Source organism: Eptesicus fuscus, chromosome 3 (assembly GCF_027574615.1).
Source record: "Eptesicus fuscus isolate TK198812 chromosome 3, DD_ASM_mEF_20220401, whole genome shotgun sequence".
NCBI lineage: Eukaryota > Metazoa > Chordata > Mammalia > Chiroptera > Vespertilionidae > Eptesicus > Eptesicus fuscus.
The window spans coordinates 89212732-89284820 of record NC_072475.1 but is presented as its reverse complement, the minus strand read 5'-3'; the positions used below and the strand labels follow the sequence as shown (position 1 = coordinate 89284820).

At 38.8% G+C, this 72089-nt stretch overlaps 1 protein-coding gene across 2 annotated transcripts; it reads right to left on the bottom strand.

Moving 5' to 3' along the window:
• Positions 1-22677: 22677 nt before the first annotated feature.
• On the bottom strand, positions 22678-69390 carry VGLL3 (vestigial like family member 3). Of its 2 annotated transcripts, none has more exons than XM_028128058.2 (4): positions 68852-69390; positions 55768-56053; positions 45928-46461; positions 22678-28679 (listed from the first exon to the last, which is right to left on the bottom strand). In XM_028128058.2, exons 1-4 carry the CDS (start codon positions 68975-68977, stop codon positions 28636-28638), a joined length of 990 nt encoding a protein of 329 aa, XP_027983859.1. In that variant the 5' UTR covers positions 68978-69390; the 3' UTR covers positions 22678-28635. The 2 variants fall into 2 exon arrangements, with proteins under 2 accessions (XP_027983859.1, XP_027983860.1); XM_028128059.2 differs by having other exon boundaries at positions 55768-55885; positions 68852-69388.
• Positions 69391-72089: the final 2699 nt, after the last annotated feature.

The window sequence follows — 72089 nt, the reverse complement described above, 5'->3', positions numbered from 1 at the left end:
TAAAAGTACTTAAGTCTTGCGACCTCTTACATAATATAGAGTAAAAACAGCTTCTTTAAGGGCCATACTGATATGACCACTTTGACCCTTCCAATAGAAAATTGCATTTACTTTCCTGTTTTATGGAGCCTCTGTGAGATAAACCCATATCTGAATCATCCCTCTTCTGAGAACTAAACCCAAGAGCCAACAAAGAGCAGGAGTAGCTATAACTCCAGAACACCCAACATAAAACTTGCATTAATGGTGCCGTGTCTTAGGCACTCAAGAGCTATGCTAATTATCCTTTATAAACTGTTACTCTTGCCATCAGCCTATATCCCAGATGGTTGGTTTCAAACCTATATTTCTGAGGAGTCTAAATTCCAAGGTCCTGACTTTATAGGTTTATTATTTTCCATTGATCTTTACTATGAAATATGAAAGTAATAAGATGTCCACTAAAAATCCCTTAAATTCCATACATATTTCTTTTTTTGCCACAAATTATTAGCAATCTATTTCCCCCTTGATTTTGTAACCTTCCTCTACCCCTGGCTCAAATTAGCCAGTTATTAGTCCTTACTCCCTATTTAATAAAACAATTGTATCCCTGGGTTACTAGTAAACCATTCCTCCATTAGGAACTAAGGTATTCTGAAAAAAAAAAAAAAAAAAAACATGATAAATTTGCAGGAAGGTAAAGCAAAAACTTGCAAAGTGTGTTGTTTGTTCCAACGAAGTCCCAAACACATACCATGAGCAACACGTGTTTTTGATACACTAGGGTCCTAAAGCATGAATTCGTGCACCTCAAAAGGAACTGTGGGCTGCGAGGCTGTGGTGGGAACAGGGGCGGGTCTTGGCCCATCCTCTGCTCCCCCGCCCAAGCCCCTCCTGCTGCGGCCCCCAGTCCCTGTCTGCTGGCAGCCCTGCTCGCGCCACCATTGCTCCCATGCACTGACGGCACAGTGATTGGGGCCAGTGCCAGCAGTGGGTGCGAGCAGGGCGGCGCTGTCAGTGGGTGTGAGCAGCAGCTGCTGCCCCAATTGCCCCTCAGGAGCAGGGGGAGGTGGAGAAGCCCTGAGGGGCAATTGGGGCTGGCAGCTGTCATTCGCACCCACAGACGATGCCAAGCGATTGGGGCCAGTGCTGGGCACCGGCAGCAGGTGTGAGCGGCAGCTCTGGTGCCTGCAGCAGATGCAAGTGGGGCCAGCACCCGCAGCAGGTGTCATCACCAGGCGGGACCGCAGCACACAGGAGCAAAGAATTTTCAGTAACCACCAGAGGCTCGCCCCTATGACAGCAACCTGCGTCCCGCCTTGGTCTGGCACTGGTGCCCACCTGCTCCACCATCCCACCACGGCCGATGCCTACCATGTTCCGCACACACCCCTGGTGGTCAGCGCATGTCATAGTGACCGGTTGTTTGGTTGTTCAGCTGTTTTACCATTTGGTCTATTTGCATATTAGCCTTTTATTATATAGGATATAGAAGGTGGATTAAAGAAACACACATATGTTACATTTATTGCAGAATAACTCACAATAGAGAAATAGTACCTGGGGTAGGGGGTGGGGCGGGCTATAAGGGGTCAATGGGAGGAAAACAGGGACATATATAATACTTTCAACAATAAAGATTTTTGAATAAAAAGAATAAAAGAGAGAAGTAGTGCAGCACACACCGTCTCCAAACTCTTCTTATTCTACAGCTTAGGCAGGGTGGAGAGGGTCTGAATGCACCCTGGTCACTGTTCCTCCAAGGGGGCATGCCAGAACTAGGACAGTGGGAGTGACCGAGGGCACTCCAAGACATCGAATAAACCCAAGCCCACGCTGCATTACAGCTTTTTTATTTAACCTATGAAGGGATAGGAAACACCTACTTTCAGTAAAAATTTAGAAATACATCAAGATATATATTGGCCCAGGTACCATTAAAAAAGATGCATAAAAACATCACCTAGGCCTGCATAGTGAATGTCCTTTAGAAGTCTTCATGCTGGGAATGAAGATGTCAGTCAGTTAAAGGCTTTCTTATCTCTCTGTAGGACTTCAGTACTACTGAGTCTCTCTCTGCTAAGACACCAAAAGGGGAGGGGAAAAAAAATGAGCCTCCAGGGCCATCTAGACATGTCATTATTAGGTTTGTAGATATAATATTAAGGAGGGTCACTCCTACTTCCTTGACTTTGTTCCCAGACCAGTGCATTCTGACTATGGACAAGAGCACCACACATATGTCACTGTTTCAAAGCAAGCTGAACAAAATTTGTAAGAGTACAAAACTAACTTTGTAGGGTGTTTTCTCCACAATGACCTCAAAACTGAATTTTCACCCATTTTACTACTCTACCATATCAGTTCATGCATGAGTTAACTAAATCTCATGGGTGTGGATTCATCGCTCTCTTCTCTGGTTGTGAAATGTGGTGTGGATGAGTCCGGCACTCTATAATTGCATGGGTGGTAGTGCCACAGAGAGAAACAAGGTGAACAGGTAAGGCAAATCCACTTCTTAAATATGTATCTATTTCTATAAAGATAATTTTGTGTTCCCCAAGAGTTATTTCTCCTTCTGAGGAAAGTTGCAGCAACCTAGCCTTCATATCAGAGAGAATATTCCAACATACTCTTAGAAACCTCCCTGATAAGACAGAAGCCAGGATTTTTATTTGTTTTATCTCCTCCTCCCTACACACAAATGACTTCCTAAGCATTGAGGATATTCATGCTACTTCCTCCTCATCAGATTCAATCAGTATCAATGTCATGGACCAGGGAATGTTCTTAGGAATATCCTGATCAAGGTCCTATAGACTCTATTATGACAGAAAACAGGAAATCGGAAATAGCCCTAATATATGGCAGAGTCCATAACTTAAACAATATACATAAAATACACCAATGTCCCTGAGAAGTGAAAATGAGCTGTTTGTTTTCATTCTTTCAAATTTTTATGGAGAAAGAAAGAAAGAAAGAAAGAAAGAAAGAAAGAAAGAAAGGAAGGAAGGAAGGAAGGAAGGAAGGAAGGAAGGAAGAAGCACTTTGACAGCAAAATCATTAGCTATGTGCTAAGTTCTAAAGGCTACATTGAGTTCTTGTATTCAAGCTACATATGGAACATTAGTTAAATTGGAGTCACCACCTGATTAAATTTAGGATGGTCTATAGTCATTCTCCAATATCCCTCTTGCTTTTTGCAAGTGAGTTAAATGTGAAGGACCTAGAAAGTACTATTTCTTCATCCCTAAACCTCCGCATAAAAAGCTGATATAATGCACTCAGAAAAATGGCAGCAGAGTAAGTAGAAACTCACAGACGTAATCCCAGGACCAAATTGGAATTAAAACTAAAATACAGAAGAACCACCCTGAAACATCAACTGAGGACTAGCTGGAGAGAACCCTGATAACCAAGGACAGAAAGTTGAGACCGCATAGAGCCTGGTAGGAAGTGTGGAGATATGAAAGGGTTGGCTGGGCTCCCACAGACAGAAGCTGAAGTTCCAGTGAGATATTTCAGCTGTGGATGGTTCCCACTGAGAACTCTGGGGTCTGATATCCAAGCTGGGACCCTCAGCAGAGAGCACAGAACTGAGAAAGGTGCCCACATATATTTGGCTGTGAAAAACAGCAAGGTTGCTGTCAGCCACAGAGAGACAGCTGGAAATGCAGGCACCCTCTTAAAGGGCCAACACACAAAATTCCATGTACAGCCACTCACTTAGTGCTCCAGCAGATGTAGGAAAGAGTGGACTGGAGCTGTGTGTGCCAATGCCAGGATTGGAGCTCAGAAGGCAGACACCTCAGATGTCCTGTGCTGAGTCATTCCCTCATTCTGTGGAAGTCATCCTAGGCAAACCTTTGCTATCCTGCCATTTTGTATGGGGGGAAGACAATTGAACCACACACATTGAAAATTCTTTTGCCGCACCTTTTAGAGTTTCTGAGGCCCATGAAGAGACTGAGAATAACAGCCTCCAGGTAAAGCAATTGTCCCACCCTCACCCCACCTGTGGATGATTGCTTGAGGCTACTCCAGACTTAATCAAATCAGTCTGCAGGCAGAGGCAATTCTTTGGAGGCTTTGAGTCTTTACCTGATCTAATTAGTCAGAATTAGCTGTTTGGGCCCCACTGTGGACATCATCCCAGACTGCTCAGTGAGGCAAAAGCCAGCAAGATCCCAAGCATTTGCAACTGACACCTGTGGGACCAGCTCCATGAGAGAAAAAATGCAGCTCAGAACAGGATCAACCAAGGTGTGAGACACAAGGTAGACCCATGCTCTGGGCTAAGGATACTCCAACTGGACAGCTGGCATGACAACCACATTGGGGTTGAACCTCACTGGGAGCAAGTTGGAGGAGAGATCCCTCCCACAAACAGGACATCAGCAATCAGTCCCAATTACAATAGGAGAACCAAAACAATGCACACAAGAGGCATTCCTACTGCATCCAGCTCAGGTAAACAAAGAGAGTACACCACTGGACCCCTCAAGACACTTTCTACATAAGGCCATTCCACAAAGACTGGGAGGCATAGCAGTTCTATTTAATACATAAAAGCAAACACAAAGAAACAGCTAAAATGTGGAAACATAGAAACAACCACCACATGAGAGAAAAGAAGGAATCTCCAGAAAAAGAACTAAATGAGATGGAGGCAAGCAACCTATCAGAAATAGAGTTCAAAGCAATGGTTATAAAGATGCTTATAGAATTTAGTGCAAATTATAACAGCATGAAAAGGGAAATAGAGGCCATTAACAAGAATCAGACAGAAATGAAGACTGATATATCTAACATGAAGAACATGTCAGGGATTAAAAGTACATTGGATGAAGCAGAGGACCAAATCAATTTGGAAGACAAGGTAGAAATAAATACCCAATTAGAGCAACAAATAGAAAAAAGAATTAAAAGGCAGAAAGATAGCTTAAGGAAGCTCTGGGACAACATGAAACATAACAACATCCACATTACAGGAATATCAGAAGAGGAAGAAGATGAGCAAGGAACAGAGAAACTAAAGAAGTAATGACAGAAAACTTCTCCAACTTGGTGAAAGAAAATGTCACACAAGTTCAGGAGGCACAGAGAGTCCCAATCAAGATGAACCCAAAGAGACCCACACCTAGACACATAATTAAAATGGCAAATGTCAAAGACAAAGAAAGAATCTTAAAAGCAGCAAGAGAGAGAGAAAATTACATACAAAAGAGTTCCCATTAGAATGTCAACTGACTTCTCAAGAGAAACACTTCAGCCCTAGCTGGTTTGGCTCTGTGGATAGAGTATCATCCTGCAGACTGAAGGGTCCTGGGTTTGATTCAAGTCAAGGGTACATGCCCAGGTTGCAGGCTCGATCCCCAGTGGAGGGCATGCAGGAGGCAGCAGATCAGTGATTCTCTCTTTATCATTGATGTTTCTATCTCTCTCTCCATCTCCCTTCCTCTCTGAAATCAATAAAAATATATACCTTTTTTTAGAAAGAGAAACACTTCAGGCCAGAAGTGTGGCATGAAGTACTCGAAGAAATGAAAAGAAAGGGCCTAAATTCAAAAGTACTGTATCTAGCAAGGTTATCATTTAAAACTAAACTTGAAATAAAAAGCTTTTCAGACAAAAAGAGGTTAAAGGAGTACATTACCACCAAACTAACAATGCAAGAAATGTTAAAGGGTCTGCTTTAAGAAGAATAAAAGGAGAGAGAGGGCATCATAGCCATAAAGAAAATAAAAAGGGCAGTAAATAAATACCTATCAATAATAACATTAAATGTAAATGGACTAAATGCTCCAGTCAAAAGACATAAGGTGACTGAATGGAAAATAAATCATGACTCATATATATACTGTCTACAAAAGATCTACCTCACAACAAAAGATATACACACATTAAAAGTGAAGGGATGGAAAAATATATTCCATGCAAAAGGAAGGGAAAAGATATTTGGAGTAGCAATACTCATATCAAACAAAAATAGACTTCAAAACAAAGGCCATAACAAGAGACAAAGAAGGCCATTTCACAATACTAAAGGGAAGGATTCAACAAGAAAATATAACCCTTGTAAACATATATGGACTCAATATAGGAGCACCAAGAATATTAAGAAACTCTTGATGGATTTTAAGGAGGAGATTGACAGCAATACAGTTATTTAACCCTCCTCTGACATCACTGGGTAGATCTTCCAGACAAAAAATCAACAAAAAACAGTGACCTTAAATGACACACTAGATCAGATGGATCTAACTGATATTTACAGAACATTTCACCCCAAAGCAACAAAATACACATTCTTCTGAAGTGCACATCGGATATTCTCAAAGATAGACCACATGTTAAGGCAAAAAACAAGTCTATACAAATTCAAGAAGATTGCTATAATACCAAGCATCTTCTCAGATCACAGTGGCATGAAGTTAGAAATTAACTACAATAAAAAAAAACTCAAAAACACTCAAATACATGGAAGCTAAATAGCATGTTATTAAACAATGATTGGGTTACCAATGAGATCAAGCAAAAAATTAAAAACTTCCTGGAAACAAATGAAAATGAACACACAACCACCCAAAACCTAGGGGACACAGTGAAAGCAGTCCTGAGAGGAAAGGAAATAATAAAGATCAGAGTGGAAATAAATGACACAGAGACTAAAAATTATAGTACAAAAGATCAATAAACCCAAGAACTGGTTCTTTGAAAGATAAACAAGATTGATGAACCCCTAACCAGACTCATCAAGAAACAAAGAGAGAGGACCCAAATAAATAAAATCAGAAGAGAAAGAGATGACATAACAATGGACACCACAGAAATACAAAGGGTTGTAAGCAAATATTATGAACACCTATATGCCAACAAACTGGACAACATGGGTGAAATGGCCAAATTCCTAGAAGCATACAATCTGCTAATATACAGTCAAGAAGAATCAGAAAACCTGAGTAGGCTAATAACAACCTATGAAATTGAAGCAGTAATTTAAAAACTTCCAGCAAACAAAAATCCTAGACCAGATGGATTTACAGGTGAATTCTACCAAACATTCAAAGAAGAACTAACACCTATCCTTCTCAAACTATTCCAAAATATTCAACAGGAAGGAACTCTTCCAAGCTCTTTTTACAAAGCCAGCATGATCCTAATTCCAAAACCAGATAAAACACTAAAAAGAAAGAAAATTACAGGCCAATATTCCTGATCAACACAGATGTTAAAATCGGATCTAGCAATGTATTAAAAAGATCATACGCCATGATGAGGTGGGATTTATTCCAGGGATGCAAGGCAGTTACAATATTCACAAATCAGTAAATCTGATACATCACATAAACAAATTGAAAAATAAAAACCGCATGATTATATCAATAGATGCAAAAAAAGCATTCAAAAAAATCCAGCACCCCTTTTTTTTTATATAAAAACACTCAAGTGGGAATAGAGACATCATTCCTGAGCATAATAAAGGCCATATACGACAAACCTACAGTCAACATAATACTCAGTGGGCAAAAACTAAAGTACTTTCTTTAAGAACAGGAATAAGACAAGGATATCTGCTTTTACCACTCTTATTCAGCCTAGTACTGCAAGTCCTAGCCACAGCAATCAGATAAGAAGAAATAAAAGGCATCCAAATTGTAAAGGAGGAAGTAAAACTGTCATTATTCTCAGATGACATAATATTGTACATAGCAAACCCTAAAGACTCCACCAGGAAACCACTAGTCTTAATAAATGAATTTGGCAAGGTAGCAGGATATAAAATCAACATCCAAAAATCAATGACATTTTTATACACCAATAATGAACTCTCAGAAAGAGAAACTGAAAAAACAATCCCATTTACTATTGTAAAAAATATATATACCTAGGAATAAACTTAACCAAGGAGGTAAAAGACCTGTACTTGGAAAACTACAGGGCATTGAAAAAATAAATAGAGGAAGATACAAACAACTGGAAGTATATACCATGTTCAGGGATTGGAAGAATTAACATTATTAAAATGTCTATATTACCCAAAGCAATCTACAGAATCAACACAATCCCTCTTAAAATACCAATGGCATACTTCACAGAGCTAGAACAAGTACTCCAAAAATTTATATTGAACCATAAAAGACCCCAAAGAGCTGCAGCAATCTAGAAAAAGAAGAACAAAGTTGGAGGGATCACAATACTGGATATCAAGCTATACTACAAAGCTATTATAACCAAAACAGCCTGGTACTGGCACAAGAATAGATAGGCATATAGACCAATGGATCAGAACAGAGTCCCCAAAAATGAACCCAAACCTTTATGCACAATAATATTTGACAAAGGAGGCAAGAGCAAACAATGGAGTAAAGACAGTCTCTTCAACAAATGGTGCTGGGAAAACTGGACAGACACATGCACAAAGATGAAACTAGACCACCAACTTACACCATACATAAGAATAAACTCAAGGTGAAAAAAAGACTTAAATGTAAGGCATGAAACTATCTTAGAAGAGAACATAGTCAGAAAAATCTTAGACATCTCAGATAGCAATATATTTACAGCTCCTAAGGCAAAGGAAACTAAGGAGAAAATAAACAAATGGGACTACATCAAAATAAAGCTTCTTCACAGCAAAACAAAACAAAACAAAACAAACAAACTCACCATCAAATTGAAAAGGGAACCCACTGAATGGGAGAACATATTTGCCAATGATACATCTGATAAGGGGTTAATATCCAAAATATATAAAGTACTCATGCAACCCAAAAAAAAGAAGACAATCCAATTAAAAATGGGCAGAAGACCTGAATAGACATTTCTCCAAAGAGGACATACAAATGGCTAAGAGACACATGAAAAAAAAAATGCTCAAAGGCATTAATCACTAGAGAAATGCAAATTAAAACCACAATGAGATATCACCTTACACCTGTCTGAATGGCTGTCATAAAAAATCCATAAACAACAAGTGTCGGTGGAAAAAAGGGAACACTAGTTCACTGTTGGTGGCAATGCAGATTGGTGCAGCCACTATGGAAAACAGTATGAAGTTTCCTCAAAAAATTAAAAATAAAAATTCTTATTGATCCAGCAATCTCACTTCTCGGAATATATCCTAAAAATTCAGAACACCAATCAGAAAGAATGTATGCACCCCTATATTCATCGCAGCATTATTTGCAATAGCTAAGACTTGGAAACAACCTAAGTGCCCATCAGTAGATGAATGGATTAAAAAGCTGTGGGACATTTACACTATGGAGTACTATGCAGCTGTAAAAAAGAGGGATCTTCTACCCTTGGGGTAGCATGGATGGACCTGGAAAATATTATGCTAATTGGAATAAGCTAAACTGAGAAAGACAAATATCACATGATCTCATTTATTTGTGGAATCTAATGATCAAAAGGAATTGACCAACAAAATAAGACCGAAGGAGGGAGGCATGGAACAGATTGACATACCTCAATGTGGGATGGGCTGGACAAGAACAGATAAATCAAGGGAGTTATATACTTACTAGAGGACGGGTGCATGGAATTCACCTGGCTGGCGATGTGGGGTGACCAGCAGAGTGATGGAGGGGGGAGCGAGAGGGGGGAAGGGGCGCCGTTGGCACCCGCCTTGGCTGACCTGGGGGCAGCTCCTGCGTTGAGCATCTGCTCCCTGGTGGTCAGTGGGCATCATAGTGACCTATCGTTCCACAGTCATTCCGTAAGTCGGTCGATTTGCATATTAGGCTTTTATTATATAGGATATGCATAGCCCATGGACATGGGCAATAGGGTGGTGAAGACCTGGGTCAGGGGGTGAGTAGGGGCTGGGAGAAGGGGGCAAAAGGGGGTGAAAATGGGAGATACCTGTAATACTATCAACAATAAAAAATATTTGAAAAAAAACATAGAGCCTTTCTTTTCATAGTGGTCAATGCAGGCATCTGTCATTTTCTTAACCCAACTATGTAATCAGGAACTGGTAAAATAATCAAAGCATAGATCCATTGATCCTATAGCTCCACTGTGAGATAGACTTGAGCCCAAACTCCATTCACAGTGAACTTCCATAAGCTGTAGTGAGCCATAATGGCATTTCAGATCTACAGGGATCAGTGTCAACTCAGTGTCCGGGCTTTTCTCTATCTCTAGTGCAGAGTCAGGGGCAAAATGGCCACATGCGCCTTCAGAGGCTGCTTGGAGGAAGATTTACAGTCTGTGCACGCAATAGTGTTGTAGGATCTTCCTCAAGGGGACCATGTCTCCCCTTCATTTAAGGAGTTCAGGTTTATGGACTAGTTTGGGAGAAGGTATTGGGTGAGAGACCATGACTTCTTATACATGGCAATAACTCAAATATGATTTCTGCTCCCCAGACTAAGTTCATTTTCTGTAATATAGATAAAATAATATTTTATGATTGTTTATTTTGTTTATAGAACCCTGTAACCAATTTGCCATGCCCCAGATCAAAAGAGGCTAAAATACTCTGAATGGAAGTTCATCCTTATAGTCAGTTATGGTAATTGAGCCTTCTTATCACTGATGTTGAAGTGCTGACATCTGGCCTCTGTCTTTCTGGAACCCTACAATTTCCATTAAACGCATGTATACTCTGTCAAGGGTGGCAACTCCCATCATTATCCCTATTCTATAATCACAGCCAAACCAAGTTTTTAGGGATTTTGCTATTTCCTTCATAATGCATTTCTCAATGCCCCAGGGATGGGAATGTTTTCTGTAACTTTCAGGCAACATTGTCCTAGGAAGAGAAAGCAAGTTGCACAAGGTAATTTTAGTTTAACATTACCAATTTTGTAAGTTTGTTGATTACTTCCTCTAAACAATTACAGGAAAGTTCTGGCATCTTGACCTTATTAATCATGGCCCTTTGTAGAATCCAGGCTTTAGTCAGTCAAGCAAGTACTGTGTTAGAGCCATTTCTAGCTGATGAACTTGGTACATTAAATCCTGTATCCAACATACAGACAAACTCACTTTCTATCTCATCCCCTTAGTCTAACATGTACATGCTCTCAAGTTCCAAAGGATAAACATGAGCAAGTTCTTGCAGTCCCTGTGCTGTGTAGGCTATCTTTGCCCAAAATAACTAGCGATTCTCCCCTAGGTCTTAGTGGAATCTGACACTAATTTTTTGTCAAAGGCAATGAGGTGTGAAGTGGGTAGATGATGAAAAAAAGGCTAGTTTTCTCAGAAAGAGGAAGGGAGTTGATTCAACTGGCAAATAAATTTTGGGATTCAATTAGGGGATTTGTTTAATTATGTGGATCCAGGGTTTCCAGCTTATCTAAGAACATTCTTATGTTTCTGTCCATGTCTAAGGGAATCATTCCTTCTTCACTAAGAAACTTGGCAAAGTTGTCTGACCAATCTGCTTCACTATCTGCTTCACTATTCTCCAAACTGTACCATACAATTTCAGCCCTGATCTTCAACCATGTCTACCCTGTCTCTGCAATGAATTAATTTTTTTTTCATTTAAAGGTTTCATGAAGTTCTCTGTTTTCCTACCTATATCCTAAGCTACTAATTCAAAATCTTGAGTTGATTCTTTTTAAAAAAAAACCATTCAGTGCTGTCTCAAATACTTTCTAGCCTCCACAATACTTGTAACCATTGCCACCTCCACAGTGGCCAAGTTCAGCAGATTACTTGGTGTCTTAGAGCCCTGACACTTCAGGTGATTATGATGTCATTGCATACCATGAATTACTAAAATGATCCTTTCTGCCTTCAAGAGGGTAATTCCTATACTCAGGCTTTAACATGTGAATAACCATGCCACAATCCATTCTGGAGGGTTTGTTTCCTGGGGCAATTCCTTATAGGCAAAAGATTACGTGCCACATTCCAACCAGGTGAATGGAAACCACCTATAATTGCAAGTTCCGTGCAGGAAATTGGTGACACGGTGATGATAAAGCTAAGGAGATGGTGAAGCAAACCAGATTAGCAACATCAGGGAGCCACTCCCAAATAAAAATGGAGAGCCAAGCGGGAGACAGAGGCCGAGAGGACCTGACAGGATCGGGGAGTATGGCAGGAGCTGAGACCACAGAGAAACCTAGTCACTGCTGCAGACATAGCAGCTACCAGAAATACCCAAAGTAAAGTGAGAGTAAGAAAAATATTTTGCTTTCTGCCTACCTCCTGGCCTCACACGCCAATCTCCTGCCCGTGCTGGGGCTAATCTTCCAGTGCTACTGAGTATAACATTGGAAGTTACAGGAAGAGATCTGATAGCAAACAGTCTCCAGAGTTGCAAAGAAACAAATGTGGTTACCCTTTCCAGAAAAGGTAGGTTTACTCAGGATGAGAAATAATTCCTCCCTTCACATTGGAATAGATTGCTCTGGCACCTACCAGTGCCTAGTGGAGAGGGCACCAGGCTCCATGTGCCAGTTGACCTATAATAAAACTATTAGGAAAGTGAGAACTGACCAAGAATTCATTAGGACATTTGCCAGGAGGAAAAAATTGAGGAAAAACAGACATTTATGAGACATGAAGAAAATCAAATTAATTTGGCAAAACTATTAACAAAGACAACATGATAGAAATCCTAACACATGGCACAGCCAGACCAAAGAGGCTGAGGATGCTTATAGAGCTCAGGGATTGTATGTCTTTAACTTGTTTTATTCAACATGTGAGATGGCATCACACGGAGGTGGCAAGTGATAAATTGTTCCTGCTGATGGAAATGCGAATGACTGTAGGTAATTACATGAAATTTAGACTCTCAGAAATTAAGTACCAACCAATGTTCACCGATATTGAAATGTACTCAATTATTAGTTTCCCACGTAGAAGTCATAGAAGCCAACATGGATTGTTAAAATTAAGGACAAATCATAAGGATTTCGTTTTGAAAACCATGTAAAGTGAGTGGGGGTAAGGCTGTTATGTCTTTAATAGTACATGTCTGTTACTTTGTCTCCAGGGTTGAACATAATTAGTAATAGGAATGCTCTGTGTGTTTTTTTAATTCTACATTTCTATTTTCCACCACTGAGTAATTCAAACCAGCATGTGGAACACATGGGATGAGCAAAAAAGTCTAAATTATACACAGGTTTGAATATTGGCTCCTTGAGGAATAAACTGTGTTAAAAATACAAATTCCAGGGTTTCAAATTCCTAAGGGAATCGTGTGTCTTTTCCCCGCCTCCCTTCAGATTACATACATGGCATGGCATTTGCTGCAAAGAGATTCATTGGAATTTTTCTTTGTTCCACTCTACAACATTGTCATTATTGAATTTTTATAGCTCAGACTTCCATAGACATCTGAAGTTGTCAAATAATCTTTTCAATTATGTTCACCTTTCAAAGGTGTTGTAGCTCCCGGAAAATAGTAATTCTGATGTCTAAATTGTTTATAGTATTATTTTATTTAAAGAAAATACATGTATAAGCACAGAAAATTTAGAACTAGAAGAAGTCTTAGATGTTGTCTACTTTTATTGTCCCAAGTTTATAGATGAGGAAACACACCAAGGAAATTTAATAATTGTTTTTTCCAGAAGCACATAGGTTATTAATGACAGAACTAGGTCAGGAATCCTTTTTTTTTTTTTCAGATAATGTAAGAAAGCATTCTTTCAGAAATGCTTTAGTTATACAGTAAGACTTCATTCATGTGATATAGTTCTGGTTTGTGGTTATAAATAGTTGTAAACATCATATCTCCTTTTTTTATTCTTAAAAGGAATAAGCTGCTTTGTTTCTTAGCTTTGTAACTCATTCCTCACTGTTCCCAGCTTCAGGTTATTAGCACATAAATTTTTCAGTTCAGAGTCATCTTGCAAATTGTTTTTTCCTTGTTTGTCCCTATTGAATTCCTTCCAAATTTTTTTCAGCTTTCCCTTCTGCCTCCCTCTCTCAACCTGAAATCTTTTTAAATCTTGGCTATTCAGTATGGAACTCTCTTATTATCTTTGGATTTGTACTTTAATGTACTGCAACAGATAGGAACCAGAAAATTAAAAATGCAAGGCCACACACCAATGCCCTTGTAAGTAGGCCTTCCTTTTTTACTGTGGGCTCATGTTCGAGTGGCATGTGCATAGGTAGATCTGCACTGAACTAAGAAGACTAAAGCTTCAGGGTCCCTTAATTGCACAGACTCCTCCCAAAGCCTTGGAATGAATCCTAATATTCATATGTTTCAGCAATTTAAAAAAATAACCTATTTTAACTATAATAATGTAAGAACATTCTCTCTTTCACTCAGATGTTCTCTCCATCACACCTTCCCTTGTGCAGTGGTGGGGATTCAGTTAAGAAAAACTGAGTTGGTAGATGCATCTAGCTAGATTTATAACATTCTCAAACATGTCCAGGTATCCTGTCTAATAAAAGAGTAATCTGCAAATTGACAGTACCTTCACTACACCCACAAGCCATGCCTAACAGCCAATCAAGAGTGAGTATGCAAATTAGCCCAACCAAGATGGCTGTGGCCACAGAGTGAGCAGGAGGCTTGGGTTTCCCTGGCAATGGAGGAAGCCAAACTTCCCACACACCCTGGCTGGCCCAGGCCTCCACTCAAGGCTACAAAGTTTCAATTATAGAAGATAAATAAATCCCAACAAAAATGGCGACAGCCAAGGAGCTGAAGAGAGCAGGAGGCTTGAGTTGCCCCCGGTGATGGAGGAAGCCAAGCTTCTGCAGCCCTGGTCTGCCTTGGCCTCCGCTCAAGGCTACAAAGTTTCAATTATAGAAGATAAATAAATCCCAGATACCAGGGCCTCTGCTTGGGTCGCCGGGGGGGGGGGGGGGGTGGCTGGCCTGCAAACACCACAGGCCCCTTGCCCAGGCCACCCCACGCCCCAAGGGAACCCCCACCCTGATCCGGGACACCCTTCAGGGCAAACCAGCTGTCCCCCACCCGTGCACCAGGCCTCTATCCTATCTAATAAAAGAGTAATATGCAAATTGACCATCATTCCACTACACAAGATGGCTGCCCCCATGTGGTCATAGATGGCTGTCCCCATGTAGACACAAGATGGCCACCATAAGATGGCCAGCAGGAGAGGGCAGTTGGGAGGGACCAGGCCTGCAAAGGAGGGCAGTTGGGGGCAATCAAGCCTGCAGAGGAGGGCAGTTAGGGGTGACCAGGCTGGCAGAGGAGAGAAGTTGGGGGTGACCAGGCCTGCAGGGAAGGGCAGTTGCGGGGGACCCAGGCCTGCAGGGGAGGACAGCTAGGAGTGATCAGGCCTTCAGGGGAGGGCAGTTAGGGGCAAAAAGGCTGGCAGGGGAGCAGTTAGGCATCAATCAGGCTGGCAGGGGAGTGGTTAGGGGTGATCAGGCTGGCAGGCAGAAGCAGTTAGGGGCAATCAGGAAGGAAGGCAGGCGAGCAGTTGGGAGCTATCAGTCCTGGATTGTGAGGAGGATGTCCGACTGCCCATTTAGGCCTGATCCTACTGGGATCAGGCCTAAATGGGCAGTCAGACATCCCTCGAGGGGTCCCAGATTGGAGAGGCTGGGCTGAGGGACACACACCCCCTGCACGAATTTAGTGCACCGGGCCTCTAGTAATTAAATAATCACGTCCTAGTATATGACTAGCATCTGGAAATGTTTCAACCCCTCACTGAACTGATTTATATTACTCTCTGAATAGGTCCTATGAGTGTTCTACCAGCAAATGTAAGAGGATAGTGAAAAAGAAGCACATTGAACTGCTAAGATAGAAGTAAGCTGTTACATTATATATGTGTCTTAAGCAGATAATCAGTACTAATTCACATGGCTTTTGTGTTTACAGTATCCATCAACTTTTCCAAATTGTTAGTTCTGATCTCTCATTCTTTTTTAAATTTTTTTAAAAAATATATTTTTATTGATTTCAGAGAGGAAGGAAGAGGGAGAGGGAGAGAGATAGAAACCTCAATGATGAGAGAGAATCATTGATTGGCTGTTTCCTGCACATCGAGCCACAACCCAGGCATGTGCACTTGACCAGAATCAAACCTGGAATCCTTCAGTCGCAGGCCAACAATCTATCCACTGAACCAAACCAGCTAGGGCTGATCTTTCATTCTAAATAAAGATTTAGTTTTATATATAACTTAGAATTCATTTGTGTATTCTTTTATTTATTTTTTGTTAATCCTCATCCAAGGATTGTTTTTTTAAGTTGTTTTTCTTTGTATTTTATTGTTTGTTTTTGAGAGGGAGTGGAGGGGACAGAGGGAGGAGGAGAGAAAGAGAGGAGAGAGAAACATCAATGGATGTGAGAGAGAGACACATTCACATCGATTGGTTGCTCCTGCACCTGCCCCAACCAGGTCAGGGATCGAACCTGCAAGCCAGGTATATGCCCTTAACCAGGAATCAAATCCAAGACCCTTCAGTGCACAAACCAATGTTCTAACCACTTAGAACACCAGCCATGGCTGCATTCTTTTTCTCTTAAAAACCCCTCCCCCCCCCAACTTTTATGAATTTTAGGCCCAAACTCCCCTGGGTGATTAACTTTTCCAAAGTTATTCCTTCCAGGCTTCAGGCAGCCTGATCCTGGTTCATTCCTGGAGCCGGAGCTCAGCAGGACTGGGACAGAAAAGACCTATTATGAGCAAAATGGGAAAACACCTCTTCTGGGCAGTGCAATAAAACAATCAGCATCAGAGAGCTTAAAGGGATAATCATGGGGCCAGAAGAAAGACAAGTTCAGAAGCCTCACAGGCCCAAACACACAGCAGAGAGCAAGGAGCAGTGCTTGCACCTAAGAATATTTCTATGAAAAAGCTGACATTTCCAAGACTTGCTTTATGAATGCCCACTGCCTAATAGTTTGGCTTATTTCAACTAGTCAGTACAGACACCATAACCACTGTCAAATTGTCAAAGGAAAGGATTTAACATCCATATGACTTCAAGACCACAGCCCTTAGGGATTGAAATCTCTACTTTATTTTAGTTATATTAGTACTGTTAGAATATACAGTTGACTCTGTAGGAAAACTAAATGGACAAGAAAAAAAATATGTTATACAAACACATACTTTAAGTTCTGGGGTTCTAAGAGCTGGGAGATTTCTCCTGCTTTATTTCCATGGAATTTGAAAGAAGAGAATGGGATTTCTCTATTCCACAAATTTGTGATAACCTGATTTCTGATGCAGAAATTGGACTAGATTTTCCAATTACTCATCATGATATCTCAGTCATGAAATTAGCTGACTTGTAATTTAGTTCAGGGAGCACAGCTCATTTGTGGTATAAGAAGCTTAGATGCCAGGTATCCAATCACCCAGAGTAGGGTCTTTGTACTCGCACTGACATTTCATATGGGATTGAGAGCAAACTGTATGTACTCAATATTAATTGTTTAGTAGGTTGAAAGGCAACTTGTCACAGTGGAAAAGGCCATGAGCTTTGAAGTTACACAGACTGAGCATTCATTCCTTATTCTGATTTGGGCAAATTATTTAAAATCTCTACAACTCAGTTTTCTCATCTGTGATGTAGGAATAAGAAAGCCCATATGGATAAGTAAATCAGAGAAAGATAAGCACCATGTGATTTCACATATATGTGGACTCTAATGAACAGAATAAGCTAATAAACAAAATAGAAACAGACTCATAGATATAGTGAACAGACTGACAGCTGTCAAAGAGGAGGGAGTAGAAGGGGTCTAGGTGAAAAAGATGAAGAGATTAAGCATAAAAAAGAACCTATTTTCTGTTTTTTCAAAATGTTGATTAATATAATATGACATGTGAATTAAAATTAAATTGTTAATAGGAAAAGGAAAAACTCCCTTGGAAAATTGTGCTGAAGATTCAATGAGGCAACTTTTGTATAGTTTCTTCTCATGGGTGCCTAATAAACTGGGACCATTAGTAATTGACATGTAAAATCCAAAGCTGCCTAGGAAGTCCAGCATTTAACAGACCTTTGTACATAATATCATTTAATCCACATATCTACTCTATAATATAGGTATTACTATATATGTTTTACTAATGGAGTCATTTTATTTACATTAAACAACTGACAAGTGGGGGGGGTAAGAAGACTAAAACCAAATATTTTTTAAATATTTTTTATTGATTTTAGGGAGAAAGAAAGAGGGAGGGAGGGAGAGAAAAACATCAATGTGACCAAGAAACATCGAACCAGCGACCTTCGGGTGCACATGATGACATTCAACCAACAGCCATGCAGACCAAATCTTCTTTCAACATCTTAGCTTTCTGATAGGGAAGCTGTCCAGGATAATACATTTTTAAATGATTTATCACTTTTAGTCTTACCTCAACAAACGTTCAGGGTGTGCGAAATGAGGATACTTCACAAACATTACTTTTATTATAAAAATAAATCAGAATTATAACGTAATTTTGATTTTTTTAAGCAGACAAAACAAGAAATTATCAGTAAAGATATTGGGTAGTTGACGTTCTCAGATGAAAAAATAAGATGTCCAAACAAAATGTTATAATTCTTCCAACCCACTATTCATTGTTTGAATGATATTTGAAGTTGACTGGAAAAATAATCATGATATCTCAGACCAGAATGTGTTGAATTCATTGATTCTGTAGCCACAAGTTATAAAGAATGTCTGAAATTGCAAAATCTATCATAGCTCTATTTGGTTCATCTCAGCCACATTACTCTTGCTCACTCTTCTAACGTTCCTTTCCCTTTCTGGCTACTGTCAGTTCCTCCTATTATCTCTTTTGTTCCAAGTGAGTATTAAAATATGTTCATAGAAAATACTTTCAGATGGACTATAGCAACAACTTTGGGGGGGGGGCATTAGGATGTTCTAAGATTTTTGTGTTTTTTTTGTTAAAATGTTTGAATCTTGACTCTGTCACTTGTAGACTAATGCCCTTGGGCAAGTGTTTGATGATTTCCTCAATATTCTAAATTACTAATAAAATAAGATTAATAAAAATAGTATTTACTTAATGGTAAATAATTTATATACTTTAATACCCATAACAACTCTATTAAGTAGTTACTTTTAATATCTTCATTTTACAGGTGAACACACACACAGATTTTGAGAAGTTAAGGAAATCATCCAAGGACATACAGCTTCAAGTAGCATCGCTAAATCTCAAATCTTCTTTTTATGTTGCTAACTACCTCTCAAATAATGCTATCTACATATTGCTATTGGTAAAAATTCTTTTAAGTTCATATAATGTTCATGGTATATAGGAGACTTTGAATAAATGTCAGCTCCTATCTTTGTATCTATATAGTACTTTTAGTTTTCTCAAAACAGCTGTTATTTATCATCTTATTTGATTTTTACCTGACAAATATGGAAACTGAGGAGAAATGGGACTGAATAATATCAACAAATTACCAGAGGAACTGGTCTGAGGAACCAGGGTTTCTCTCTTCACATCTGCTTCCTTTTCCTCTACAAACCTGACAAAGTCCTGCAAGAAGAGACTTTCATTTTTCTCTTGGGTCCTCCCTTCTTTTCGGCTCTAAGCAGGAAGGCATATGCTTATTTTCATAAATGGATGAGCCTCTTTGTGTTACAGAACCTGATACCACACACTGGAAATGATTATTCTGTGACCTTTGGGATCATCATGGCAGAAGGCCACTCTCAACTAGGCTTTTGCTCCCCGGCAATGACAAGCCCTAATGGAATCTGGCCTGCAGAGTGTCTGGGCTGTGTACGGGCTGGTGTCAGAGCAAGTGCAAGCAAGTTCCTCAAAGCTCAGCCTTTACTACATTGTGTAACTCAAACATTCCTTCAGGACACAACCCACCTTTTCCAGTGGGACCTGCTGCACTGATTCCCTTGGAGGCAGTGTGGAAGTAGGGGGGAGGGAGAAGGAGGGGAAGTATGTGCTTTTGGAGGATATTGTGGATGGGGGAGTGGGTGGAGACAAAAGGGGTAGGGAATGACAAGCCAGGATGGAAAAAATAAGCACCACTGCCACCAAAATATTCTGCTCAAGGATGAGAGAGTACACCCTACAGCTGTTAGCAGTGTTCAGCATATTTTGCATATTTACATATACCAAGTATTTCCAAACAGCTTTGTGTTTGTTTTAAAATCCCACACAGAGATGTCTGGTAAAGCTGTTACTGTGGAAAGCTTATTTTCTTGGTGATGTTTGTAAAACTGTTTTAAAATTTTGTATATACATCATAAGTGGAGCAGAAGAATCAGTCATTACCCACATTATAGAGAAATCTGGATCAGTCCATCTACCACTCAGACAACATTCAGAGCAAACCACCCTTGTTCTAAGAAAAGAAGGCATCTTGTTGGTAAAATTCATTTTTTTATTTAATTTTTCCATCAGCATTTATCCCCTCTATGACCTCTTCCTCCTCCATCCACCCACCCCTGCAATCACCACACTATTGTCCATGTCCATGAATTCTCACTTTCTTCCCTCTTTTTTGTTCAATCCCTCCATCCCCCCCACAACTTCTACCCCCACCCCTCAGAGCTGTCTGCCTGCTCTCTATCTTTAGTCTACGGCCATACCACCCTGAACATGCCTGATCTTGTCTATCTTTAAATTGTTATTTTTGGTTCAATACAAAATGAAACATAGATAATAATTCCTGAAGCCACCAAAGTATTGCTATTGACTCTCATCTTTGATTTATAACATTTTGTATGTGGGTTTTTTTTTGTTTTGTTTTGTTTTGTTTTTGGTAAAAAAAAAAAAAAAAAAAAGTAACATTGGATAGCTTTCTCATATAGCAACTCTCCTTTGGAAACATAAAACACCATAAAACCACACATAGTCCATTTGTAAAAGATTAGGAAACTTCCAGCAGAAGGAATGCGGTTGTTTAAAGCTATATTTTCCTTTTAGCAAGATCCACAAGAAAAGGATAGAGTGTCGTGCTTAAAGGGGAACAGATTTTGTATTTTTTGGCAAGATATTAAATCTTCTGTTGCTATATTTGGCTCCCTGCAAATAGTCTCTTGTGCAAGTGCAACGAAAAGATCAATGCTGGTGTTCATTCCGCCACAGCCAAAGTTGGTATGGAGAGTAAAGCAGTTGTGCTTGAGTGTTGTTTTTAAGAGAGTCTAGCTCATTTATTGATCAACAGCATTTTAGAGTAGAGGCACCTACTTTACACATTACATTGATCAAAACATGTTTGCTTTCCATAGCAGTTTTTCCACTGCTTAACTGATAACAGATGCAATGATTCAATCTAGACAGAAATATAAAAGCTTTACCATGTCAATGTGGTCATATATATAGATATTTAGTCAAATGTGTATAAGCAAGTCAAATGAGATGCTTGGAGACTTAGAACATCACAGAATGGGCATATGTTCCCCAAAAAGGAAGCAAAAACAATTAAATGGTAGTGATTGTCCCCAAAGAAAACACACTTCAGCTAGGAAGAATCTGCACCAGATGTCTGCTCTCCACCCCCCTGAGTGCCTGTCTGAAATAAATACCACATAACCCTTTGGATCCCAACGCGCTGTAATAACCACGTGAGATGTTTAATAAAGCATCAGGAATTTCCTTCATATGCAATTATTTAATTGAAGATGAATCTTGCACAAATGACCATTGAAAACGTGGAACAAGCCTTGCTAGTTCCAGTGATACAGTAAATTCCCTCAGACTACAAAGCTGATGAAAAAAAGTATTGAAATCTGTAAACATGTTGCCTAACATTTAAGGACTTTGCAGGTGGAATTAAATCAAGGACTCTGAAGTGGGGAGATTATCCTGGGTTATCCAGGTAAAGCTAATATAATTACAAAAGTCCTTAAATGTGTAAGAGGGAGGTAAAAGAGGGTCAGAGCGATACCATATTAGAAGGACTTGACCAGAGATTGCTGGCTTTGGAGATAGAGGAAGGGGGCCATTAGCCAAGGTCTCGAGATCCTGAAAACAGCACCGAAACAGATTTTGCCTTGGAATATCCAGAAGGAATTCAGCTGACACTATGATTTTAGCCCACTGAGACCAATGTCAAATGTCTGACCTATAGAGCCATAAGATAATACATTTGTGTCGTTTTAAGCCATTGAATTTGTGGTAATTTTTATAGTATCCATAGAAAACTTATGACACTAGTCTAGTCTAAAGATATACAGACTGTTAAAAGCCTGTGCCAAGTTATTTCACCTGTAATGCTGGAGGCATTACTGATTTCAATACTGATTTTCAGACTTTGCACTTTCACGTTTAAGATTCATTTAATAAGGAAATAGAAGTTCCAGGTAGGGAAATTCTAGCTTCCTTTAAAAATATCAGGTCTTGGACTTCCTTCTAGGTACATTTCAAAGAATTGTTGGGGTTGGGAAAGTTAGGTTTCTTTTTCCACACTGCTCATCTATATCAACAAATGTAAAAAATAAAATAAAATAAATGCCTCTCTCCAAAAGAGTCTATCTATAACTTTAGAAATATTGTATTAAGATATTCATAAGCTTCCCATGGTTATGTAATATAGCCCATTTCACTTGCTGGTCCATTATTAACAATGGTTTTATAACCTATTTCTCTCTGTAACACACATTTCTTGGCTATAAAAATTAATTGAACCTCATTAAAAAAAACCTATGATGTTTTAATTTCCTAAGATATTTATAAGTTGCTTAATTAAATAAAAAGAAAGCAGCTTTAGTTAAGAGTCAAGAAATACAAATGAAACCAAAATGCTACATTAAATATAAACATTAAGTTCACATTAAATTATTTATTGAACAAATTGAAGATGACATTTATTTTTATTACAAAGTCCTGCATTATCTTATATCATCAACACATAGTTATGAGACCTGCATTTGAAAAGCGAATAGAAATATGAAAATGCCTCTCTCCCCAACCCCAAGAAAAACAGGGGGAAATATGATTTTATAATTAGTTTTAAAGCCCAAAATTTTATGAATTATATCTTTTCTTTTTTTTTGTAAATTAAGAATGACAACATAGCTAAGATTCATTTGTCTTTCTGGAAATGTAAAATTAAGATAGCATAAAATTACTCATAAAACTAACAAATCTGGAATTTCACTGTATTTCAAGATTGTGAGATATTTCTAGCATTAATTTTCAGGTTACCTAACCAAGTAACAAATATAAGTTTAACATACTATGTGTTTTTTATAAAAGTACATCTTACTTAGATTTATATGATGAAAACAAATCAAATCTGTGTTTTCCTTTCAATATATGCACTTTAAAATGATACAAATAATTCACATGAAAACCCTTCCCTATGTTGTTAATCTGTTAAAATATATGGAATAGTATTTTTAAATCAAATATAATATCCAAGATTGTAAATATCCTAAGAAATTAAATCAAGTATGTAAATAATCATTAATTTTTGCCCTTGCCACAGCATAGGAAAAAATGTACATCTCTATTAGTATAAAGAGATACCATTTAAAAAGTTCACATCTTATGCATATACCAAAAAAGCTAACTAAAGAATCTTGTACAGTAAAAGAATTATTCTTAAGCCAAAATTTAGTAGTCCAGAAACAGTTTGAAAGAAAGCTAATTGATGGCGACCTGCACTTTTCTAGAAAGTGTCGTTGTTTACTTCGACAATGGAATTGGCAAATTACACTTACTATTTCTTGGAATTTTAAAAGGGTGATAGAGAAATTTATTGGACTAAATTCATTTGCAATTTCAAGATAAATAGTTTGATCAATTATTTGGAACTACAAAAATATTTTTCACACAAACAAAAAAAGCACAATGGACAATATAAGAAATAAGAAAAGTATGATAGTTTAATAATAATGACTATTTCTATACTTTGGAAAAGTGTATAGGGTAATATTCCCAGAGAGCACTAAAAGAAAAAAAAAACCTACAGAAAAATTCTGAAAGTCTGTTCTGTGACCAAGTTACTAAGATAATTAACATGTTGAGGCTATTGAGACTGAGGTCTCCTTGCAGGCCCACACGTACCCCAATCTCAGAGTCATCCACCTTTGTGTCGTCTTCAGATTCACCTACAATATACATCATTGAACAAAAACTTTAACCTAACTTTTCTAAAACAACTTTAATAATAGTTTTAATGCTTTCATACTAGATTTAAAGGGTTCTTGGGCCACGATTTTAGGAAATACATTTTAATTTCTCTCTCAAACAAGGCTTACATTTTCTCAAGGATGTGTCTTTTATCCTGGATGAAAGAATAAAACAAAACAAAACTGCATCCTTGGGTGCTGCATATTAAAACTGGCAGGCTGATTGCAGTCTTGGTCTCAAAGTTTCTGCTTTCTGCTGTCCTTCTGTCTGTTGTGAAGGTGATCAATCACAGGAATTCTAACTGCCATCAATACCCCTTTGTAACTGCAATGGTTCAACTGAACTCTTTCCATCTTCAATAACCGACACAGTGTCAACATCTGCTTCCAATAAAGTTGTTTCTTTTTTTTTCTCAAGCAGAGTAAATCTGCTGACTGAGAACTTAAAGGGTTCTGCGTGTTTTTTTTCTTTTTTCTCCCTTTTACATGCAGACAATTTTTTCCACCATATTTTGCAGTTTTTCCTCCATGGCAAGAAGAAAAAAAAAAATTGAATAACTTCAAAAAATATGTTTTTATTCCAGGTGCTAAGGAAGCCCCAAATATAACTGAAAAAAAATATTAACTTTGGCGATTTAACAAACCTGTTGCCTTAATTTTGGAGAAAATACACAGGGTCCTAACGAATCCAATTTTGGAATATGTAAGAAAACTCAGAGTTGAACCTAGATGCCACTAAGAGGTTATTTTCCTTCATAAATGGCACACTCAAATATTAGAGATAATTAAGAATTTTACATTTTATCTTCAACACCTAGTAGAAGGCCAAGATTCTCTTGCATTAATTTGTTATGGAAAAGCACAGTGATGTACCTACTGCTGCAGAAATGGGTGTGGGAAGTAAAGAGAGAGAGCTCATTACATTTAGGAGCTCAGTTTGATGACCTACTCACTCAACTGACAGACATGTGTGGTAGCTGTTATTTATTGAACATTTACTAAGAGCTGATGATGGATTTTATATACATATATATGATTTTCAACCTTCACAGCCTGCCAGTAGGTATTATTATCCCACTTTATTCATGAGATAAGTAAATAAACCCCCAAATCACATATATCTAATTGTGGCTAAGCCAGAATTCAGAGAATAACCTAATGCCCAACACAATGCTCTTTTCCATTAATTCATTCTACTTCTCAATTCATATCCCCATTAGAACTCTAACATAATCCACTGTCCCATTGACTTAATTCAGCAAATATTATCTAACAAAGGGACACTCAGTAAGAAGTAGAATGCAGTTCCTTGAAATATAGTTTCTGATTGCCATTTTAAATTACAAATGTAACATTAAACCAGACAGTAAATGTAAAAGTGAGATAGATTTTGTCATGTATTCTATAGGTCTCACTTAGAGTAGGAATGGGCAAATACTATGTGCATAATGAATAATGAGTTCCTCAGTGGCACATTTTAAGCCAGTGCCTGGAATGTGTTGTTTTTAAAGTTTCTTATAAAGTTAAAGAAATTAATTCCTCAATCGTTTGTCATCCACTAGTTCTCATTTGCAAAATCCAAAACAATCGTGGCCACTTTTGCTTAAAATAATATTGTAAGTAATTTTAAGAGGAATGAGAAAGAAGAAAAAATAGAGGAGTGGATGGTTAACCTTCTTAAGAAGAAACACTGATTTTTAAAAAGTTTAGTACTCTTTTCAAATAAACAATGAGGGACCAATAACCTGTTAGGATCGACTTGTCACTATTATGTTGTTCCTTAGCTCATGATAGTTTAGGTGGAAGCATCGATTAGATGCCAACTAAATCAGGTCATTTTCTAGGGGCTAGCTCACAGATCTTTATAAAGCTTGAATAATTTGTAAAGTAGTCAAAGATAGAGTGGTTCCACGTGAAATTGAGGAAGGAGGTGGTAGCCCTCAATAAAGCAGTTTGGAAGACTCTAAGTTCAACCGCATCATTTTGATGTTAGCAAACCAGACCCAGAGTGTGCTAGCATTTTAAACCTAAAATAACTTCAGAACACCATGCTAAATTACAACTGATCCTTTTTTATAACTTCTGCTGGTAATGATAATGTCATCATAGTAAGGGGTGCCAGACAATTATAGACATGCACTCATTCTCTTTTCACTTAGATTGGATCCACTCCTTGCATATGCAGAAATCTAATCCTTGCTGTGCCAACAACACCTAGGCCCCTTCTCACTTACAAAAATTTCCTGTGTACAGCAGAATTTAGGTCCCCAACTTTTCTTAGGCCCCCAGAGACAAGGAACATTTTATCCTATGGTTGCCAGGAGTGACACAGAACACAGTCTCAATTTAGAGTGAAGCTATCTAATTGCTCTCTCTCCTTCAATTCAATTCAGCGGAGAATAAGGAAAAGAGCAGAGAGTTAATACTTTTCTTCTCTTAACTGGGAAAATCCAATTGAATGATTTAAATGAGTTGGTGTACCATACCATTCTCAGAGACACTGAAAAAAAAAGTTAATAGGTCCAAGGGAAGAAGAGAAAAATAAATAATCCCCAGTGAATCTTCCCATGGGAATACCAAATACTTGTCTTTGAAAACTCAGGAGGACACAAATGAAACCAATTTTATAGATACATTCAACTCTGTGCTCCACTAACTTTGGCAAAATTACTAACAACTGTAATATATCAAATTATAAATCAAAATGTAGATCATTTAACTAAGCCAGGCCCTAAAAATCTATGTTCATGTCATTAGTAAGTGGCAGATACCTTAAGTTTGGGCCTCAAATTAGGTAACAATGTGCATATTGTGCTAAGGAGAGTCTGGCTAAGAAGAAGCAATGTATGGAGTGATAAGAATACCACAAGACAGCGTATACCTCATGAGATGCTCCAGGAAAGAAAATTAATACATGAAATACAGCTAAGGGACATATTTGAAAATTATCTGTGAGAACTCTGCCTAGCTAAGCAGAGGTTTTGTTGTTCTTATATCTAAAATGTTCACATACATAATATACACAATTTAAGATAAAAAGTGGTCTTTCACTAAACATTGCATTTCACATGGGTGAAGAGAGGGATGGAAAAAAAAAATTGAGAGAAATTTTTTTACCAAAAAACTTCTCTATAACATTAACTTTTTAACATGACCCATTTCTGAAAAGACCTGGAAAAAAGAATGGACTTTGCATTAAAAGTCCTTAAACTATCATTAACTGCTACTTTAATAATATTTTTCTAAAAGGCTCTTAATAATAATTCTAACTTTACCTTATTTACATTCTGATGGCCAGTCAACTTGAATTGGGGTTTTCAAAAATAAATTTTAAATAACAAATTGTCAAATTGTTAATCCAATTTCAGTAATTGTGGTATAAATTCAAATTGAAATTTCATTTTGCTCTAAGTGTCTTTCTTATAAAGAATTAAATCACCTAAACCCAGATTTAAAAAAAAACAAACTTGCAAAAACCTATGTTTAAAATATTGCACATACACTACATTAGTTTTCAATTCACAATGATAGGTAACATGATCAGAAAGAGTCATTGAATTAAAGGCTTTGTAATATGTCTTGTAATTTCCCAAATAGTATCCCTTCACACTATGTCCAGGAAAAGAACTCCACTTAAAATATGACCTTAAAAATTGCCATGAATGAGAAAAATAAATCACTGGCACTCAAAGGTAGCATGGTTAAATGCAGTTTGTTTCCAGTAGTTGGCTATAATCTCAGATTCCATTTATCAAACTCAGATGGACTACAAAGAGAATTACATATTCTATGCAAATTCTTCATCTGATTGCAGGTTTATGCAAAACTTTTTAAATCAACCTACAAGTACTCATTGGGAGAAATCAAAGTAATCAAATATTCTTTCTTTAGTGTGTTCATTAAAAAACTTCCTTTTCAAGCTATACATATTACTCAAAGCAAAGTAAGGTAGCATGGAATTCAATCTTCACTGAGATTTAATGTAATACAACACTATATTGGCTTGGCTATGGTGCTACTTCTGTAAAAAGGGATAAACTATCAAACACTTGAGGTAACCTAGAAAGCACAGAGCATATCACAGACATCTTAAAAGACAAGCATTTTAAACATTTTTTTTTTTGCCAGTGCTTCTCTGAGAGCAAGTTCTTTAAACAGAACTTAACGATTTTTTACAATATTAAAAAAAATACATCCCTCAAAAATAGCCCATCAATGCTAAATCAAACTTTCTGTATTTCTACAAAAATAGATGCACATAGAGCTATACAATTTTATTCCTGAAAGAATGAGCATATTCATTTGTGATTCATCTTTTCCTGACAAGGTGGTTGGTTAAAAAAAATCAAAATGAAACAAAAATTAAACCATGTATTGAGATAAAAGCAAGACCAAAAAAAAAAAAAAAGAGTTGCACAGTTGACAAAGGCTCAGATGAGGGGAAAAATAAACAAAAATGCTTTTCTTCAATGTCTAGGACCCACTGTGCTTTCTCAAGAAAAGGCTCCAATGCAAAGTCAGCTGGCTGACACTCCTCTTCTCCTTCCATGTCTATGGTGTCCAATCGCAGAATGGCAAATCCTGGCAGCATCTATTCCCAGTGGGCCCGAGGACTCATGCTTCAATCTGACTTATTAATACCGTGCATTTCAGTACCATGGTGATTCCTTGCTCTTGTCTTGGTGCTGTAGACCTAGAAAAAGTGACAATGAGAACAACGAAAAGCATTAATATATGTCACACTAAAAGAATAGGCAACATCTACAATGCACGAGATACAGGAACCAAAAAGACAATCTTGGCTGTGAGGTCAGAACACCTGATCTCTAAGGAAAGTCAGTGCTTGAGCTCATAGTTTTACAAATATCAACCAACAGGTGACAAGAACTCTTGACCAGAGAGTAGTGCTATTTGGACAGTACAAATTCTTTAGTGCATTTTCTATTTCCTGGGAGTATGAGTGAATAATACAATAAAATAAACCATTTTATTTCTAATTTCAAAGGGAGCTGAAATTGGGGGGAAATGATGTAACAAATCTTCAGGATATTTAGGCAACACTTGAGTTAATACTGTAATACTTTTTAGTAACAAAAATGATACTTTGGGGACTAAAATAGTAAATAAATCCTAGTGTTATTTTGAAATGTATTCCACTGTGGGATTGCTATAAATTATAGTGAGCAATTAGACAGGGTTAAAAACTGAATCTAGTTTTGTCAGCAAAATAGATATAGTCAGTTCACAGTTAATAGCACAAACCTATAGTCTACTTATAAATGTACTTATTTTTATCACATTTTCCTCCAGAAAATAGTTAAGATGGCTTACAAAAATCTGAACTTCATAGAAAGGAAATAAAATTTGCAGGTAAATTTAAAAGAATAGTGACAAAAGAAAAACATGTGAACATGTATGAATTCCAACGCATAGCTAAAGTACTTAGGAAGAAGTTTATCAAACAGGAAATGAAACAAAAAAGTAACTCTGATTTGGTACTCATATAGTCAATGGACTAATTTCTGATATGGGCAATTAGTATAACTCCTTCAACTTATACCCACTTGAAGCCATTTTCTTCAGTTTCCATTATTTTTGTCCTGGGGCATAAATATTTGGAAGAGTAAATATCCAGAATAATGGTTGCTCTTAATTTTTTTTAAACCAAATACCAAAACATGAAGTTAAGGCTATTACACAAGGGGTAGAACGCAGCCTGATTGCTGTTTTGTGGGTGCTGGGATCACAGGCTAGCTTCTTGGTCCTTGATCTAAAACTGCTGAAGTCTGGGCTGGATGTCGGCAATAGAACGGTTAAATGAACCAGCATGGTTTTCAACTGCAATTGTTACTAAACCAGATGCAAGGATTTCATTTCTTGTCTCTCCAACTTGTCAAAGATTTTTATGAAACAATGGTTATCATTACAAAATGGACACAGTTAGCTAGTCATTGATGGGAGACATTAAGACAGTCTCAAAACAAACTACATAAAGGAAAAGAAACAAATAGGAAACAAGCAACTCAGAGAACCACAAGTCACTGAATTCTGTAGCATTTGTGGAGAAAAACAACACTTCCTGAAGAAAGTTTAGTCTCATCTTATTTTTCTCATGTGTACATATATTATGTTTAGATACAGAGTCTACAGCCCCCTACCCCTACCCCCATTTCAAAGGAGGAATAGGAGGATAAAGAGGAGAATGAGGGGGAGAAAGGAGATAAAAGGATTTGGGGTATACCAATTCACTCTGTTTGCTTTACTCATTTTCAAATGATTGTGTGGTTAGAATAATTTACAACATACCCTAGTCTCTGTTGGGTGACTCTTATAATCGAAACCACCTTAACTGACAATCTGCTGACTGCATAAATATTTTTTTTCATTATTAAAACGTCTCATCTTCTGTATGACTCAGTATTTCCACACTTGAAGACTCCATCAATCTATAGAATGTCAGCACCGCAAGTCATGAATAGTGTTGGAATCATCAAGTGGTTTGAGTGTCTTTTTTCCCCTTTAAATAAAGGCAATCCCTAGTTTGCTTTGCCAAGACATACGACTCCTTCAAAATCATGTTAGCCTTTTTCTGTGGACAAGAATTGAATTACTTAACATAGCCCTAAATTTTCCAACCAGAATAACAGAAGGCATTCTCTCGTTATAACTTCATCTCTTCAATTTTTTGTTGTTGTCAAGTCTTTGCATTACCTTAAAAAAATCAATTCAATTCATCTATGACCTGAAATGCATTAAATATCTAATGTGGTGAAGGCACATAAATCAAACCTTTCCTTTAATGGTCAGATAGTCATACCTGTAAATTTCAAAATAGGCATAAGCAAAGCACAAGAAAATGAACCACAAGCAACAAAGCCTACTACTAATAAGTTGCAACAGAGAAGTGTGGCTATAATTGTTCTTGTTATACAGTTGATGAGGGTAGATCAGGACATTAAAAAGCTATGCAGTACATTTAGTTTTCCCAATAAAGGTTAAAGAGGACGGAATCATTAATCCACATGAACTTTATGTGGTCTGCATATATCATTAACTCATCATCCTTATGTGATCTACATATATTTAGGATTTCCCTAAATTGTTTACCAGAACACAAAACCCACTGCTATGATTTTGTTCCTATTCAGGCTTTTTTTTTTTTCTTCTCACTTCCCTAACTTAAACCATATAAAATATAAAATAAATTTATAACGTATCCTGAAATCTCCCCACTAGCTGTCTGAAATCACCCATATTTATCTTCTAGACTTGTAATCCACATTTGCTTTATCATTTAGTCAATGAGATTGTCAGTAGAAAGGAAAATAAACAGCATAAAAATTATGTTAATGAGCATTTTTCGGGGGCTGAATATGCCAGGCACTGTGCTAAGTGCTTTACATGAAATATCTCATTTAATGCCACCCACCATTCTATAATAGTATCCATTTTACAAATGAGAAAATTGAAACTAAGAAAAGTTATGCAACTATCAAGCAGTACAGCTAGGATTGAAGACGAGATGGTCTGATGTCAGAGCCTGGCGTCTCCTGTATGGACTATGTAGGCTGTAGGCTGTGACACTAGATTATACATCCTAACTTCCCAAATCAAAATTCTTTCATAAATCAATTCAAAGAATCGCTAATGCATTTTTATATTATTTTTTCACTATTTAGAAACACTTTAATGGAACTGATATCAGGATTAACAAAATAGCTGTCTTAGTGATTTTTCTTAACTATACATCTGCAATGTTTTTCCTAAGCTGTGGTAAATGATTACTATTTGTTATACTTCGAATGAAGACTATGTACTTTAATAATGCAATAGGCTATGTCATATTAACTGAAATGTTTTTTGATATAGATAACCACCTCCCCCCAAACTTCCCCAGTGTGAACATTGAAGACATGAGGTAGCCATTTGGCCTACGAGGTTGTCGTAAGAAATGGACCTGGAAACAAAGACATCAGACCGTTGGCTTCCGAGTTGGGAGTCTGGGACTCAGAAGAAAAACTGAAAAGGAAATCTCAGCCCACAGACCCAGTTCCCCCCTCCATTTCTATCACCACCACCACCTGACCACCGAAAGAAAAAGGGAAAACCAGACCCAGGAAGAGCGTGAAGAAAGTATGAACACAGAAAATAAATTTAGGATCATTACGAATAGGAGAGAAGTCTTGATCAAGGAAGATCGTAATATGATCTCCCTTTAAAATTTGAAAAATCTGTTGAATAAGGCACCATAACTCATTTTCTCATTTTCTAGCTGAGATTTTGGGGAGGCAATAGCTTCACAGATTCAATTTTTGCAGAAGACTCTGGGGATAAGGAAGTAGAAATAGCAAGCATGAAAAGCCTGGAGAATTCCTCCTCCTTAGATCCTCAATTTTCCCTGGGTTCTCCAAGAAGGATACATTGGCTCAGAAAGTATTAATGTGAGTCTGCCAGTTATGTTCCATAGCTATCATATGGGCACCCCGTGGCAGGAGAAGTGACATGGGCCACACCACCTGAGCATGTGGGAGGATCACAAGCACTGAGGCTGAAATCAAGTGAAATAGTTCATTATCAGGGGAGCCCAGTACAGAGAATGCAGAGAGAGGAAGAGCGCGGGGAGGAAATATGCTTGGACACAAAGGCCAGGAGAGGATTGAAATGACAAGACCAAACATCTGACAGCAACCTCTTAATTGACAATTTTTGAAATGTGACTAACTTTAGGAGTAGACAGACAATCCTAGGGAGAAAGTGAGGGAAGGAAGAATCTGAGAAGAGGTTTTATCTCTAAATGGGAAAATCTTTTATTTATTGATTGATGAGAGAGAGAGAGAGAGAAACATCATTTGTTGTTCCACTTATTTACACATTCATTATTGATTCTTTATGTGCCCTGACCAGAATCAAACCCACAACTTTGGCATATTGGAACGGTACTGTAACCGACTGAGCACCAGGCCAGCTCGGGTAAATTGTTTCAAACTAAACGCAATGGAGATATCATTAGGTTGAGCTAAGAATACTCACACTTGGTGAGGTTACATTTTCTGCTACTGAGTAGAAAAAATAAATAAATAATAAAAATAGTTACTGAAAAGGTGACACTCTGGTGCACCTGAGATTTAGGCAATGTTTGTTAGTCACATCCATTAGAAAAGCACGTCTTACTTCCAAGGAAGCATAATCGCTTAACAACACTTAAAAAAGTAGAATATGTTTTTAATTAATTTTATTGCTGGAGGTAATAAAAGTAATGTGGTAAACATACACTAGCAGTACATGCTATTGATATAAAGAGAAGAAAAAGTAAAACATAAAACCTGCAAGTGTGGCTAGAATATTTTATGGCCTAAAAGTAAAGAAAATACTTAAATGAATAAATATAATTTTTTTCATTTCATCCTATCTAATAAAGAGGGAATAAGCTAATTGACCATCACACCCTCACAAAGATGGCAGCATCCACAGCCAATAAGGAGGGAATATGCTAATTGACTGCCACACCCTCAAAGATGGCGGCTCCCACAGCCACAAGATGGCGGCACCCAGTCCCCTCAGCCCTGCTGGGGCGCCTGCCTCCAGAGTCCCCCAGTCCCCTTATCCCCCCAGCTGCCCAGGGCCAGCCCAAGGCAGAGGCAAGTCTCAGATGGTGGCTGCCCAGCCACCCAGGGCTGCCTGAGGCTCAGGTAACCAGGGCTGGCTGAGTCTTGCACTGCCAGCAGTGGCAGCAGCAGGGGTATAATGGGGGCATCGCCTTCCCCTGATCGCCAGGTTGCCTCCCGCCCCTGAGGGCTCCTGAACTGTGAGAGGGGGGAGGCTGAGCTGAAGGACACCCCCTCCAGTGCATGAATTTTCATGCACCACGCCTCTAGTAGATAATAAGAGTCTAGAAACCCTTTTAAATCAGAATGCTTACTATTAGATAATAAGTTGGTAGCTTATTCTTAATTAAAAAAAAAAAGACGAATCCCTGCTTTAATAAGATATGCCATATTCATTATAAATATAAATATATACAACACTGTATTAGATGCTTTATCAAAATATCCAACCTTCACCTCTAACACTGACACAATGAGAAATGATCACAAAGAAAGTGATGCTAGAGACAATCATATTGTCTCCTCCTACTTTATAAAATTATCACTGGTAATGATCATACAACCGCATTTGTTTGTCTGAGCCCTGGGACAATTGGTTTAAATGCTAGTTAAGAATGTCCAAATAAGATCTATGTGGAGGTAGCACCTTAACTCTAACGTAGCGGCGGGGAGTAGGAGTGAGAGCGACCCAGTTTGGAGCTCCCATTTCATTTCAGGTGCTTATCAAAATAGATCGTGTTTAGCCACCATGGAGTCCCCCTTTATTCTTTTCTTTTAATTTCAAAACAGCATAGATTTCTCGTTTGAAAATCAAGCTATGGAGTGTTTAGAAAGTAAACGTTCTACATAATATCCCATCATCAAACAACTCGCTCAGTATACTTTGGATGTAGACACATACTCACACCTCTATTTATACTGTGCTTACAACATGCTTATTTCACCAGCAATATTACCTTGGAAAGCCATTCAATGCCAGAATATACATGCAGATAAACCCTTTGGAAGGGCTGTACAATATCCATTGCACCCTATACCATAAATTACACAGTTCTCTATAAATCTACATCATTTGGATATACACACCTACAAATAGGTGAATATACATTACGTGAATGCTTTAGTGGATAAGATATTTCTGAAAATATGCTTGCTGAACCCAAACACTGTGTATACTTACATTTGCATATTCATTGTCATTGCTGGTGTTAAATGTTTCAGGAAGTCTGTACAATCGTAATTTATTTCCCATTTATTATTATTACAGATTGAAAGTATCTAATTGTTTCATTTTGCAGTTTTTCCAGCATTAGTGAAGCTGAACATTATTTGATTATGGCATTTCTTTCTCTGTGTTTTATCTTTGGCCAATTTTCTATGCTTCTAAGAAAGTAATTTCTCCATAGATTTCTAAGTATTTTTGTATATTAGGCATATTAACATTTTTTCTCATATATTAAAAATATTTTGCCAGTTTGATGAGTACTAAGTACCTCCACACTTAGTACTTAAATGTTGAACAATAGTTCTTTTTAAAGTCATTCCAAATAAGACGTACTTGTAAAAAATTTACCTTTATAGTTGAAAGTATTATAGATGTCCCCTTTTATTCCTCATTGACCCCTCCATCTCACCCCTGTTACTCCCTGCCCCAGGCCTTCACCATGCTTATGCATTTAAGTTCTTTGGTTAATCTCTCCCCGCCCACCCCCTGAAAAAAGATTAAATATATTATGACATTTGAATTACAATTACCTTCTTATCATTACATCTCTTACACACTAAAGCAATGGTAAAAGACTCCTAAATATGACAGTGTAATCATTTATTAGCAGAGGGAGGTTTTTCTGCTTATGAAGATGTTTCCTCAAGGCACATTTAGAATTGATTTTAAATCTCCATGCAGTAGTGCTGTCAGAATCAATGAGGTGAAAACTGTCTGAACTTGTCAAAATGTCTTTAAATTCAGATTTAGAAGAGTAGAAATGTAAAACCCAGTAGACCATCATTTACTACGTTATTGTAAGGAGCACAGCACCTGCACACCTGAGGCAGACACTGCCGGCGGGAGCAGTTAGTGCCAAGGTGTTTTCCCAGACGCAGCCAGCGAGCACCTCGGTCTGTCTGCCCTCTCAGAACCTCACTCCCTCCAGAATCACAAACCCTCCCAAGCACAGCATCTTCAGCCTTTGCCTTTAGCGACTTCATTTCCTCACACACGTATATGTTAAAATGCCCTGCTGGAAGGGAAACTGGCAAATACTTTAAGCATCGGGATATGGAGGTACAAATCTGAATCAGTCATTTAAAAGCTGACCTTGCATACGATATAAAGTAAAATGAAAACCACGGAGTTACATCGTTTTTGATCATAGTGGAAATTTACCATGCTCAAAATTTGAATGTCAGTGTGAAAACCTCTTGGGTAAAAGCAGTTTGGGATCAGGGGGTGCAATATGGAATGCAGACATTGCTCACCAATCCAGTGACCTCAATTTCAAAAGCAGATACAAAGGAACTTTGAAGACAGAGACAAAGAATAAAGGGAAAAGGGAGTGGGGAGGAGTGAAATGGAACACCCTCTGTAATTTCTTCTACAGATTTTCTCCCAGAACTGGAGAGGAGCAAATCCCAAAAATGCTTGGATCACTTATTGTAACTGAAACCACAAGTTACAGTGCTCTCAAGAGAGTCTAACGATCCAGACATCTGCTGGATAACAAATGCAGCCAAACATGCATCTTTAAAAAGGTTTCTAGGTTATGCAGTGACAGCTTTATGATCCAGAAAAAAGATAATCCAACCAGAGGACGAGCTAATCTGGATTCCTTGCTTCTCCATAAAACCATAATTAGGGACACAACACTGACAGGGGAGACACTTTACCTGTGAGTATTAATGAGTTAAAGAGATGAGATTTTAAAATATTACTTTAGAACCGCAGAAATACAAACCTATTTTTATGACTATTTGGTTTAATCAATCTCTCCATTAAATCAAAACATATTGGGAAAGAGTAAGAATGAAATATGTTAAACACACACACACACACACACACACACACACACACACACACACATATATATGTAAATTCTACATTGACATAAGTAATTTTTCACAAGCTTGTTCTCTGACATTTTCCAGAAAAGTCTATCTAATAAAAAAAAAAACACATAAATAGAGCTTCAATGATTATGAGGATGCTAAGCATAATCTGATACTGCTCAAAGCAGCTATGAAAATATGTATTATATATAGCACACGCTGTGGTTGACAAAAATCATGAAGTTAAATCTCCAGTATGTCAGGCTGTATTGAAAAACAAAAAAACAAAAAACCCAGCTGATTTTGCTTCACATCAGTCTCTTGCAAGACTGTTTTTGGTCATCTTTTTGCCTAGGAATTCAGAACATGTTGGCCACAGACAACTGTTTGTGAAACCTTATATTGTTGATAAATAGAACAATAAGAGAAGCATTGGGCAGCCCGAAAGAGAATAAAGAGAATGTGTAGATTCCACAGGCCGTATAGAATTTTGTATATAATCATTGCAGCCTGTCTGAAAGCTAATGTAAAATTTTCTGGGAACAAGTTCTGAAACAGATTTCTTCTTTTGAGCTGTTTCTTTTAGATGTACCCTTGTCTGTGATATGAGAAATATCAAAGTATTATTGAAAAGATACTTTGCTGATACAAAAGAGGCTGACCCCTAAAACAAGCCTTTTATCTTTGAGTGATTCTCCATTTGGAGTCATGCTAGAATTACCCAGGAGTTTCTTTCAACCTCTATAGGTCCCCTCGCAGGTGAGCAACACATGTTTCTCTTGGGAAGACATGACAATTTGAAAAAGTCCCCAATCCCAACCATAGCTAGTTGGTGACAACTCATTTAAGAACAATCTAAGGATGATGGCATTGTCTAACATTGCTTGCAAATTAAAAAGCAAAAAGAAAACATTTCAGAGAGCTATCCATAAAAAATTGTTTACAAAATTAATACTCGAATAGAAAATGAATCCATTTTGTGTGGGGTTTTTTTAGTTCACAGTCTTTACAAATTAGCAAGTATTAATAGAGTGTGTGTAGTTTAATTATACACAGTGGGTAGTTTAATCAATAAGTGATCCAAGTCCTTATTCTGCACATAAAAACTTCACTTGCACTTTCATGAGTGACAAGAATAAACATCTCAGCAACACATAAGCACAGTGAGATAGGATGTCTTTTCTCTTAGTACCCTCTCATTCCATGTGGCCCCGTGTTTGTTCTAGAGAGAGAAAATTATGTTTAAAAATGTCTTGAAGTTATACATACCGATAACTCCTCAAACCCTTATCTCTACTCTTTATCCCACCTCTCCAATTGTGTGCCCAATTAAGAAAAAGCACCTTTTTTTTACTGTATAATACCAGCAAACACCACTACTACGACATTTAACTCCAAAAGATACAGTCAGGAAGTGGCAGAGGTGTTAAAGCTTGCATCTCCAGTATTCACATGTCATTATGATCTCCAGTGTGAACTTCTTTATCTGTTTGAAATGCACCATATTTATTAAGAATAATGAGAGCTTTAGTTCTGCATCATGTGTCAACATCTAGAAAACACAAGCATGGGCATTCGTTCATTGATATCTCCCTCCCAGTTGTGTCAAAGGACTTATCGTTTTCGTTTTGCATCTAAGGAAGAGGTTATGAGAGTTATTCAACCTAATACAGCAAAGTGGTGATATTGGTCCTAGAATCTATTTTTTGGTTCTCTGCTTTTCCCATACATATCTCTGGCAATCATTTTTATGGGCCCCTAAGTGATTTGATGGTGAGGATAAATTATCAATAAAATTAATATCTATTTCCTCTACCTGTTTCTGGTTCACACACATACATATTCATATACACACATACATAAATACATATACATATATACAGTATATGTATATATGTTTTTTGTTCTACACTCTTCTCCTTCTCTCCTCCTTAAATTCAAATTAGTGACCGCAATACCTGCAGCCCTAAAAGGAAACACATGTTGACCAACTAGTTTTCTCTACTTTCATTGAATTATATGTACATGCACACACCACACAGACTCACATACATCCAGGATTTCTTGTCATCCAGTTTTGACAATAAGTGCATATGTATGTTCTTCTGTAGCTTTTATTTTTTTTAGTCATCAAAACCACATAGAACATATTTCACTCATAGATCCCCTTCTTCGTGGAAGACACGTGATTCCAGTATTTTACTACTGTGAACATTGTCACAATAAACAATTTGCACATATATCTTCAAATGCCATTGCTTATATTTATGTGGCATAGACTCATAGGGCCAAAGTCTATGAGTACTTTAAATCGTAATACATTTTCTAGTATTTAAAAAGCTTATAACTTTTCAATTTTCTACCAGCAATGTATGAGAAATAGCATTATCCCTAAAGCAAATTGTATTTAACAGGGATTCAAATTGATCTCTCTCACACACACACACACACACACACACACACACACACACATTTATGTGCACACGTGGTTATTTGTATTATTGAGCAAATGCATCCTAAAACATGCAGATTCCTCTCAGAAAGCCTCTGCACTCACCCTGTAAGGTGGAAGGATCGTGAGAGAAAACCCCATGCTTTGGGCAGTGTGACATATGGCACCATTCAATGGATGAAGGCCCAGAAGAGAGCCTGGACAAGATCGGCACAGCTCTGGGGCCGCAGAGGAATTTCATTAAGGTCCTGCAGAATCCAGCCATGGAGACAGCACTGACAGCAGTGCTCTGGAATGCATTTCCCCCTCTGATTCACCATCCAGGTCCTGTTCATGCAGATCTAACTCTCTGGCTGGGATCGCCTGTTGTTTTGCATGCATCTCAAAGATGGTTCCCATTACCCTTCTGGTCACGAAATTGCCATTCTGGACACGTGCCCTGTACAACTAATGCCATTCAAGAGTGCAGAAAAATTTAACACACTTTTGGTGATCTTTTTTTCCTCTCAGTGAAAAATAGACTTATGACATAAGTCCATGAAGGAGAAGAAAAGCTTTGTGAAAGTGTGAAGCAATTGGTTGTTAATTACTAGAGTCTTTATTGCAACCAAATCATAATACACTTTGTTAAAAGTCCAGAGAAAGTAGTAGTTTGTAAACATTCTGACTAGTATTTTTTTTTAATCAGCAGCTATTGCCTTGTGACATTTTAACTATCTAAATTCAGATAATACCCCCAAGGTAAGTATCCAGAAATCTATAAACCTTTATTGAACAGCACAACTGCCACTGAGAGATCAGAGTCCTGGGCCTGGCTTCTCTAAAATGCCATTTAATGTGTCTCCCTGCTGAAGTAAAATGATTAGAAGTAAACTTCTATGCCTATTCTATCTTACAAAACCACTAGAGACAATTTCCCTATCATTTATAAAAATCACTGTTAATGTCAGGATAGACTTCAATGCATCACTAACTCCATAATCTTCAAAATTGCAACAACGAATATATATGTACCATGAGAAGAGGAGATATGGGAGGGAAACTGAGTTTAGTTGGAAACTGTTTTTAAACTTCAAAATATGTCACTTTGATATCCTCTCTTCTCTAGGGTGAAAAATGCCTTAGTACTTATATCTTTTATATATATCATACTATCCTGTCAATTACTACTATGGCTCTCTGATTATTTCTCTCTCTCATTATAAAGTTTGGAATGGGAGCATTATGATATGGAGCAAATATTAAAATCTCTTAGGTTGGTAACTCTTGGTTTCTTTTAGTCTTTTTTTGCAGATGTATATGTTCAGAGAGGGAAATACTTTTCTAAGAGGTTACTGGATATAAAGCTCTATGTTTTTAATTCCATTACTGTCCTCAGTAACATTTAAAAATTAGCAACATTTAAAAAGGGGATGTTAAAATAGTTTATCATCATTATTCTGAGAACTTTCACACAATCACAATCTTTTTTGCCTACACTTGCCAGCACCAGACCACCTCCAAGAAGGCCTGGGTCTTGAGATGAGATCTAGTGAGATGGCACACTTACAGGTTGGATGGAAAAGCAAGATGTAACTTGATGTCCACCCCTCCTTCCTGGAGAGAAACTTCCTTTCCATTTGCTGCTCTAGCGCATAGCTATTTTTCACCTTGCTATTTTATTTGCTGTACTTGATAAAACAAAAATATACATGTTTCTACTAATGAAGAGCATGTAAGGCATCTGCATAGTATTGAGTAGGACTGAACACCAGTACCTTAACCACTGCAATAGTTTAATTCACCTATTTTAAAGTGAACACTTAAAACAATTTTGGGCACTAATAATTACAACTTAAATCTCATTAAAATATAATCTTATAATTTGTAAATGAGGGCTCTTTCACAAAATATTCAGATGAAAAAGATTCAGATGAAGTCAGGATTTTTAATGTGGTTTACAGGCCTCATACTATAAAGAATTCAGAAAGCCGCTTACTGTGACTTGACTTTCATGATTTCATCAGACACGAAGTGCTTATGGAAGATAGGTAAGAAGGATGTTGGTGTACTCCAATCTTCCCCTGGGTGCCCAGTGCTCCCTATCTATTATTGAACTTTAAGTTCTCAACATTTTTTCAAGGTTTCTAATCAGAATAATTCTATTCACAGGTATATCAAGCCCATTGGTAGGAAAGTCTCTTCAGAAACAATTCAGTTTATGCCTCAACATCTGAGAGAAACTAGAAACATAGCTTCTTATGGAAATTTTCACAACGTGCACTGAGTAAGTCATTTGTAGGGCTAGTAGCTATTGTGGTATTGTTTTTCTCTGTCTAGAAAAAATAAATGTCACATGCTATGATGCATAATCCTGACTTCACTCCATAGCTGAAAACATATTCATTAGTGAGAGAGGAACCAGATAGTGTTTAATATCTGGCTCTAGCCATCAGTTGGGGTGGAGTCATTCAGTCATAAAATCTACTATTTCTGCTGCAAATGTCTAGCTAATGTTTACAAGAAAAAATTTTTTGAGAAGCCAGAGGTACAGCAACGTATTAAATCCCTTTTACCTCCAGATTTCCTGAACTTGTGCGATAACACACAATGTTATTTGGGGGAGGGTGTGATTTTAGCCTACCTAAATACATCTTAGCAAAAAGAATATGTGTACCTCAACTCTATGATGTTTATGTACATTTTATATTGAGTAATTATGACATTCCTCAACATAAAAAAATAACTTTATAACAAAATTATAGCTAAAATAACATGAGGGATCCTAAGAAAAATATCTGTGGATCTAGAGATGAAAACAATCTCAATCCATAAGCAGCTTGGGTTTATAAAGAAAAAGTCATACCACAAAGCAAAACTTTTCCTTTTGCTAAATTTAAAAACAGTGGTTAAAGTGGAAGTTATAAATAAAGTCAACTATGTATTTCAGTAAAAAGATTTCATTAACAAATCTTTACTTGAAAAATTAATTCAAACTGGTGGGGATATGAAACATTGTATATCTTATTTTAGGTGAATTATTGGTAATAACAGAAAATAAGAATGTCAGCATTGCAGTAAAATGCATTGTATGGTTATGGCCACTGAAAGATGAATAGTGGTCAGAATTTACTTAATGTTATCACACAAAAAATATGTGCATGATAAGAAGAGACAAAGTCTTGCACTCGCACATGCATATCTAATACTATGTTGTCTCACAATCACAATTATGTCCACACATAACTCTCTTTTCCTAACACAAAAGGGACTAGTACAATATTTTGAGCTTACTGAAGTTAGTCCTCCATATTCTGGACTCTCCCTTCCTCATCTTATCCTTCTAGGTATTTATCTTTGGCTCGAGCTACCATTCTTAATCTTCCTCTCTACAGTAGCTTAAATAAAGGTGAAAGTCACTTATTAAAGTTGAAATCTGTGGCTTTTATTATGGGATAAAAACTAAGCTAAATAGCATTCCCAAAGAGCCTTACATGAAAAGTTAAAGAGTATGCTAAAAACAAAATGTGCCCATATGAAAATCAGAGTGGAAAATCTCCTATTAAATTTTAACATGTTTCTTTACTAAAGGATGTATTATTGTGATCTCAAAGAGAGGTATGTGGTAGGCAATGTTAACTAAATCATCTCACTACGGACTTTTTATTATCACATGCCAAAACTACTGTTCCCATGAAACCCAATTTTGAGACTGTTAAAGAGAATGGGCAAAGCCTAATATGGGATTTGCGATAACAGTGTTTTGGTAAAGATAGGTATTTTCATGAGGAAGGCAGCTGTGTTATGATGTATGATGTATATCAATCCTATCTAATAAAGAGGGAATAAGCTAATTGACCTTCATGCCATCGCAAAGATGGCAATGCCCACAACCAATAAGGAGGGAATATGCTAACTGACTGCCACGCCCTCAAAGATGGTGGCACCCACAGCCAATAAGGAGGGAATATGCTAATTGACTGCCATGCCCTCAAGGATGGCAGCGAACACAGCCACAAGATTGTGGTGCCCAGTCCCCTCAGCCCCACCGGGGCAGCAGATGCGCGGCCTAGACAGGCCCGGCTGTTCTGCGCGCCTGCCTCTGGAGTCCCCCAGGGCCACCTGAGGCTCAGGTAACCAGGGCTGGCTGAGGCTTGCGCTGCCGGCAGTGGCAGCAGCAGAGATGTGATGGGCACATCACCTTCCCCTGATCATCAGGTCGCCTCCCGCCCCTGATGGATCCCAGACTGTGAGAGGGGGCAGTCCAGGCTGAGGGACCCCCCTCAAGTGCATGAATTTTCATGCACTGGGCCTCTAGAGTGTGTGTGTGTCGCTAATATGCAGTGTTCCATCAGGAGTTGGACCAGGAGACCGGGAGTTCTATCACTCACTATGACATGTGCTGACCAACAGGGGGCAGCACAGAATGAAGGAAGGCTGGGGCCGGCAGCCAGAAAGCCCTGATCAGCCCTGATCACCGGCCAGGCCTAGGGACCCTCCCCATCCACAAATTTTGTGCACTGGGCCTCTAGTAAGTATATAGTATCTATCCAAAAAAGGGAACAAGTGAAAGTAAATCAGGCATGACAAGAAATAGAGCCAGGGCACAGGTGAGGCAAGTGAAACACCCTATAGTGGATATTGTGATGTGCCACTGATCCTTCCCCATTCCATATTAAAACATCCATTTCCCCACTGTTGGCAGCTCATGACTTTCAACTGTTTCTCTCTTTGGGAATTGCCTTCAGCTGAATAAAGCCATCTTGCATAATGGCATTTCCCCTTTCAATAGGCAAATCCATCCAATAACCAGTCAATAGTCAGTCAATACAGGAATAAAAAAGCCCATCCACCTCGACTTAAGGCAGGACAATCATAAAAAGCCATCTGGGCTCCAGAAATCCCTGTAGAATCAACTACGACACAGTTAAACATAATCATAGTGAGACTTCTACCCAATTCTTCTCACAGCCCAAAGCTGATAACTAGAAAAGTAGGTAACAGGTAACAGAGAATTAGAAATAGAGAGCAATAAGCAATCACACATTTTTGGTCTTTATGTTATAGAATACACAGAGGGAATATTTTTGACTGAACGTCTTTGTCCCCCTAAAATTCATAGGTTAAATCCTAATGACCCGTGTGATAGTATAGGAGATGGGGGCTTTGGTAGGTGATTAGGTCATGAGGGCAGAACCCTCATGAATGGAATCAGTGCCCTTATAAGAGATTTCAGAGAGCTCCCTTGTCTCATATGCCATCTGGGGACACATTGAGAAGACAGAGTCTATGAACCAGAGAGTGGGCCCTCACAGACATTGAAAGTGCCAGAACCTTGACCTTGAACTTTCCAGCTTCCAGAACTATGAAAACTAAATATTTGCTGTTTAAGCCACGCAATGTATGGTACTCTGTCACAGCAGCCCAAAGTGACTGAGAAAGGAGAGAACATCCTTTTGCCTACTAAAGGCATGAAGTGTGGCCATGCAGGTTCCACGGAAGGACCACAGGAAAGAGCCTCCAGAAATTGGCAACTCAGGATAGCAGCTACCAGACTGGAACTCTACTCAGATCTGGCCCCAGGCATCCAACAACTCAAGAGTTGCCTTCATGCTGCTAGCATGCGGCTAAGAAAGAAGGGGAGCCTATTGTTAGCCCCACCACATTCTTTTCTCCTAGAGAGAGAGAACCAAGTCCCCTGACAGTTTCTTAGAAAAGCAGTTTGAACCAGAGACTCCATAGGAAGCTGAACTAGATGAGGCCAGGCACGGACCAGCTTGGAAAGCTCAGTGCAGAGGCAATAACCAAGATAAGGCTGTTCCACTCCTGTCGGAGTGAATGCCACTTGATGCTGGGCATGCATTCCTCTGGGGAGTTCTTTTCTGTGAACCAGCGCTCAGGTTAAAGACCCTGCACACTACAGGAAAACCAAGGAAAGAGTGACTCTCTAATCTTCTGGAAAGCAAGTTCTAATGTGTCGCCAAATGTTCCAGGGAAAGAACCTGAGACTGGAGGTGAAGTGGGTGCCTTTGGAATGTAGACTCTGGGGATGTAATCACTGACTTGATGGGTCTTTTTTAGCTTCTGAAGCCTGTGATTTTGTGAACTCAGAACTATTAATACTATTAATATGACAGTCTGGTCCAAAAACCAAGCTCAAACATTTAACACCATGATCTTCAGAACCAGTGAATTCCAGAGGAGCTGAATACTCTATGAATAAATATTTCTCTTATCATTTTTTATAAATCTGTTGAACATAAACTTTATAGTAGTTTTATTAAGTCTGGTGTTATTTAAAACAGAGAGAGAGGGGGAGAAAGAAAGAGAGGAAAGTGAAGAGGAGAAATAAGGGGGTGACAAAAGGGCAAAGGAAGGGAAGAAAAATCCAATTAAAAAAAAATACATTCTCTAGTCTTTTTCAAAGAGTAGACCATGGACTACATTCCAGGAGGCAATTTGCTTTGTTTTATAAACCATAAATAAGACCTAACAAAAAAGAAGAGCAAGAAAAATGACTGAAACATACTATTTATGATTCTATTAGGCATTGCACATAGCATAGAGCACAGAGACAAGGGAGATTTAGAGAATATGCTCAATATACTTTATAAGCATAAAGTACCAAAGATTCCAGTCCAAAGGAACAGATCACTAGCTTCCTCAGACTGTACGCCATGAATTACTCACATCAGTTTCTGCAGGAATTATTGCAAATGGTCAGGTTCTATAAACATATTGGCAAAGCTTAACTTTACACATAAGAAAAAGATATTTCAAGGTACTTAGAACATCCCCTCTTTTAAATACTTATTTCTTAACTTTTTCTCTTACGGAAAGGGGGCGTTCCCCCAGCTCACCTGTATCAAACCCCACACTTGGCACTATGTCCACAGTTCCATGGAAGGCTCCGGCCCACGCTGAGGTAGCAGTGCTGACTGTGGCTGGATCTGTCTTTGTGATGTCACACTGGGGAGCAGGAATCCTGGCCGCTCGCACTGATGGCATCAGCAGGGGCCGGTAGGACGAATCCAGGGCGGGGCCAGCAGAAGGGTGGTGGTGGTGGTGGTGGTGGTGGTGGTGCCGGTGGTGCATGTGAGCGTGGGGGTGGTGGTGCCGCAAGTACACATCATGCATGTGGCTGTAGGATGGGCTCACCTGAGATGCCAAAGGGTAGTGCCAGGACTCAGACACAGGAGGGGGAGGGGCCGGGCCAGTCTGGTGCAGGCTGTGTCCTGGCCAGGGACTGGGGTCGGCTGCAGTAAAGGTGCCAGGGGGTGCAGTGACCTGGAAGTCAGGGTGAACTCCCCCCAAGCAGGGTGCGGGGGGCTGGTAAGAGCTGGTCCAAAAGGACGTCGGGAAGCTACTCCTCTGACTTGCGAGAGCTGAGCTGTCTGAGGAAACAGAAACATAAGTTATTCACGTAAGATTCCATCCTGGGAGAGACTTGCCTCCACATGTCCACTATTTTGTAGCAGGCTAATCAGGATGCACTTCCTGTCTCCACACAGAGGTGCGCTGAGGCGAGGTGAGCCTCTGAGTCCCCAGGCCACGTCAACGTGCAGGGTTCACGGTGCTGAGTCCCCCCGCCCTAGTCTGTGCAGTTTATTCAGTCACAATCTGTACTGAGGTCTCCAAGTTGGGGTTGAATAGCTTCATTTCCTCCTGAGTGACTTGCTGCCACCAAGTCTGAGCAAAGGTCCTAAGTCCCTAGTCCTAGGGAAAGAAAACGTATGCCATAGATGGGGTTCAAGTAGGTTGGAAATGATGATGCTTACTAACTTCCTTTAAATGCAAATATAATTTTCATTCAAACTAAACATTTTAATGCTGAAAGAAACAAATGGAAACAAGAATGCATTTAATTATGCTCACCAACACTCATTTTCCATCAGAAAGAGTATTCTAAGCTTTTTTTTTTTTTTTCTGTGGAGTTCTGGGAGTCTATAAGAATAATAGTTAAGCTGAAACCGGTTTGGCTCAGTGTATAGAGCGTCGGCCTGCGGACTCAAGGGTCCCAGGTTCGATTCCGGTCAAGGGCATGTACCTTGGTTGCGGGCACATCCCCAGTAGGGGGTGTACAAGAGGCAGCTGATCGATGTTTCTCTCTCATCGATGTTTCTAACTCTCTATCCCTCTCTCTTCCTCTCTGTAAAAAAAAAAAAAAAAAAAAAGAATAATAGTTAACACTTAATGATAGTGACCAAATGCCCAACAGTTTCCATGGATGATCTTAAGGAATCCTCCCTTCAGGTGGTTATTGTTATTTTGTTGTTACTGTTATTCCCATTTTATCCAAGTGGAAATAGAGGCAGGGGAGAAGCCCAAGACGTCACAGCTGGCCAGTAGGAAAATGAGCTTTGAAACAGGTAGCCTGCCTCCTGGATGGCCAGCAGCCTTCATAACTGTGCCACAAGAGGGCACACTTGTCACTATAACCTGAACATTAGATTTTGGTGAAGATCCTGTGGAAATCAAGAGATTTAAGTACGAGTGATGGATTGGAGAAGGCGTTTGGGAAAGGGAAATAATAGAGATAACCTTCCCCGACTCTGCTTCAATTCACTTTCTCCACTCAATCCTAGTACCATATTTATAGAAGACCTACTGTGTACCAACCACAGATGGCCAAGAGATGTCATTTTTAATCACAACCTGAGAGAGGACAGACAATAAATCACACGTGACATGGTAGGTGCTCTATAAAGGAAAGCACAGAAGCCTAAGAAAGAGAGAGCTAAGTTGAAGGAAGAGTAAGGCTAGCCTTGGGAAGAAGTAGTGAAGAGTGTTTTAGGCAAATAAAAAAGTATGTGAAAAAGACCAAAAATTACACACACACACACACACACACACACACACCTTATACATGCAAAGTACCATTTGAAGGATTAAAAAGAGTTCTGTGGGCAAAAGGTGGCAAAAATGTACACGAGGGTCCAAGAAGGGCACAGGTGGGTATGACCTTGCCAACCATGTACTGAATATGGATGCTGTCCTGAGAAGCTCTCTGAGCTTTGAACAGTTTTAATCTGGAGACTGAAATAATCAGATCTCCATTTAGGAAGACTTACACCACCAGTGAGAGCCTGTGGCCATGGTGTGGTGGGAATGAGTGAGCACTGGACTGGGAGTCTAGAGAGCTCAGTCAGAAAACTAGCACTCAGTTCTTATCCTATCTCATTTTATTTGTTTTTGTTGTTGTTAATTCTCAATTGATGATAGTTTTTTCCATTGATTTTTAGAGAGAGTGGAAAGGAGGGGGGGAGACAGAGAGAAAAACATGGATGTGAAAGAGACACATGGATTGGTTGCCTCCTGCATGTGCCCCTACTGGGGCCAAGGATCAAGCCTACAATCGAGGTACGTGCCCTTGACCAGAATCGAACCCAAGACCCTTTAGTCCATGGGCTGACACTCTAACCACTGAGCCAAACTGACTAGGGCAATCCTATCTCATTTTATGACACCAAATGGATCTGTTGACCTCTCTGTGGCTCAGTCTTCCACTAAAGTATGAGGCACTTGAATGAAAATTCTAAATATCTTCTGGCTCCATACTTCTATCACTCTGTAAAGTGTAAATTATTTCTGTCTATAGATTAGGATAAGGTTGCTTAGCATATCAGTCATACTTGTAAAGTAAGATAGTATTTTTATGCTAGGGTATACACACACACACACACACACACACACACACACACAAAACACACAAAAAAAGCAAAACTTGCTAGATCTTTCCATTGAATAAAGAACATCCTAAGAATTACTATGAAATAAAAGCATTCAGAAGTCTGACATATCCATGTCCATGTTCTCACTTCATAAATGTCCAGGCCAGTCTGTTTGTTTGTTTGTTTGTTTGTTTAACTTCAGGGAAAGCTTGTGTAATGTGAATCAACCACCACATCTGTAATTTGACTAACATAATTAGGATATCACTGTGGTATTCAAATATTTCCTTTCTCTAGCCTCCCTAAAGGCTGTGGCACTAGCACTGCAAACTTTCCCACTCTCTCCCGTCTGCCCAGAGTGCTCATCATTCACTCTATTCATGCTATGGACAGACAGCGAGTCCTGTCTCATAATCAAGTCTCTCCCCCAAAGAATCTCTGTGGACCTCAACACCCTTGGGAAATGTAGGAAGTATTAGTCTTCCAAAGGCAAAGGATAGAAGTGGACATCGTTCTTCAAATCTTCAAACAGTCCTGGCATACTCTTCATTGAATGAATTTGTTTCGTCACAATCACAATCCATCAGAAAATAGCACTTAAAATCAAACTTACTAGCACTGGAGCACATACGTTTTATTTAAGAATGGTCTTCCTTTGACATATGAAAAATAGCTGCTAATGACAAGAAAGAAAATTGCATAAACTGTGAGAAGAAATTTCAATTTGCCTTAAGTGATGCTCATTATGGAATATTTCTGTCACACCCACAATGGAAGCTGTCAATGTGTAAAGTTCAAAACCCATACAAGGAGTTTATAGAGGCTCCTTACATCATACAGTGTGGCTTTGCCACCACCAATCTGCCACTTTGCTCTCAAAAATCCAATCTTTGGTACCAAATCCTTCATTCTACTCATAACTGTCATCTCCTAGTGAGGCCAAAATCCTATTATAAACATTGCTGAACCCAACCGGCGGGTGTGTGCCAGAGATACGGAGTTCCTCAGTAAAAGCCACCATTAAAATATCAAAAGTGCAGAGAGTATACGTCATTTCTCTGGCTGATTTCCTTTTATTTATTTTCATTTATATGTACATGGACCCAATTTTATTTTATAGATGCTTAAGCATTTTGGATATGCATGTACAAATGTGAATAATGAACAAATTCCTTACCAAAAATCTTGTCCTATTTAGGAAGTATTGTATTGTGATTAGTGAACACATTGTCATTGAAACTGAAACTCTATTTTTAAAAATGCACTTCATAAAGTCTGAACAAAGCTTTAAAATGCCTTAGGGAAAAATAAAATTAGAAGCAACTTAGTCTTTTCCCAGTTGGTATGTCTCTTGAGATTAGTATAATATGCAGCCTTTTCAAAAACAATGTTACATTTTACAAGTAAATGAAATGATACTGAATAGAAAATATATTTAAGGACAAGTCTAAACTTCAAAACCACTCTTTGGTATCTTGATTGTTAAGAAAAAATCTTGATACAAAGAAACAGATGATATGCTCTTTTTTCATGCTTGGGAATCAGTGTACTTATTTCATATGTATGTAAATTTTTTTCATTACATGACTCTTTGCTCACAAGAACTTAATCACAGCCACATTTGTTGGATGAAAAAGCATATGAGAAACTGTGTATGAGCTATTTCCATGCAATATTACTTTTCAGGTTAGTGGAGGCAATTCAGACTGAACAATGTTAACTCTCCAGGGTGACTGTGGGATCAGTGTTACTAGACAGTTGGATGATGTTAACGCTGACAATCTGACACATACAAAAAATCTATACATTGATTCAGCTTGCATTTGGGATTGAAAAATATTATACACTCACACACCCATATTCCTAAACAACAAAATGACAAAATTGATACATTATCCACTACAACCCACCCAACATATACCCAATAATTTCATTGTGTGATTTATACCTGAAATATATCTTAGAGATATAGAAGAATTTAGCATGAGCCATCAAATGATTCTTTCAATTCATAGTAGCTGGGGGACTTTTTACATTAACTATAAATATCTCTAAGAAAACATCTAAGGGCAAACAATATAAGCAATAGAAAATTCAACATTTATTTTTTAATTAAGTACTGTATCACTTAATTTTGGAAAAAGAACTATATTAAAAGGGAAAATGGGACAATAAAATGCTATAGAACCACTATCAAATTATCTTAAAAACATTCAGAAAACATTCTTAGAACAAATATTGACTTAAAACAGCAATGTTAAAAGATAACATTTATCTTTTTAGTAAACTCAGTGAAAAAAAATGCTACCACATTTTTAACCTAAAGGGTCCACACTATAATTTAATTCCCATCCTCTTGTTCTGCTTCCCATGAAAATAAATAGTTAGGTCAGAGGTGAAAGGATATGTGTTCCAACGCTTTCTGTCAGGCGGGAATTGGGCATTACCATTATCTCCAAAGATTGCCCTCTATCTACTTTGTTCTAGAGTTGCTCAAAATGGGTCTTGTGACTCTAAAATAAGAGATTCAAAGGGCGACAGCAGTTGCCCACACTCTTTGGAGGCAGGACACTGAGGTACCTCAGACCTCATTTTTCTTCCAGGTGCCTGCTCTCAACGTCCAGCAGCAACGGTCCCAGCAGAGCCTCCTGGAGATCTGGCTCCACCATCTCCTTCCCAGCCTCAGTGGCTCAGAAAACCGGTCCTTCTCCCCCTCTCCCTTTTGCTGTTTTAGGTTACTACTCATTTAGAGAGGTCTTTCCGGCCAGAATGAATTGCTCAAAGCACACACTACTAGATGAATCAAGCAACAATTGCTTTGCCGCTACAGTAAGAAAAAATGTCAGTAAATATGTTACTATTCAGCATGATTTTTCTTTTTCTTTTTTTAAATATATTTTTATTCCTTTCAGAGAGGAAGGGAGAGGGAGAGAGAGATAGAAACATCAATGATGAGAGAGAATCATCTATTTTCTGCCTCCTGCACACTCCCTACTGGGGATTGAGCCCACAACCCAGGCATGCGCCCTGACTGGGAATTGAACTATGATGTCCTGGTTCATAGGTCAACGCTCAACTACTGAGCCACACTGGCTGGGCTCAGCATGGTTTTTAAGTCAGTGATTTTATTTTGCTGTGGCTCAACTTAAGGACTCCCCTTTCCTACACACACACACACACACACACACACACACACACACACTTTCTGTAATATTGGGGAGCTGAGATCAATACATAGACATATTTGAAACTGTTGTTTCTATTTGGATGGGGATAAGGGGACAATAGGATTCACTAGATTTTCTTAACTGAGAAGCCTTATTCAATCTCTGCTAGAATGTGTAGTGAAATATGAGAGAATTGTATTATATCGTGCCGAACAAAGTACAAATATTTCTTGTCAATTGTTTGCCTAACAGCTGCAAAACACCTAAACAGGACTTTCCTCACACCATCAAGATACACAAAGTATGACCATTATTCCATTATTAGCTGGCATTCTATTCTTGTCTAAAGATTTACTGTGTAAATATATTCTGCAATCAAACATAATGCAGTTTTAAATTCCTCTGTAGCACTATAGCACTTGTGTGGCACTGTAAAAATCCCCTGCCCTAAATTAGACCCTTTAATTCAATACAGCTGGTCAGCAGCTCCTGCATAAAGTATTACCATGATGGCCAACAACGCTGTCAGTAGCCTTGATAACTACTATGTCCAAGACACTGTGTTTCTGCCAGAAATACAAACTTCTAGACACAATGTTTCTGTATAAAGACCCAAGGTTGGTGTTTTATGTGTAAAATGAGTGGACACAAGAAAAAGAGAAAATGCACCTGACCTTCATTTAGTACCTTGCATCAAGCCCTATGCCAAATTCTCCATACACATTATTAAAAAATATTTATTATGACCCTAGGAAATGGATATCAATAAACACATATGATATAGGCAAAGTTGAGCACAGAGAGATTTTAAGTAATTAATTCCAAATCACATTGCAACCAGACAGTAAGAAGGCCCAAACTTGAACTCAAAACAAACAGAACCCAAAGACTGCATTAACCAAACCTGTATGTATGACTTTGGCAATTAATACAAAACTCCCCATAACTCTCTTTGCTAGACATGGGGTCTCAATTTATTATACCTCTTTTTAAGATATTATTTTCTAAACCTTTATTTTGTGAATCTATCAATTATATCCAAGTTATGTTTGGTTTATCTAAAAATGCTGATTCACAACTAGAAACAACTATGGCAAAGTTCTATTCACAAATGGGAAGTAAATAATACATTTGAAATCACAGAACTTTACAGAGAAAATATTTCAATAATCACTTAATTCAACCCCCTTATTTTACAAATAACAAAACTGCAATCAATGATTTTGTACAAGGTATTGCTAATAAATTCTCCATTGAGGACACTTTTGTTTTTCTAATCTGGGGTACATGGTATGAACTTGGTTTATCTAAGTCAGTCCCTTAATCATTCGATTCATATTTATCCCAGGTCTTCCTTATAGAAATGCATTATCCCGAGTATTAGGGGAAATAATCAGTGCGAGATGGAGAAACGGAAATCGAAGAGCACACTGTGTTTGCAGGTGCTGCTCCGGTAACTAAACTGACACAAACAGCTCTCAAGATGCTCGTTCCTACCTCTCACTTTGCACTGCATCCCACACCCACCAGCATTTTCACTTTGCATTAAACATTCCAAATGCAGTCTTTACTCAGGGTCTTTGCACTGGATGTTCCCTCTGCCTCAAACAATCTTCCCCTGGATACTCATGTGCTGGAGAGCACTCTTTCTTCCTTCAGATCTATGCACAAATATAACCGTTTCAGAGAGAACATCTATTATTACCCTAAGTGAACGGGTCCCTTGGGATCCACTGTGCATTTGTTACCTGTCTCTTTCACTAAAAAGCTCCATGAGTGTAGAGCCTTAGACTCTCCTGTGCACTGATCCAGTCCTTCTACCTAGAACATAGTAAGACCCTAAGAAAGATGTGCGGTGTAAGTCAATGAATAAGAGGAGATAGATTTGAAGGCCAAATTTAAGATAATGCCAAGAAAATTCTAACAATAGTTACTAAAACATTACCTTATTTACCCTCTCTGTACTGAAATTTGATATCTGTCCAAATGTCTTCTCTATGCAGTCATGCATATTATAGAAAAAACACTGAACTGCAGAGTTTTTGCATATATACAATACCTCACTTAAAACTATTCTAGTTGTGATACTATAGACAATCACGCTCACATATAGCTATAATTTTGGGCTCTTGTTCCTGCATTCCAAGTCAAATGATTACTCGGGTTGCCTATGCCAGTGTTCTAAAAGAAATAGGCATTGTATTTATTACTCTCCTAGCAAAAAAATATCCTGATAGGATCTATTATTGATGTAACAAACTATTAAAGTCAGCTGATTCATTGAAGTTTTCTTATTTTTACCTTTTCCAAGTTATTAAATGTATTCACCATGTACTATCAAATAGGACATTGGTTGGTTACATAACATCTTACGTTTCCAAGGACTGAGTTCTCAGTTCTTTGGGAAGCCTGTAATAATGTATTAATCAAATAAGCAGTTATGGTTCCCAATCCATCTCTGTCAAGACTCAGTCACTTGAGTTTGTATTCCTCCTTCTCATTATAGTCACTGCTTATCTTAATATTCTTCCTACTTACAGGAAGGAAGGGAGAGAGGGAAGGAAGGGAAGGAATGAAGGAAGGAAGGAAGGGAAGGAAGGAGGGAGAGAGGGAAGGATGGAGGAAGGAAGGGAGGGAGGGAGGGAGGGGCCATCCTATCTACAGATCAGGCCCAGCAATTTCATAGGGGCAGGATCTCCCCTACAAAGGAGCAGAACCATTCCTCTGATGCTGAGAGGAGACCGACCACTCATCACCTCTCACCTGCCCCCAACCACGGGTAAGCCTTTCCTCATCAAAGGTCACCTGCAGCACTTGTTAAAGTGTGATTCCCAAAGCCTTCCTTTAGAAACACTGATTCAGTAGGACTGAGTTAGGTGGCCTGCAATCTGTGTTGATAACAGCCCCAGATCAATGGTTATCAAATGGGAGCCTGCATCTGAATCACTGGGAGGGCTGGTTAAAACACAAATACCCCTGAGTTTCTGGTTCAGTAGGTCTGGAGTGTGGTCCAGGAACCTGCATTTCTAACAAGCTCCCATGTGAGGGCAATGTTCCTCATCCTGGAAACCACACTCTGAGAACCATTAAGACTAGATGCTTCAAATAACCTAGTGAGTTCAGAAAAAAAAAGTTCATAACACATTTCTCTAAAACTATCATTGGAATGATGTATTTTTTTTTCTCAGCCTTGTAATTATCCCAATTAAGATGTCATCCAACAATTTTCAGTGAGCTAACCATCAGATTCAAACACTCCTCTGTGACCTCTATGTAGACAGAACTAAAGAAGAGAATGCCCAATCTACTGTTTTTACTTCACCGAGGTCCAAACCATGTACATAGAGTCAGTAATGTCTGGATTGTACAGGACAAAGAGTTAACACACAACAAAGTAGGACAGGGAAAGCTATCAAGAGAACAGAGACAGCTTTCAAAGCTGGTATTCCTGGGCCAGACTCAGATCTCTGCTATGTCACCACGTAGCACCTAGTGGAATGAGCAAGAGCTAATTTTTAAAAGCTGATCCAGGCACGCCTGTTATTTAGACATCCAAATTGGGCCATGGGGGCTTGAGGAATGGTGCCTCGCAGCTAGATCTGGCCACTATAAACTCTGGCTGGTTGCATCACTACTTTCCATGAGGAATTTAAGGGGTGTGACTGCATCTTTTCCAACCCTGCATTCCACATGTGACAAAACTGATCCAGCTGTTTGTCTGAAAGAAATTCCTTGCTGTCCTTAAAAATTAAAAAGCAAGTGGATATCCGTCCTTCAGGGGCAAATCTCCAGCTGGAAACTGGTACAGGCGGTTGCGAAACAGAGACAGGGCCCTGGAGAGCATCTGCTTTTAAATTCTTACCTCGCCATAGGGGGGTTAGCCCCATCTTGCTTTTTGTAATGGCAGACTCTGGATGGAGGGTGCTGGCTTGGCCCAAAGCTCTTGAGAAGTGTTCATCCACTACTGACCCAATGTCTCCCTGGAAATAAGTGAAAAGGACACAGCGAGAGTTAAGGTACTCCATCTCGGCAGGCTGGTCTTTCTCCTCCTCCTCCTCCTCCTCATCCTCCTCCTCCTCCTCCTCTTGTTTGCTGGGAAGGGTGACTTCCAGAGAGTCCTGCATCTTGCTGTATACCGCTAACTTTTTCTGGGATGGAATAAACAAAACACAGTATCAAAGACAGTTTGTAAAAAAGCATTAACTATTTAACTTTTCAATTTAAATAAATATATACATATATAATAACATATGTTCTTAAACTGATTCTTCATCTGCTTTACCCCATCTTTCCCTTCCCCAAACCAACCTTCTCCTTCCCACCCTCAAAAAAAAAAAATCTATTTCAAATTTAGAAGAAAAATTAAAGACCTTTATCAGATTGTATATTTCCAGAGTGTGAAAGTTTTTTTGTTAATCTAGGTATACCAAAAGAAGGATGACTTTGCAAAAAACAAACAAACAAAAAAAGACAGATTCCTTCCCCACTTTTCTTCCACTTTTTATTTTAAACATTTAACGCATGGCAACTCTATAGTTTGGGACATGGAGAAATGGGGGATGGAGGCCTAATTATCTGAGGGTGGGGTGGAGGAGAAAAGAGCTTTCCATAAATGAAATAAACTAAAATAAAAACAGGAATGTAGCATCTTATAAATGATTTGGCAGATGTGCCCAACTCATTTCTCAAAAATCAAACTAAAATGACAAAATAAGTCTGTGTGAAGATCCATTTTGCATGGAACATATTTTTCAGATGTTCCACTTACCACCATTATCATAGAGAGAAAAAGGGTATTGTTGTGGCTTACAGAAAATAGTACAAGATGCTAGCAATGGCTAGCGTGGCTTTCAAATAAAAATGAGAACATTTGGATGATTTTAAAACATTTTTAAACATATGGGAATAGTGATACTAATAGTTAATATATTATGCCAGACACTTACAAAACTTTATACTTATTAATTGCCCCACTTAATCCTTATGATTCTATAATGCAGTTATTGTTATTCTCCACATTTTAAACATGAAGAAACAAAGGCACAGAGAAGTGAAGTAAACTGCCAAAGCTCACAGAGCATGTAAGTGGTGGAGTCAGGATGTGTAATAAAAATATGCAGATTTACATATGTGTGTACATGTATGTGATGGAGAAGAGCAGGGGAGAGGTATCTACTGTGGGAATCAAAATTGCCAAAGTGTATTTTGTATGGTTTTTCTGTCTGGTAAGTTTTTCATTGTTATTTTCTTATTCTTGCTTTTCAGTATTTCCAAAACATTTATCATCGAACACACATTACTTTTATTATCAACAACTTTAATGTGAACTAGATATAAGGAGATAATGCTGAAGATTATAAAATTCAATATCCTAATGATAGAATGAGCATTCTATCATCTATATACCTGTAAAACTTGATCCTTTGTCATACTATGTTTTTAATTTCAGAAAATAAAATGCATGCTGGAAAATGAATGTGAGTAGAAAAAAATAAATGATTCTAGAATACTCAGTAATCACATAATTTTGCAAATGTTATCAAAACACATAACTCCAACTCTTATGTTTCTAAGCTTCAAAATCTGTAGTCACAAATTTTAAGTGCTTCACTCAATAAACTAAACTCTTTCCCCTAGCAGTGAATATGTTGTTCTTGTCTGAGGTGAATCCTGAAATGTTCAGGTATTTTATGAGCAACTGCTTGTTATTTTGGGGCTGCTATTTATAAATATGTGTATTGATTTTTTGTTTAAAATGTGTATCAATGTAATTAGCACTTTGATTATCTATTGACAGATAATTCATTCATTGTGAGTGTGTATGTTTTGCTGGTGAATAGGTGGTTGTAATGATTGAGTGGTTATATTTCTTATAGTCTCTTTGCACAAATTTGAACATGTTTAGAGTTAACTTCATTAGTAAAAACACCACAGTAGCATAAGTTACATATAAAATGAGAGGACTGATGGTCCCACTATGCCAAGGTTACAGGTTCAATCCTCTGTCAGGGTGCATATAAGAAGCAACCAATAAATGCAGAAGTGGGTGGAACAACAAATCGATCTCTCTCTCTCTTCCTCTCTCTAAAATCAATCAATAAATAAAAATTTTCAAATGAGATGATTGATCTAAATGACCTCTAAAGTTACTCCTAACTTTAAATTCTATTATAAAATTAAATGAATATTATGATTTATTAGTCAAATCACAGTCCTGTTTCTCTGGGCACATGGGCATTTACTCGAAGTCATACCATGTTAAGCATATACACACACTCTTTGCCTAATACTCTGGCATCTCAGAAAGAAGCAGTTTATATATGGGAAGGAAATTAAAACTAACCTACAGAGTAGCTTCACTGTCCACAAGAGTTCATTACTATCTATGAAACTGATTTTAATTTTCTGTTAATGTCCAGTTCAGCATTAGTTTGTGAGAATTGAGTTTCACAGCTATTGTTTCATTTGTTTTCAATGTAATCCTGGCTGCGTTAACAAAGAAGGCGATGTGTTATTTTATCCAAATTAGCAATCAATTATGAGATGAAATATAAAACTAAATTTTTATATATGTAAAAAGCTTTAAACTGCAAATCCTGATATAAATGTAGTGGAGTATTATGACCTATACCAATAATATATATATTTTTTAATTTTTTAATTGATAGTAGTTGAATTTAGTGTATACATTTACTATTTATTTAAGATGATAGAATTTGATCATTGCAAACTAATTTTATGTTTTTCTTTTTAAACCATTGCTGAATGGCTGGATACAAATAAATAAATCTAAAAATTATATACTTTTCAATATAAAATGGGGAAAATTGAGCAAAATCTGCTACTGTATCATAATGCCTTTTATTCATCTATTTTCTAAAAATCATTCTTTTGTTGATGGACACATTGATTCCTTTATTCTTTATATATCACATAAATGTGATATATCTGCCTATGCACATATGCATTTATATGAATATATATTAATATATTATTCCTTTTGATATGCAAACACCTGTGATTCTGCTAAAATGTCTATTTGACTCCTCTATGTAAGTAAAAATGTTTGGAACTATTATAAATATACCTCTTTTTTTGTTATTGTTCTCCCAACTCTTTAAGGCAGGTCTACTAATTAAATAAATTTGACTGGAGACTATCAAAGAAATAAATGAAAAGGGAGCCTATGACATATTTACCAATAAGGAGTAAAAATGCATATCTATCATTCATTCCCTCTCATACATTTTTCAGATTAAGTTGGGGCAATTTTCACAAATTAGAGTGAATCAATTTAAACATTTACATTTATCACACACACACACACACACACACACACACACACACACACACTTATAGCCTTACCACCAACATCAATGTTTAAAGGAAAAATTCTAAAGTAGCCAAATGGCCTGATAGCTACCTAAAATGCTAACATTTAATTTGCATACATTTTTCAAACACTGAGTCTGAGCATGAAGAAAATAGAACACAGAATGTAAACAGCAATTGATCGATATGCTGACATTCACAACATCCTAATATTCTTCTCCATGGACTCCAGCCTCAGCTACTTTCTGTGACCTGTGCTTTAGAGTCTAAGTTAGACGGTAAATCAATTTGTTGCCCTTTTTTAAAACTATGTTACTCATGTGCACTTTTCTGTATCACCTTGGTGTTTGTTCCCTGGAATGCAGCTTCCTTAGTGTTATCTTCTTTCTTGAGAATATAGAAAGTTCAAAATGTTGAGAATAAATCTCAAATCATCAAAACCTAAATTTCTCGAAACAACATTGAAAAGCAATCTAGTTCATATTTTCCTCAAAACGCACCATCATTCCCTAAAAAGAGTCAAATCGCTCAGAAATGTTCTTGCTTTTCTTATGAAACCCTGAAGTGTCATTAGCAAAAATAAAGAACCCATCCAAAGGGACTTCAAAAACTACAAGTCGGTTTATTTAATGCACATTAACTGGCTCATCTCCATCTCATAGTAATGGCTATTGTCCAGGTAAAATGACATTCAAGTAAGAATGAGCAAGTTAACAGGCACAGCGCTAAGACTGACTCAGGAAGAGGTTAGAGGAGCGGTGTGAAGGGGGCCGCTGGCCAGTGCAAACCGTACCCAGCCACCTCGCAGCCTGCCATCAGGCGCAACAGAAACAAACTTGCACAGGAATGTGCAGGGGAAAGGGTTTGTCTGACAAGAGAAAGACTTCCATGTCAGGAGCCAAATACCACTAACTCCCCAAGGCTTAAGGCTAAGAAAAGCCAAATGATTACTGTGCATGTGTGGAAACTTTTTTCCTAAGGAAACAAAAGTATTTTAATGACTCATTGGATATTTTGAAACAGCTTTTTGCTTTTCTTTCTTTCTTTCTTTTTTTTTTTCCTCTTTCGACTGGCTATCTTCTCTAAATGCAACAATTTTATGTCCAAAATATGCTTTACTATAATACGAGCCAGAAGTAACTGTTTCAAAATTGTAAAGTCTATAGAAATAGCACATTGCTCTTTGATCATATTTTTCTGAATTCACTTGAATAACAGATTTTAAAAAATATCTCAGACAGACATGAAATTTTGATCCTTAGCCTATTTGGAAGAGGAGGAATCAGGTTATGGGAGGGCGGGTCAGGAGAAGGAAGATATGCCACACATTTCCTATTTTTTATTATTAACTCTCTCAAACACATTTTGAATAATTATTCGCGATTTATATATGCAAAAACTGAATTACTTGACTAGGGTCATCTAACTACTAAATAGCAGAGATAGAACTAGAACCTACTTTTAACTAGCTACCTACAAAGCATGTACCGAGAAAACAGACGGCAGGAAATGCGTCTCTATAGGATATTTATTTTAATTGATTAGGCAGACTCCCGGAGTCAGCATGGCATCACTTGCTAAGTAAGGGGAGTCTAAAGTTATCTATAACATTAATACAATTAGTAAACATATATCAAAAGTATGGCTATTAAGAAATGCAGTATTCTTCATTATATATATTGATAAAACTGAACTTCTATATCTAAACATGTATTGTCCCCTTGACCAGTCAGATCACATAATGCAATTGCTTACCATTTTTCTGGAAATCATTTTGGGAACAGTGAGCAGAGTCAGTTTGTGAAGCACAGTCACACCTTGAGATTCTGTTTGTTTGCTATTTTTAATTTGTTTTGTTCTTAACAGTTGGAAGGAGCAAACCAAAAATAATATTAACATGATCAGCAATTTTTTTATTTAGCACACTTGCCTCTCAATGATTCTGGTCATGATAAAAAATCAAACCCTTTTTCTTTTCAAACCCATCTCCTTCAAAGATGAACATTTTCCAGTTTTGAGGATGTTCAAAAAAATACGCCACAGGCTTAGAGAGAATTTCAAAATTTTCATTCCCAAAATGGTTTAAGCAATGATCACAAAATAAAGGTATGTGTTCTCTCTCAAACTGACTGCTATGAATGGAACACTAGTCCCAATGTATAAATTTCTGGTATATTTGCATAAACCTATTACAAGACTTAGGGCATGATTTCAGTTTTTAAAGATGTATCTGTTATTCATTGAATTGTCCGTTAATTCCTATTTTGTGTCAGTAATTGTGCATAGACTTGGAGCCTAAAAGATCAAAGTCATAGCCTACCTCTAAACTTGTAGTTGGGAAAGCAGTGTAAGGGCAATAGAAAGTAAAGGGAATCTTGTGGTTTATCCATATGGCTAATTGTTTTATTTCGTCAAGGAGCTAATGCTCAACAATTTAAAAATAAGAAAAGTAAGCAGATAATGTTAGGTAAGTTACTGATTGTTTTCTTGTTTCTAAGGAAAGCTAGATGGGAAGGGAGCAATAGGAAGGACTGTGATAGGAGAAAGGATTTAACCAAAACTTGTCCATGAGTCTGGGTAGCCCTCTGGCCCTCAGCTTCCTCTTCTGAAAATGAGAAATTTTGACTTGATTATATTATAGGTCTGGTCCAATTCTATATCCTAATAAGCAACATGCTGGAGCTCTAGAAAAATTCACACTTAATTTTGTTTCTTCCATTGGCTGCCTCATCTGATTTTTGCAGGACACTAGCCAAAAACACCCTACAGACCATTGAAGGCTAATTCATTTCCAGACATGGGTCATCTAGTCTGATTCTCAGGAATTAGTTTCAGTACTTCTTTTATCTGTCTTCACAGTAACAAGAAATACTGCATCTTTTGAGGCCCCCCACTAAATCCCACACGGACAAGTGTTTTGGCATACTAAAATAATATACTTTTAAGAGCAAAAGACACCTGTTTACTTTAGGTCATTCTCTTTTTCCTATATTAAAATAAGAGATAAATGAAAAATAGTTCAGTTATCCAGTTCAGACCACACTTTTAAATTACTGGCATAAATCTGGTATCCACTGAACTATCTATAAATATGGCATTAATGACTTGTTTCTAGCAGCAGATGTTTGGGTCCAATGGCTCAAGGCATTCTTAGGGTCTCCCTAAATGAATAGTTAAAGCAGAAAACCAGCTGCTTAAGGATATGTGTTTTGAAAGATTCAAGGCACAGTTTTGCCCCCCCAACTATTTCTTTTACTTGTGTCTGCCAGAGACTGATATTCAAGTATCAGAGATCTTTTGTTTCTTTCTCTTTTCTCTTTAAAGTAATTTTTATTATTGTCCAACCACAGTTTACATTCAATATCATTCCACACCAGTTTCAGATGTACAGCAAAATGGCCAGAAAACCATGCACTCTACAGACTGGTCCCCCTGCTGCCCCAAGCACCCACCTGGCCCTATACCCAGTTATTTCAACATTATTGACTATATTCTCCATGCTGCAATCCACATTTCTGTGGCTATTCTGCAACTACTAATTTGTACTGCTTAATCCCTTCACCTTTTTGACCCAGCCCTCCAACTCCTTCTCCTCTGAAAACTGTCAATCTGGTCTCTGTATCTTTGAGTCTGTTTCTATTTTGTTGTTGTTGTTTATTTTGTTCCTTAGATTCCACATATAAATGAAATCATATGGTACTTGTCTTTCTCTGACTGGCTTATATCACTTAGCATAAAACCCTCTAGGTCCATCCATGCTGTCATAAAAGGTAAGATATCCTTCTTTTTTATGGCCAAGTAGTATTCTATTGTGTAAATGTACCATGGCTTTTTTTATCCACTCATCTACTGATGGGAAACTGAGCTGCTTCCAAATCTTGGCTATTGTAAATAACACTCTAATGAGCATAAGGATGCATATATTCTTTCAAATTAGTGTTTTGGGTTTCTTTGGATATATTCCCATAAGTGGAATCGCTGGGTTATAAGACAATATTTTTTCTGAAAATAATACCTTAAGTTATTTCCCATTACTAGATGTATTAGTTTGGATTTTTTTTTTTTTGAGAGAGAGAAAAAGGAAGGGAGAGGGATGGACAGAAACATCAATGAGAAAGAAACATCATCACTTGGCTACCTCCTGCACACCCCCTCCTGGGGATTATGACTGCAAACCAAGCATGTGTCCTGATCGGGAATCAAATCAGTACCCTCTTGGTTCATTGGTGTGCTCAACCACTGAGCCAGACCAGCCAGGCTGGGTTTTTTTTGGGTTTTTTTACACTAACTGGAAACAGGATCTGTGGGAATTTGATCCAGGTTAAGCACCCAAGTTTTAGAATGATAGTCATCTAACTCACAAATTTGTTTTAGGATCTGTCTTAAGCATTCTGAGCATAATACTTTTAGTCTCACTGAAAATTCCCTTTGCAGAGAAACATAAGACAGAAATATGCATACTGCCTATTGGGGTAAGCTCAGTATCTTCTCTGTAATAGCCCAAAGAGTCAGTGGACGGGGTGGTTCTACCTTCTGAATACTCTCATTTCCTTTGGTATGGGACATGTCCCTGCCATCCCCAACATCATGAGACTTAATAAGTGCTCGGTGAAGTGGGGCTTCCTTGCATTTATCCAAAATACTCAAATTTTCAAAGTGTTACCTTGTCCTGGCATTTGGTTTCCATCACTCCGAATGATTTTATAGATTTCAAGCCCGCCTTTACTATCATTATTGTAATCTTCATTCGGGTTGACTGCCGGAGACAACAGTTCAGTTAGTTATTTTAAAGTTTAATTTTCTTCTCTAGCTTTGAATTTTCTGTCTGCAAAGTTATTGGGAGCACAAAACTGTGGGGCACATTAAGCGCCTAAGTCTCTGCAGTCAAGTAAATTTGTGTAGTGTGGAATTATAGGGGCTGTTTTTTCTCAAAGAAAGTCCTGGATGAATTCTTATAAACCCACTTAAGTCTTTGTTTACAGTTGCAAAAAAATTAGATCCTGCACCGTAAATAAGTGGACTGTGTACTGAAACTACCTAAGATATATAATTGTATTCTTTCTTCTTCATGAATCTAAACTTACATTAGAATAGCAATGAAATATGAGGCACTTAAAGCTGACTGTTAATACCACTTCTTGCACACTATTTTAAATAAATAAATGTTCATTTGCTAAGTGGATAGCCTACTTCATCAACAAAGGATGCAACATGGATAGCAAAAGTCATTAGCATAATACAAATGCTTGCAAAAGGACTTTGGAATGCCTAAACTAAAAAAGTACACTACCAAGGACTTGGAAAGAATTTCAAGCTCCAAGGCCAAAGAATCTACTGCATATTAATCTTCTTTATCAAGAAGTTGATTTGGAGCTCGAAAGACAAGAATAAGCTTATTGTGCAATAGCAAAAAAAAAAAAAAAATCTTGGGATACTGCATGCCATGGTGGAAAGATGCTACATTGGGGAGTAGGGGATTCTGAAGGTTCTAATTTTGTCACCAACTAGCTTTGAGATATTTAGCCAGGCATCGGAATCCTATGACTATCCATGTTCCTGTTTGTAAAAGGAGGGCTTGAGGCATGTTTTTCCAGTTTTTTTCCCCTTGACAAACAGAATCTCAGAGAGGTTTTATGACCTAACCGAGGTGACAGAGTCCAGAGAAAGAGTTTAAACTCTTACAAATTTATAACTGGAGTTATGTCTCCCAAGGGCACTGAACTCTTGTGAAGGATGCACGCAGCGACTGTCATCTTTGAAGAGGACAGAGTAAACGTGCACATACTTGAAGCCCCAAGTATGATTGTTAAAACTTCCTACATCCAATTGGAAAACTAGCTATTGTTCTCAGCTTTCACTACCCCACCGGCAAACTATACAACTCTGAAAGCTTTGCTTTAAGCATCTTCCTGAGGTTAACATTATGATTACAGAGGGTGGGGCGGGGTCAGAGAACAACTGACTGTCTGCACTTAAGATGAGAAATCCACTGGGTATGAAGAGAATCTATGATTTCAGATCATTTCCCTCAATGTTTCCTGACACATACTTTGAATTTTTTTCTTGGTTCCTACTGTCACTGTTAGAACACAAGTGCATTCCTCTCTACACACGTTCTGCAGTGTCATCATGCCTTCAGAGCATGTGCTGAAAGACTGAGTCAAGAGTTCTCATGAGATGTTAGGGGCCGATGTAGTAAGGCTGTAAAGAGATGGTGGGCCAGGGAGTTTAGCATCCCTTGGCAAATCCTGACTCTGCAGAGAACACTGCAAGATTTATGCATAGCCATGCAATTTCTAGGAATGAACGCCAGGGCCTATAAAATTAACCCAGACATATTTGCATATTACTTGGATTCATTTAATCTACTGCACACCTAGGTAACACATTGCAGTTAGCTATGGCTTTATAGTACTAACCTGTTACCCACCTACAATGTATATGTTCAATAAAAACCTTAGCTTAAAATTTTAAGTGCACATTTGTGCTGTTAGGAAAAACTTGAAAAGTACACATATCTGGAGTATGAAGTTCTAGTGTTCCAAATTTTTTTTCAGCTATATGATCATACATTAAGAGGACAAATATACCTATGTTTAAAAATCCATCATAATGAACCATTTTAAAGTATACACAAATTTACAAGAACTTCAGAGCTATATAGGTTTGAGAAAAAATCAGTTCAAAGATATACTACTACAACTGAATACAGAAGTCATATAAAACTTTAGTACTCTGTTTTCTAACATTTTATTAATGACTGTTATACTTTATTAATAACTTTATCATTTTTTCTGCTTTCTCCCCCCCCCCTTTTTTCTCCTCAACAAATCAAATGTTTAAACGCAGTAGAAGTTGTAGCCCTTATTTTTGTCTCCCAGGCAAGATGTTATTAGGGGTCACTTCCCACGTACGGAGAAAATGATCTTCATGGATAATAATGATAAAACCTTATGGAATGCAAAAACAACCAAAATATGTATTCTCAGATGACTGCATTGGGGCCAAGTCAGTATCAGTCCCACTTCACCCACGCACCACACAGTCTAAAAACGCTGTCAGCCTGATAAGCATTTCCTGATTTACTCTTTTTTTCCAATAGAAAATATAGGTCATCAAAATAAACTCCTGACAGTGAAAGAACAATCGTTATACTAGCGAATCTCTTTTTCATTTGTTAGCCAGTTATAGGCAAATAGTTTCTTTACTCGACTAAAAAAAAATAATAATAATCTTGAACAAGCCATTTTGGTAAAAGCAACATACAAATTTGCAAGCACATCTCTCAACTAAGTTATTTAGGTCAACTCAGCCACACATCTATTCAAACAAAATCTACAGAATTCCAAGGTACGGTGGAAGTTGATCATTATTTACTAATACGTGCCCCTTGCCAATGTTGACAAGTCAGGCAACAGAGAGAGCTCATTCTTCAGTTTATTGATGGTCTTAGCAGAAGAATGAAATTTCAGGATTGAGTCTCAGGGCTATTGCAAATGTTAGGTGAAGGGCTGGAGTTGTTTCTTATTGAAAGCTAAATGCTGTGGCTTGTAATTTATAATGTTTCTGATGTTAAATTTTATAGTCTAGCCCCAAAAAAGTATTATAGTTCTAACCCCAGTCACAGATCCTTCATATTTTAATGGAATTATTTTCACATTAGAAAAATAAAACCTCATTCACATCTACTAGCTCAAGTTATTTTTTAAGAGGAAAAATACCTTCCTGAATGCTCAGTAAAGTTTGAGTCTGTTGCACATCCACATTCCAACTGATAATTGAGGGCCTCTACCGTCTCTGCGATGGAAGCAAGGAGAGGAGGAAAGGGTGTGTCAACTGGGACAGTGTTTATTAAACACAGAAACTGATTTCCAGCACCTCTTTGCCTCACTCCCTAACTTGTACTAAATGGTTTTCTTCATTATTTATATCTTTTATATTTAAAGCCAAAAAAAAAAAAAGACAAACAGCATAACCAAAATGTTTTACTCTGTCATCCTTGACCACAAATTACAAAATGTTTTCCCATTCTCCTCCCCAGAAGTAATCTTCTCTGAGATGCTGAACCTGCTGAATATTAAATAATAAAAATGATAGCAAGAAAATGGGGTTCCTTGCTCATTGTTCTTAGTTGGTCCTTGCGAACCTCATTGTGTGGCAGAAAAATCTGAGGCATGCACCCTTTCCGAGTCAGATGGATTTCACAGTCCCTAAATTCTAAACAGAAGTTATGATGTCTTTCCAAAGAGTAGCACCACACATCTAGCAAAGAGACAGAGGAAAAGAAAAATACAGAAATTAAGAGGCCAGAATAACTAAAGAGCACACCCCTTAAGAATACCATAAAACATACAGTTCTTGAAAAACTTAAAACAGATCAATAAATTCAGTAGATTATAATTTTCTAACCTTATCTAGTTCCCTCGTAAGTGTATTTTTTTTAAGTCTCACCAAATCAACCCACTCTAATCCCGAGGGTCTGAGGACCCTGCTTTGGTATAACCCAGAGCCAGGCACTCACATGTGTCCTGCGCAGCACTAACTAAGCCTTGGCACACTCTGCTGGTGTCCAGAGAGGAATACCCAGGGGTACTGAGTGCCAAGTTCCCCAGAACCGAACTCTCTCTTCTGAAAGACTGTATCATCTCCCTGGGTCCCGAACCCCTTTCATCAACAGCATTCTCAGTCACTCTTGACATGGTAGAGAACCCTGATCCAAGGTCACCTCTTGGCCAGAAGAGGACACGGACACACACACACACACACACACACACACACACCACTTCCAACAGGCTGAACTCTAACACCTCTGTGCTTTGGTGGGATGCAGGGTGAATGCGGGTGGGGTGAGGGCACAGGGGTAAACCATATGGTGACAGGAGACTGGGTGGTGAGCACACAGTGCAATATACAGATGATGATTTACTAAGGAATTGTACAGCTGAAACATTTCACGTTATTAAACCATTGTTGCCCAAACAAATTTAATTTTTAAAAAAAGTGAATGAGGAATGTGGGGATGAATCCCTGTCCTCTAAGTGGTAGTCATAAGAAGACACACTCTGCAAAGAAGTTCTAGTAACGTTTGAGAGACATTACTCGACACGGTGTTCTACCATAAAAAACCCCCGTTCCCTGAGCTCACCGTCCAGGTAGGGCTACCTCCCCGGTCTACGTCAGGGACACATTCCATCCCATCCATCAAGAAAACCCTGCAACCCTCAACCTTTCCAAAAGAAACAAAATATCCGGTTTAAGGGAAGTTTACTCACATACTCCTGGGACAGATGCCCCTGGTGAGCTTCAGAGAACTGAGCCCTACGAGCTAGGGTGGCTATGAGGGTCGCCTCTGAGTTCCGGCGACCGCGCTCCCCGCAGCCCCCAGCCAGGTAATGCCTCCCCTCCAGTCCCCGCCGCCCGCCCAGCCGCGCGTCCCTTCCCGAAGCCTCGCCTCCTCCCTTCTGATCGCTTTCTGCTCGGGGCGCTTCCGCAGGTCCCAGAGCATCCTCCGCGCCCCGGGCCCCCACGGGACGTCGCCGAAGCCCCAGCCCGACGCTCTCGGCGCCCCCGGCCCCCGCCCCCGCCCCCGGCTGGCTGCCTGGTCCGTGACTCACCTGCTGGCCAGGTTGGGGCGACGGGTGGTAGTAGGCTGTGGGGCAGGTTGCAGCTGCCACGGGGTTGGGCAGATACTGGGGCGCTCCATACGGCTGGGGGTGATACATCACCTCCGCACAACTCATGGCAGCCGGGGCAGCGGCGGTCCCCGAGCTGCCGCCGCCGGTCTGTGCGCTCCCGCCGCCGCCGCCGCCGCCGCCGCCTCTGTCGCTGCTCCAGCTGCTACTGCGGCGCAGGCGGGTCCTCCGCGGCCGCGGGCTCCGTGCGGGGCGCGGGCTCGGCAGGGCTGGGCGATGAGCGGGAGCCCGTGCGCGGGCACCTTCATCTTCAGCCCCGGCGGAGGTCCCCTTGCCCGCGCTTATATAGCGGCTCGGGCACGCGGCGGCCCGCCGCGCGGCGGGGGCATGACAGCGCCGGGTCCGGCGAGGGCAGCGGCTCCCACGGCAGCGCCCGCCGCAGCCCCAGCCCGGGCCGCGCGGCTCTGGTTTGCATACACACAATGCGCGCCCCGGCCGCCCTATCGCCGGCGCTCCCGGCTGGGCGCGGGCTGGGGGGGGGGGCAGGGGCGGAGGGAGGGGGCGGCTGGGGAGGAGGGAGCGCTCGGCCTCCCGGGGCTGGGACGCGGAGCGCCGCGAAGTTCCTCCAACTCTGTCCGCGGGCGGGTCGCCCGGCTGGGGGACCTCGGGAAGGGCCGGCTGCGGATTGGAGCGGAGTTTGCAGCCCTCTCCGCCTCCCGGCCGTGGGACGGTGGTGGGAGGGGAATGGTATGCAGAGGCTCCGCGCCCTCGGAGCTCCGCGGTTCCCACCCCGTCTCCGTCACCTGGCTGCCGGCGAGGTCTTCCCTCCCCAAGGAGCTTTCTCTGGGAACCGGAGGGAGAGGCCGGGGCCTGAGGGAAGCTGAGTGCGCAGAGGAAAAGCAGAGCAGGCTCAAAGTAAACTGGGATATCCCCTCCATTCACGATAACCATAAGTGAAAGTTAACTTTATTACAAGTGCGCGCATGCCAGGAATGAAACACAGTGTTCAACAAAGCAATCTCCGCTTTAAGTTTGCACCTTGGTGGTATGCCATTCTTGGGGGATGGCAACCCTTTCTGGCTGGTCCAGCCTGGTTCTCATAGAGCAATATAGAGTAACAATCCATGTTACTCATTCAGCTCCTTTTTAAAGGTTTATCTATGTGCAAGTGACTTATAACCTTCCCTAAAATGAAAAAGAAAATCTGTTGTAGAAATTGCTATACAATCAGGTAAAGCAGAAAAGAATTGCTTATTTTATAAATGAGTAAACTCTACCTCTGACCTTTAACAAAAAGATTTCCCCCCTCATCCATAGGTATCGTGTTGTGACATAGCAAGCTTTTTTGTTTCCACAGAGACTATCCTTTGTCAGAGGAAGTCTTCTGGAGGTCAAGTGTACTGATGCTGTTGTGGACTGAACTGTGGCCCACCCCCAAGTCCATGCATCGAAGCCCTAACCCCCATGTGACTAGTTAGAAACAGGGCCAGTAAGGAGGAAATTAAGGTTCATCGAGACCATAGGGTGGGGTCCTAACCTAGGACTGGCGTCCTTAGGAGAAAAACACACCAGTTATCTTTCTCTGTGCTGACAGGGGAAGGGTCTCGTGAGGACCCAGTGAGAAGGCACAGGTTACCAGCCAGGAAGAGTGGTCTCACCAAAAAGCAATCCTGAGAGCACCTTGATCTTGGACTTCTAGTCTCCAAAACTGTGAGAGTATAAGTTTCTGTTGTTTAAGCCTCCCGGTCTTGGTATTCATGATGGCAGTCATGTCAGAAGTCAGACTAGTGCAGATATATAGCACCAATATATATTATTAATTTTTATATAGGTGTGTGTGTATAACAACACTGACACATACGTACATATACAGTTACACATACACAAACTCATACACTTAAACAAACTATAAAAATTGTATAGGAACTTTTAGCTACTCATACAGCTCCCATTCACTCACCCATTCTTCCATTCATTGAATGTTAAAAATATATATTTATTAAGGGTTTAAACAGTTTGGACTCTAAATGTGTTCTTTGTAGTGGAGCAGTTTTCCTATCTATAAGTTGTATAAGAATTTTCCTTGCCCAGTGTGCTCAGTTGGTTGAGTGTCATCCCGTACACCAAAAGGTCACCAGTTTGATTCCCTGTCAGGGCACTTGCCCAAGTTGCACGTTTAATGGGAGGCAACTGATTTGTGTATTTCTCTCACATCAATGTTTCTTTCTCCCTTTTCCTTCCTCTCTCTCTAAAATCTCTCTAAAATCAATAAAAGCATATAAAAAGATATATAAGAATTTCTTTAAAGTTTATTACTGCCTTTTCCCAAATTGACATTTCCTGTTTACACCCTTTTCCTATATTCCAGATTCATCTCTTCAGCTTTATGTCTGGATGGCTCCACATAGATATTCCATAGGAAGCTCAGTCATAACAGCACTAGTAGTGTCTCCACATCCACAAAGTGATCCTCTTCTTTATTCTGCACCTCAGGTATTGAACTCCCACTCACCAATTGCTGAGCTAGAATTATGGGAGTTAATCAATACTCCTCCCTTTTTTAGAGTCCACTTGATCCCAACTTTCACATTTCTACTGCTTCTCTCTCCTCAACTCTTTTTTTTAAATTTTATTTTATTGTTTAAAGTATTACAAATAGTAGTACATGTGTCTCCTTTTTTCCCCCCATTGGCCTTCCCCCAGGCTCCCATACCACCTGGCGCATGCCCTGATCCAACCGCCCCCAGCCCCCAGTGTCTTGTATCCATTGCTTATATGCATGCATACAAGTCCTTTGGTTGATCTCTTATCTCCCCACCTCTCCCTAGCCTTCCCGCTGTAATTTGACAGTCTGTTCGATGCTTCACTGCCTCTGCATCTATCTTTTTATTCATCAGGTTATAATGTTCTTTATTTTCCATAAATGAGTGAGATCATGGTATTTTTCTTTCATTGCCTGGATAATTTCACTTAGCATAATGCTCTCTAGTTCCATCCATGCTGCTGCAAATGGTAAGAATTCCTTCTCTTTTATAGCAGCGTAGTATTCCATTGTGTAGATGTACCACAGTTTTTTAATTCACTCATCTGCTGATGGGCACTTAGGCTGTTTCCAAATCTTAGCTATTGTAAATTGTGCTGCTATAAACATAGGGGTGCATATATCCTTTCTGATTGGTGTTTCTAGTTTCTTGGGGTATATTCCTAGAAGTGGAATCAC

Coding starts and splice junctions, on each gene's coding strand:
- VGLL3 (XM_028128058.2), bottom strand. CDS start 68,977: ATGAGTTGTGCGGAGGTGATGTATCACCCCCAGCCGTATGGAGCGCCC. Junction 46,462..55,767: donor GCTAACCCCCCTATGGCGAG/GTAAGAATTTAA, acceptor CTGTTTCCTCAG/ACAGCTCAGCTCTCGCAAGT. Junction 28,680..45,927: donor AAGTGTGGGGTTTGATACAG/GTGAGCTGGGGG, acceptor CACTTTTTCTAG/GTCTACAGCACCAAGACAAG.